At 40.8% G+C, this 58,095-nt stretch overlaps 10 protein-coding genes across 18 annotated transcripts; 4 read left to right on the top strand and 6 right to left on the bottom strand.

Moving 5' to 3' along the window:
- The first annotated feature begins 3,919 nt into the window (after positions 1–3,919).
- LOC143465341 (uncharacterized) lies at positions 3,920–4,929 on the top strand. Its single transcript, XM_076963574.1, has 2 exons — positions 3,920–4,574; positions 4,732–4,929. The coding sequence occupies exon 1, from the start codon at positions 4,117–4,119 to the stop codon at positions 4,561–4,563; it is 447 nt and encodes a 148-aa protein (XP_076819689.1). The 5' UTR covers positions 3,920–4,116; the 3' UTR covers positions 4,564–4,574; positions 4,732–4,929.
- Positions 4,930–10,365: 5,436 nt separating this feature from the next.
- Positions 10,366–14,477, top strand: LOC143464782 (lysine-specific demethylase 2A-like). Its single transcript, XM_076962768.1, has 2 exons — positions 10,366–10,674; positions 10,849–14,477. Exons 1-2 carry the CDS (start codon positions 10,446–10,448, stop codon positions 13,314–13,316), a joined length of 2,697 nt encoding a protein of 898 aa, XP_076818883.1. The 5' UTR covers positions 10,366–10,445; the 3' UTR covers positions 13,317–14,477.
- A 1,729-nt stretch (positions 14,478–16,206) lies between these two features.
- On the bottom strand, positions 16,207–19,687 carry LOC143464781 (F-box only protein 3-like). 2 transcript variants are annotated; one of them, XM_076962765.1, is made up of 2 exons: positions 18,430–19,687; positions 16,207–18,245 (listed from the first exon to the last, which is right to left on the bottom strand). In XM_076962765.1, exons 1-2 carry the CDS (start codon positions 18,557–18,559, stop codon positions 17,113–17,115), a joined length of 1,263 nt encoding a protein of 420 aa, XP_076818880.1. In that variant the 5' UTR covers positions 18,560–19,687; the 3' UTR covers positions 16,207–17,112. The 2 variants fall into 2 exon arrangements, with proteins under 2 accessions (XP_076818880.1, XP_076818881.1); XM_076962766.1 differs by having other exon boundaries at positions 18,469–19,687.
- Positions 19,688–22,144: 2,457 nt separating this feature from the next.
- Positions 22,145–25,250, top strand: LOC143465614 (T-complex protein 1 subunit zeta-like). Its single transcript, XM_076964003.1, has 13 exons — positions 22,145–22,341; positions 22,534–22,633; positions 22,879–22,977; positions 23,048–23,325; positions 23,387–23,497; positions 23,553–23,667; positions 23,752–23,799; positions 23,953–24,132; positions 24,224–24,371; positions 24,443–24,543; positions 24,606–24,741; positions 24,835–24,907; positions 25,053–25,250. The coding sequence occupies exons 1-13, from the start codon at positions 22,205–22,207 to the stop codon at positions 25,123–25,125; spliced, it is 1,599 nt and encodes a 532-aa protein (XP_076820118.1). The 5' UTR covers positions 22,145–22,204; the 3' UTR covers positions 25,126–25,250.
- A 27-nt stretch (positions 25,251–25,277) lies between these two features.
- Positions 25,278–27,697, bottom strand: LOC143465615 (protein Wnt-4-like). Its single transcript, XM_076964004.1, has 5 exons — positions 27,209–27,697; positions 27,045–27,144; positions 26,498–26,980; positions 25,808–25,948; positions 25,278–25,720 (listed from the first exon to the last, which is right to left on the bottom strand). Exons 1-5 carry the CDS (start codon positions 27,358–27,360, stop codon positions 25,421–25,423), a joined length of 1,176 nt encoding a protein of 391 aa, XP_076820119.1. The 5' UTR covers positions 27,361–27,697; the 3' UTR covers positions 25,278–25,420.
- A 1,227-nt stretch (positions 27,698–28,924) lies between these two features.
- Positions 28,925–29,951, top strand: LOC143465070 (uncharacterized). 2 transcript variants are annotated; one of them, XM_076963213.1, is made up of 3 exons: positions 28,925–29,118; positions 29,287–29,554; positions 29,648–29,951. In XM_076963213.1, exons 1-3 carry the CDS (start codon positions 29,000–29,002, stop codon positions 29,837–29,839), a joined length of 579 nt encoding a protein of 192 aa, XP_076819328.1. In that variant the 5' UTR covers positions 28,925–28,999; the 3' UTR covers positions 29,840–29,951. The 2 variants fall into 2 exon arrangements, with proteins under 2 accessions (XP_076819328.1, XP_076819327.1); XM_076963212.1 differs by having other exon boundaries at positions 29,645–29,951.
- Positions 29,952–31,584: 1,633 nt separating this feature from the next.
- Positions 31,585–35,034, bottom strand: LOC143465069 (tryptase-2-like). Its single transcript, XM_076963211.1, has 7 exons — positions 34,667–35,034; positions 34,389–34,468; positions 34,182–34,306; positions 33,980–34,113; positions 33,243–33,404; positions 33,013–33,167; positions 31,585–32,910 (listed from the first exon to the last, which is right to left on the bottom strand). Exons 1-7 carry the CDS (start codon positions 34,788–34,790, stop codon positions 32,635–32,637), a joined length of 1,056 nt encoding a protein of 351 aa, XP_076819326.1. The 5' UTR covers positions 34,791–35,034; the 3' UTR covers positions 31,585–32,634.
- Positions 35,035–37,478: 2,444 nt separating this feature from the next.
- On the bottom strand, positions 37,479–44,663 carry LOC143465068 (cartilage oligomeric matrix protein-like). Its single transcript, XM_076963210.1, has 22 exons — positions 44,449–44,663; positions 44,276–44,382; positions 44,125–44,218; positions 43,838–44,061; positions 43,592–43,724; positions 43,333–43,488; positions 43,099–43,268; positions 42,101–42,237; positions 41,961–42,039; positions 41,720–41,878; positions 41,554–41,658; positions 41,374–41,481; positions 41,082–41,241; positions 40,740–40,906; positions 39,960–40,050; positions 39,788–39,895; positions 38,842–39,020; positions 38,566–38,709; positions 38,390–38,491; positions 38,120–38,320; positions 37,942–38,053; positions 37,479–37,876 (listed from the first exon to the last, which is right to left on the bottom strand). Exons 1-22 carry the CDS (start codon positions 44,528–44,530, stop codon positions 37,830–37,832), a joined length of 2,865 nt encoding a protein of 954 aa, XP_076819325.1. The 5' UTR covers positions 44,531–44,663; the 3' UTR covers positions 37,479–37,829.
- Positions 44,664–44,947: 284 nt separating this feature from the next.
- On the bottom strand, positions 44,948–47,911 carry LOC143465390 (tetraspanin-36-like). The gene is made up of 6 exons (XM_076963631.1): positions 47,751–47,911; positions 46,289–46,468; positions 46,003–46,206; positions 45,767–45,931; positions 45,619–45,702; positions 44,948–45,515 (listed from the first exon to the last, which is right to left on the bottom strand). The coding sequence occupies exons 1-6, from the start codon at positions 47,808–47,810 to the stop codon at positions 45,420–45,422; spliced, it is 789 nt and encodes a 262-aa protein (XP_076819746.1). The 5' UTR covers positions 47,811–47,911; the 3' UTR covers positions 44,948–45,419.
- Positions 47,912–51,161: 3,250 nt separating this feature from the next.
- On the bottom strand, positions 51,162–56,494 carry LOC143465391 (uncharacterized). 7 transcript variants are annotated; one of them, XM_076963635.1, is made up of 14 exons: positions 56,356–56,494; positions 55,129–55,242; positions 54,825–54,908; positions 54,106–54,269; positions 53,741–54,030; positions 53,503–53,618; positions 53,372–53,407; positions 53,225–53,313; positions 52,791–52,859; positions 52,622–52,713; positions 52,435–52,540; positions 52,240–52,354; positions 51,904–51,993; positions 51,162–51,628 (listed from the first exon to the last, which is right to left on the bottom strand). In XM_076963635.1, exons 9-13 carry the CDS (start codon positions 52,848–52,850, stop codon positions 51,947–51,949), a joined length of 420 nt encoding a protein of 139 aa, XP_076819750.1. In that variant the 5' UTR covers positions 52,851–52,859; positions 53,225–53,313; positions 53,372–53,407; positions 53,503–53,618; positions 53,741–54,030; positions 54,106–54,269; positions 54,825–54,908; positions 55,129–55,242; positions 56,356–56,494; the 3' UTR covers positions 51,162–51,628; positions 51,904–51,946. The 7 variants fall into 7 exon arrangements, 6 of the variants coding, with proteins under 6 accessions (XP_076819750.1, XP_076819752.1, XP_076819747.1 ...); XM_076963637.1 differs by having other exon boundaries at positions 56,452–56,475; XM_076963632.1 differs by lacking the exon at positions 56,356–56,494 and adding an exon at positions 55,540–55,680.
- Between the last annotated feature and the right edge of the window lie 1,601 nt (positions 56,495–58,095).

The raw sequence follows: 58,095 nt of genomic DNA, 5'->3' as shown, positions 1-58,095 counted from the left end.
CAACAACCGTTATATTTTTTTCATTCCAGGAAAAAGGAGAAAAACGGCTGGAATGAAATGCACAAAAGCAATAATGCTACGAGGATAGCGCCAAAAAATATAACAACGAAGCAATTAGAGCTAACAATTTGCTATGACGTATGATGACGATAGAATAAAGGGATTATGTATGTTTACGATTATACAGTGGCTGAAAAATTTAAACTTGATGAACAGCATTTCAACCCGACCGATCTAAGACAGGTGATGTGACCAACAAAAACAATGCTATGGCTGTAAATAACGTGGTGCCCAGCAAAGCGAGCAGTAAAACGGGCCACGCTATTGAAGCGGTTGTCAATCTTATCTAGGTTTGCAAGGTAACCAGTAAGTTATATTTAGACTTACATCAGCATGTAAATAACTAACCCGATTTGGTTCAGTTTTCTCCCAAAGTCTTTGTGGAGATTCTTCTGAGAACATTGCACCTTGTTAACTTTTGTTTCTGCATTTAAGTCCGGTCTTGTCAGGATCGAACTGGTTTATGCCTTTAGCCACTCACTTTAAAATAAGCTTGTGTACCTACTGCGGATAACACCTATGAGCTGTAAAGGAAAATCACTACAGCAGGTTACGTCATATCGTGAGTAGGTCACTTGAGGTCAAACTGGGCAGACGCGCAAATTGTGCAAACAACAGCCAAAGGCACGAAACAGGCGTTGTTGTTAGAGGTGCTATGAGACGGATAAAAGCAAACGGTAAAAGGCACCTTCTTGTTCTGAACAATTCGTTTCTGAATATTTACTTGTTTGCACGTTTTATTTTTCAGCCGCTGTCCCATTTTATTCTGCTTGAAAAGAATGGTTCATAGACAATTAGCCAATAATTCATAAACAGAACAAAATCTTGAATATTCCAGTGTTGGGATTATTGTAACAGCTTAACAAAATAAAGTTTAATTTGAAGGCTGCTTTTGCATTAACCATCCATTTGTTGTGCGCTCAAGACTCACATTGTCTCTTTAACCAAACTATGTAACTTTATATGTTCATTTCGGTTTTTAATATCCGTACTTTTAATCTTAGGGCACATAAACTCTACATTTCAAATTTGTGTAGTTGTTTGTGATATTTTTGTTTTAAATTCGTTAAACTTAGGAATTATTTTGTCGGTTTGGTGGCAATGCTAACCTACCATCTTATAGAAGCTTTCTATTATTGCTATCTTGCGTGTTTTAAACCCTTAATTGGTCTCTGTCGCTTTTTCCGGCTCGTTAATTGTTCGTAAGCATGCGTTTTATTATTCTACAACGGTTAGCATCGTAATTGTCGCTTCGCACAGTTAATGGCGAAAAATAAACAATACAATACAATACAATACAATGTCTTACTGCTTTGTAAAAAAATGACTGGTAGTGGTTGTGACCCTATCCTAACCAGGCTCGCGACTTCACTATTTTAACTAGGTGTGGCCGACACCGCACACACATTTTCAATCGTTAATTACTAGAAAACTATACGTCGTAAACTGATCAGATTTTTACGGGTTAGTAGCAAAAACATCTGGCGTCCTGTATACATCATAATTGTAAAACTAAAGAAAGTGAATTTAATGTAAATTAAGTATTTCTAAAAGTGAGTCATTTCTAGATATTTTTCTTGTTACGCTGCACCCCCCCCGCTGTGCGGAAAACCAGCTGGACGCGAGAAGAGAACGCAAGAGAACAGCTAGTCGAGTTAGTGGTGCGTAAATGAGTAACACGCTTCAATAACGTCCTTTTAAGTGATTGTATGAAATCTTCGCAGCGATTACAATCTACTGTGGAGAGTTGCGTAAACCGATGATGTCATAGCTAAAAGTTCCAACTGAGACAAATGAGACAAATTGATGAAAATGAACATAATTAAGAACACGGAAATAAAAATTAAAGGCACAAGTCCAATTAAATCTTTTAAAAAACAAGCAACGATACAGGCTTGGGATATTTGTGTGACCGCCAGCAAGAGCATTCAGTTCGACATAAAGCACATTTGAGGAACTCGTTGTAGAATTATAACGACCAAAATTGAAAATCGAAAAACCCACCTGCTTAATATTTGTTGAGTAACAAACAATATTTGTTATCAGATGATACAAGGCAAAGACAATTTGTGTCATACATTTTGTCGTTCGGTGCAAATATCGATTTCAAAAGTTTTTCTGTGATCTTTCCAGTGAGAAAAAAAGTTAAAAGAATTAACCGAGTTTTGGACCTGTGTAGCTTACAAGAGAGAACGTCAAACGAAGGTAACACTAACATGCTAACATGCTAACATACTAACATGCTAACATGAAGGTAACACTAACATGCTAACATGCCAACATTAAGGTAACACCAACATGCTAACATTAAGGTAACACTAACATGCTAACATGAAGGTAACACTAACATGCTATTGTACCAGCAGCCTTTTAGAGTCAGGAGTCAGGATCACTTCATCGCATAGAACAATGTAACTACCATAACATTTTGCCATAGCAGAGTCTTACACAAATTAATTTTCGTCTATTCCGCTGTACACGTTGTTACGTGTGACATGCTAGACTGAATATTGTCGCATTCCGTGCATGGTAAAGTAACAAGACAGTTAAAATTGAAGTCAAACAAACTTTACACAACACTCGCCTGTGACCGCAGCCATGGGCGGATACAGCAAAATGCACCAGAAGGGTTGAAAGAACCATGAAACGCAGTGATGTCATCAAAACTTTTTTGAATTCACGAAAAAAGCAAAATTTATGGTAGAATGCAATTTTTCAGCACAAAATGTAGTATCGGTCGATACTTTCAGCGGATCAGTTAAAACTGGAATCTGTTGCCAGCATATTTCAATAGTTCAATATCGCAATATTAAATAACCTATAGATATCCACAACGAGATTGAAATTTTAAATTGAAAACAACTTAACTTCCATTAAACCAGCAGAGGGCGCTGCGAAATGAAATTTGGTTTTGTTTGACACGAGTTGCATCGAGTGCAAGAAATGAACGTAAGATTGAAATGAAATGATGATGACACTGAAAGGATTTGTGGGATTTAGAAGACATTTTTATTTAAATCAGTGTTATTTTAGGGGATGCCCCCTCTGGATCCGCTCCTGGCTACGGTAGTTAAGCCTCATGCTGTCCCACACATAGAAATCGTTTAAATGCCTTACCCAAGCTGACTCCCCGATTCGGCGATTGAAGCTGGACCCGGACTAGCCCCTTTGGAACAAAATAGCAAATTGCACTTTATCAGGAAAAGTCAAACAAAAGTTTGGGACTCCATGACCACATTGACCACATTGTTGTGAGCAGGTGTAACCCAGAACAGAGCCGATTGGGCGCGGGAGTAAGTGAAACAAGATCGAACGTTTATGGCGCTTTTAGCCATGACGTAATTTTAGGGTTGCGCAACATTTTTAAATCTTGTCATGTTTCCTTTTTAAGTATTTTTAGTTTCGGTTTCGAGGTTTTTTGTTTTGCAAAACTTCTGAAAGAATTTAACCATGAATTTAACCATGAATTTAACCGTACATACCCGCACCATGACATCAGCGGTCGAATTGATTTGACTGAAATTATTAGACTTTTAAGAAGCAGGAGAATTTACATGAGCTGTGTTAATTTTACCCCATGGTTTCAAAACTTATGACGTCACTGCCATTATATACAATGACAACACCACCATTATAATACCTATCAAAACTCGCAAAATATATTGAAAACAATTGTGAACCAATTAGTATAAGCGGGCACACGTTTTGCCGTTTTGCCGTATAATTCGGCGCTATAGAGCAAGTGATGCGAGGTCGAACGTTTACAACGCTTTTAGCCATGACGTAATTTTAGGGTTGCGCAACATTTTTCAATCTTACAGTGTTTCAGTTTCGAGTGTTTTGCTTCTGCGATTCGTCGGATTTTTCTCAACGTCTGAACTATGTAAGTGACGAAATGACGCCGTCAGAAAAGTGAAAAAAAAGATGTTTGAGCACATTGAAGCTTTATAACCAACATCAGTTCTTGCTGAGTGCAAAATTTAGAGACAGCAGCTCAGCAAGAATTGCAACGAAAGAATTTGTTTTGTATTGAAGCACGACCACCAAATATTAGCCATGTCCAGCGATGAAAAAGTTGACAGACAAGGAGGCGAGAGCAGCCTGGGAGAACGTTTCAGCAAAGCCGGGAAATTTTTTGAAGGGGTACTTGGAAAAGCTAAAAAAGATGTTGAAAACGTTGCTGAAGATGTTGAAACGTTTGATCAAGAAGCTGAAACGTCTGTGGGGGATGTTGAAAACATTGTTGGAGATGTTAAAAACGTTGTTGGAGATGTTGAAAACGTTGTTGGAGATGTTAAAAAGGGTGATTTTGGAAAGGCTTTCAAAGATGTTGAAAACGTTGTAAAAGTTGTTAAAAACGATGTTGGAGATGTTGAAAAGGCTTTCAGAGATGTTGAAAAGTCTGTTGGTGATGTTGAAAAGTCTGTTGGAGATGTTGAAAAAGTTGGCAAATGTTTTGAAGAAGAAATACAAAAGACGAGTAGCGCGGTGGATCGAGCATGATTCCACAAAAAGTAAGATTCGACAATATTTAAATAAAAAACTATGACACAATAAGTACTCATTTATGAGAATTTGTGCATTGGTTATGTACGGTATAAAGACAAACTACCCCAAGAAAACTATTAAATTTATCACTAACGCCAAGTTAACCAACTTCTTGTTCTCTAGATCTTTTCTACGAAGATTGTACAAAGAATATTGCCAAGACGGCAGGAATTAACCAGACAAATTAGAAAAAATAAATCGCAGATTAAATTTAACCGCGTTGTTGTAGAATCATGAGTTAATGTTCGATTATGAGTTGTGATACGCTTCAAATGCATAACCTCCGGATTTTCTGTGAAATGTCAATAAAAATGTTGTTGATTCATTTGCTTGGATTGTTTTTTTATTATTATACAGAGTGTCTTGAAATTGACAAAGCCATTAAAATAAAAGCAATAAATTAATCAGACGATAAACGCTGAAAAGAGAATGTTTGCACTCCACTGCTGCAAGCTTACAATTACAATTTAGAGCTGATTATCTGCGGTTCACAGCGCATTGAGTGAGTTGGAGCAAATCGAAGCCAAACTTCACTCCGAAGATAACAGAAGACCGTCGCCATCTTCTCTTCGCGTGAAACAACAAGCGATAAAATGGACCTAGCTTAATTGTGGTTGCTACGTTCTTTACTGGACACTCACAATTACGACTTCGCTTATCTTACAGGGTTTTGTGTTATGATAAATATGCCATCTAGCGGCAATCATTCTGTGTAACTGAATAACATCAGACTCGCATTATTTCATAAGAACTTAAAACTTTAAACAAAACACACCACTGCAACGACCGAAAATGCTAAATTACACTCTTAAATGTTTTCAATTAAATGGAAATATAAAATCTCCATCTCCACCGAAAACGTTTTTTCTTTCGACTTATTTGACTTCTCTGCCACTGCTGTTTTCGAAATAAAAAACCTACTTCAATTTTTTTCCAGTTCAACTATGAGTAGCCGGCACAGATTGTTTAGGTTTTACCAACTTTAGCTGACAGCGCGCTCAACCATTTGCTACGTTTGTGTGACGCGATGTTAAAAACTCGAAATTTTAACTTGGCGATTTGAGATATATCTTAGTTATTTCAAACTTATTTTGCGACATCACTGCAATCGACAAGACTGGGCTGAAGTAAACAGTCAACCCAAGATGAACTTCAGCCTCTCTGCCCGCAATAAATGAGTGATGCGTTTGCGCCAACTTGCGAGAAGATTTATTTTGTTCAACAACCGTTATATCTTTTTCATTCCAGGAAAAAGGAGAAAAACGGCGGGAATGAAATGCACAAAAGCAATAATGCAACGAGGATAGCGCCAAAAAATATAACAACGAAGCAATTAGAGCTAACAATTTGGTATGACGTATGATGACAATAAAATAAAAGGATTATGTATGTTTATGAATATACAGTGGCTGAAAAATTTAAACTTGATGAACAGCATTACAACCCGACCGATCTAAGACAGGTGATGTCAGCAATAAAAACAATGCTATTGCTGTAAATAACATGGTGCCCAGCAAAGCAAACAGAAAACGGGCCGCGCTATGGAAGTGGTTGTCAATCTTATCTAGGTTTGCAAGGTAACCAGTAAGTTATATTTAGACTTACATCAGCATGTAAATAGCTGACCCTTGTCAACTTTTGTTTCTGCATTTAAGTCCGGTCTTGTCAGGATCGAACTAGTTTATGCTTTTAGCCACTCACTTTAAAATAAGCTTGTGTATCTATTGCGGATAACACCTATGAGCTGTAAAAGAAAACCACTACAGCAGGTAACGTCATATCGTGAGTAGGTCACTTGAGGTCAAACCGGGCAGACGCGCAAATTGTGCAAACAACAGCCAAAGGCACGAAACAGGCGCTGTTGGTAGAGGTGCGATTAGACGGATAGAAGCAAACGACAAAAGGCACCTTCTTGTTTTGAACAATTCGTGTCTGAATATTTACTTGTTTGTACGTTTTATTTTTCAGTCGTTGTCCCATTTTATTCTACTTAAAAAAATGGTGGCTCATTCATAGACAATTAGCCAATAATTCATAAACAGAACAAAATCTTGAATATTCCAGTGTTGGGATTATTGTAACAGCTTAACACAATAAAGTTTAATTTGAAGGCTGCTTTTGCATTAACCATCCATTTGTTGTGCGTTCAAGACTCACATTGTCTCTTCAACCAAACTATGTAACTTTATATGTTCATTTCGGTTTTTAATATCCGTGCTTTTAATCTTAGAAGGCATAAACCCCACATTTCAAATTATGTAGTTGTTTGTAATATTTTTGTTTTAAATTTGTTAAACTTATGAATAATTATTTTGTGGGTTTGGTGGCCATGCTAACCTACCATCTTATAGCAGATATCTATTATTGCTATCTTGCGTGTTTTAAGCACTTAATTGGTCTCTGTCGCTTTTTCCGGCTCGTTAATTGTTCGTAAGCATGCGTTTTATTATTCTACAACGGTTAGCATCGTAATTGTCGCTTTGCACAGTTAATGGCGAAAAATAAACAATACAATACAATACAATGCAATGTCTTACTGCTTTGTAAAAAAATGACTGGTGGTGATTGTGACGCCTGCGCGTATTGTTCGAGCTTTCCATTTTCTCGCCTTCAAAATAACTCGCACCTGGAGAGTAAATAGCTCACACTTTGCCGCTGCTGACTCTGTTAGAGCTATTGATAAGAATTCACATGCTGAGTACCAGTGTAGGCCTTCCTTCATCGTATAATCACCTTTTTCGCCATTCTTCTTGTTAACACAAGGCTACTTAACGGAAAAGAAAAGCGAAGTGCAAGCTACCAGCAGAAGATTATTTCTATTTTCAGAAAAAGTGTTTTGGGTTTGGGTAATTCTTTTATTGCGTTTCATTTGATTATTATCGAATAAGGGAGGCTAGCCGTTGTCTATTAGAGATGAAGGCGCGCGCATCTTTTCTGAGACGTCTCACTATATAGAAACTTAAGTCAGTACTGCGGCATAGGCCTATGTTGTCAGTCCAATAATCAAGTCAAATTTATTGCGGTCATGGTTCAGGAGTAGATAAGTTATTGTATGTATATCTTAAGGTAACGTCTTTTGTTGCCTACACATCATCTGAGGTAGCAACAAGTTCCAACAAAACCGCCGTTATGGTGCTTATCTGCATAAAGATTTGTTACCTTTTCTCAAATCATGGCTTTAAAACATCAATTTGTATCAGTTTTACGACAACTTTTCACCCTATGCCAAGGTAGGTCGGTCGTAGCCAAATGTCACGCTTTTAGGCAATATTGTTACTCTAACTTGATCTATTTCTTCAAGAAAGCAAAATATTGGAGATCGCATCAGGTACACTCCAACGATTTTATCAAATCGATCTTTCACTCAATCGCGGATTTATTTTGTACAGTTAGGTTTTTATTAAATATCTGCAAGCCAGTAACAACATTTGTTGATGCTTAAATATTCTAGACCTTTAGATAACAATGGCAGAAAGATAAAACAAAAACAAAAGTTGTTAAATTTTTCGATTAGGTCGAGTGAAAGTAGTGTTGTACGATTTCTATGCGAAGGAATCCGTGAGTGAGAACGTGACGGACAAAGATCTCACAGAAGGTAAGAAAAGATTTTGCTGGAGTGTTGACTGGTCGAGGCAGTTTATAATGTCAGACTTAATTTGCCCAGCGTAATAGTGGCGCCGTCCATGTCTTGTCTTGGTCTTCACGCCCTTTGTAGCGTTGTGGAGTCGTGATTGATCATTTTACTTGGGTTAGGTAAAGTCGCCAGCCGTTTTTTTACTGTAGGGCCAGGCTGCAGAGTTTGGCATAGGCCTAGGCGCACTCCATACTGCTTTTCATGAGCTTCATGCAGCACTTAAGGTGCGTTATTTTAAACTTAATGACTTGGACGGAACTTCTGTGAACTCAATTTTCAATTAATTATTTTTAAACACGTTTTAAGCCTTTTCGGCTTTGTAATTTTTTTGCCGTTCATTTGTGCGTGTCAGTAACAACTGGCTTGTTTTTTCGGGTCTACTATACAAGTGCACAACCACAGGATGCCTTTGTATACCCCAGCTACTCAAATTGTGACGTCATCTGGTTGTGCACTTGTATAGCCTACTAGACCCGACTTTTCAACCCCACGAAAATAAAATAAAATCACGAAAAATAAAGGATTGATTGATTTAAAGTTTGAATAAGTCAAATTGTGTAAATTACCGTATAATTGCGTCTGAGCATTTTTCGCACCGCACTTGTCATTTTTGGTTGTTTGGCGCACACAAGATCTTGCTGAAAACGGATATAGGCTACTCAGCAGTCTGGATGCAGGTCAGGCTGCCATGCAGAGCTGGGCATTAGTTTGTTGTACATTTGCAAAACGTGTGTCTAACTGCAACTGTATTTACTTATCATTACTTGTTATAAAGTTAGGAAAATCTCATGGAATTCCGTGCTGAAGATATTTGTTCTGGTGAAACCTCCCACAAATCCAGAATGGAAAGTTTGCTGAATGTGCAGGGGATAAAAAGTAATTGCGCATATAATGGCTGTTGTTTCTTTCGTCTTGTTGCGCAGGCCTTTTCTCACCCAAAAACAGAAAAATTTCCAATCTTGCCACAAATGATCAATAGACAATTAGAGTACTTTAATAACCTTCTAGAATTGTAAATGCCAACGTTAATTAATTTAGTGTTTTTCACTTTCAAAGCAATGTGTAGCAAATTGCGACTCCATGATGATAACTCGGCTCATTGTTTTCGGCTTAAGAAGCAAAGCGTTTATATCGAACTGCTATAACATGGATTTGATATAGTTTGTGTTGTCTAATGTGGAGCGAGTATTGGTCTCAAATTTTTTTTATTCACTACGTTAAATTATAGTCTCATGGCATCCAAAAAACCTGAAATTTTTTTAAACCAACCATTCGTATCCATTTTGTGTGTTCGTTTTAAGATTATGGCAGTTTTTGCCTGGGTTTTGAGGTTGCAGAACCAAAATCCCAGTGTGCACTTCGAATCATGACCAAGCACACCTCACATTTGTGGTAGGCAAGGTGTGGCCTTTTACAATAGAAAACAGAGAAAAAAGTTTTGTCTCCATTTTCCAGAGAGATCCCTCTTCTTCCAGTGTGCAGTTCACCGTTTCAGCCCAAAAATTCTGCCATACTCTGCAGTCTAGATGCACGCCATCATGCCAAAATTACTGTTTTTACACGCCTGATTTTTTGTCGAAAACTGTCATACTTTCCATTTGGGGCCTAGCTTATAGGCCTATATATATACAGCCTATATAGGCTACAGTCAGGTGATGCCGCCAGAGATCTTTTAAAAAGTATGTTGCTCATACTTTTACTCCTAGAACTATTAAAAGCTGCTCTTTTTAGTAAGTCAAAGATGTTTTCACTTTAGCATTCGAAAGATCATCGGGATAATTCATATTGAATGCACCCTGGCCACAAATTGTTAATAGCAAACTAGAATGTCGTTTATAAAGTTGCAGATACCTGCGTTCATTACTCAAATGTATATAAGTCACTTCAGAAGTATATACAGTGTCACTTTTTTATATATATATAGCTCTGCTGCAACTGCAGGAGACATTCAGTCATGTTTACCTTTGAATATTTGACACCAGTTATTATTTTGTTTGCCAAGTATGTTAGTATCAAAATCTTGCAAAACAATTTAAAATTTGTTGGAATCACGACAGTTTCACCGAGTCCAACTCCACTGACCCAAAATTTTGCGACCCCAAACCTCTGCTTTCAGGCAAATGTTTTTTTAATCATTTTTCAGGAACGAGAAACAGATAAGTTGTTTGTAGTTGTATCATTGCAAACTGCTTTTGTGGCAAAAATGAGCGACAGAAATCTTCGGCATAAAACTGTGCCAGTTTACGATGATGACGACGCGGTTGAAGACGAGATAGACGGGAAGAGAACGTACGACGTTCAAGACAAGGTCAAGAGTGCAAAGTTCAACGCGGACTTTCTCCTCGACCTGGAGGGACATGAACTGACCTTTGAAAGAATTCAAACAGTCGGAATGTCGGACCCGATAAGGATAAAAAACAAAGAAGGCTTGGGTAAGGGTCAAGGGTCAAGATCTCGGAATCGCATTTTTATTTCACATCTCTCAATACTGGGATTTGGTTGTTAACTCTGTAGCTTTCAACAACCATCAATGCGCATTATGTTATGTTGTTTATACTTTTTGTAGATTAACCGATTCCACTCCAACATTGCTTTGTTTCTTGCAGGGTTGATTGTTCCAGACAGCAACAGCTTCAGTGTTTCCGACGTCCGTGCGTTTGTCGGCGGTCGCAGAGTGGTCGATGTCATGGAATGCAAGACCCAGCGTGCTCTTGAAATGAGCATGAGAGAGTTTGAAAACTATTTTGAGGGAAGCGAACGAAAATATATTTATAATGTCATTTCTCTGGAGTTCTCCCAATCAAAGTTAGCATCCTTGGTGAAGAGACCGAAAGTTGTTGACTGCCTGGACTGGATTGACTTGGTCTGGCCGCAGCACTTAAAGCACATCCAGACCGAGCAGACAAACAATTTAAATAACATGAAATATCCCAAAGTACAGAAGTACTGCCTCATGTCTGTGGCAGGCTGCTACACAGATTTCCACATCGACTTTGGCGGCACGTCTGTGTGGTATCATATCCTGAAGGGTGGGAAGATATTCTGGCTCATCCCGCCAACCAATGAAAACTTGAATCTTTATGAGCGATGGACCATGTCGGGAAACCAGGGCGACATATTTTTTGGGGATATGGTCTCGCGGTGTCAGAGGATCGAGTTGGAGGCAGGCAACTCCTTGATGATCCCTAGTGGCTGGATCCATGCTGTCTACACATCACTGGACTCCATCGTGTTTGGAGGAAACTTTCTCAACTCCTTCAACATCCCGATGCAGCTGCGGATCGCTCAGGTTGAAGAGAGGTTGAAAGTCCCCAACAGATTTCGATTTCCGTTTTTCTCCGAAGTGCTTTGGTACGCGTTGGAGCGATATATCCACACATTGACTCATAAGTCATTTCTTAACAACGACTTCCAAGAGAAAAATATGCTTCATTTGAAGAAGAAAGAAGAAGAATCTGCCAAGGAAGAGAAGATTGAAGATGACTCTTCCTCTGACCACGTCCATTTGACTCCATTTGAGTACAAAGGACTTCAAAAGTTGATCGAAACTCTCGAATATCTGCCCAAGACCAAGCGCAATATTCCCGAAGGAATTTCCCAACCAGAAGAACTTTTGGAGGCGGGAAAGTCCCTTCTATGGCAACATTCTGGCGATGACATCGACCTGGCTGTTACGGGAAAGCCGAAAGCATTTTGGCCAGTGCCTTTGAAATCAAAAGAAATCCAACAGAAGATTATCCGCAAACCCAAACCATTCGGCACCCCAGTCGCGGGCAAGAAGCCAGGTGTGGGTCGAGTACGCCGTGTTCGTTGCAAGCAGTGTGAGGCGTGCCTGAGTGACGACTGCAGAAGCTGCGTCTTCTGTCGCGATATGAGGAAGTACGGAGGACCCGGGACAATGAAGCAGACCTGTATCAAGCGTAGGTGCACAAACCCCATCCTGCCATCAACCGTGAGGGAAGAACCACCAACTCCAACGTCCGCTGCTCCTCCTCGGGATGAAACCTCCTCAAAGCCTGGGAGGAGAGGAAAGCGGAAGTTAAGTGGCAACGAGGTTGAAACTGCTGTAAAGATGATCAAACCAGAAGAAGTTCATGAGGAATCGGAAGACGAAAGTCCTTGCCATCGATCCCAACTTCCAGCTGTTGTCATATCTCGTGTTTCCACCGGTGATCTCATGAAGTATGCGGTGAGACCTGCTGTGGTTAGCATCAACGACAACTGCAGCAGCGATCCTCAGCGACACGAGAAGTTGGGCCTGGATCGGAGGGGGTGGATGATGGTCTTCAGATATCTCAACCATAAAGATCTATTCCAGTGCATGACGGTATGCAAGGACTTTCTCAAATGGTGCACTTCTCCTGTTCTTTGGAGGAACATTGATCTCACAGGGAAGCGTGTCACTTCTGCCACACTCCAGTGTCTTGTGAGAAGAACTCCGACTTCACTCAATCTGTCGCAAACCAACATCAGCTATAAGCAGTTGCTATGGTTACTTGAAAGGTCGCCATCATTGCGTGAACTTTTCCTCATTCGGTGTTCGTGGTCGTCAGTGTCCGCTCTCCACACCGCCTCCTGTCCTCCTATTCGAGTCCTTGATCTCTCGTGGACCGCCGGCTTCACTGACTCTCACCTTAAAAATCTTCTCTCCGTGCCGACAGACACGCGGCCTGGCCAGGAGGTCTCACACACAAGACTGCAGTTCTGCCACGAACTCTCAGTGGCCGGCACTGACATCTCAGACGCAGGACTCAAGCTCGTCAGCAGCTGCCTTCCTCATCTCAAGACCATCAACATCAGTTTCTGCATGATCACCACCGAAGGTTTGAGTGATTTTATTGAACAGAACAACGCAACGACCACCTCCATGTCCTGTATAATAGCTCAGCACTGCCCCCTAATGAGGAATAATGCGCTACTTTTCTGCACAAAACTTGAGAAGGTCAAAGAGCTTGACTTCCGAGGATGCAAAAACATCAGTGAGGAAGCTTGCCAGGAGCTTGTTTCAAACTCCAAGTTCATGTTGAAAATGGAGGAGCCTTTGTACATAGTAGCTGCCTCAAAACCCGCTTAATTTTGCAGATTCTCTTTGTTGTTTTCGTTTGCTTTTGCGCGTTGCTCGTCAAACAACTTATCAACAAATTTAAACCTCGTTGTTGTGTTTAACTTAATGTGCTTTCCTGGCGTGGCTTGGTGCCATGCCACCGTGGTACAGTGCCCTTGTCATTTCTTCTGCCTGTGAGGAGCTTCTTCGTTTTATTCGCTGCCTAATTTGCGTTTTCACAAACTTCAGTTTAACTTTTGTTTAATTAGATTCATTTTATATTTTTTAATGCTTTGTTATATTATTAAGCATTGTTTGTTCCTCGGCCAGGAAGACGTTTCACGTCATGAGTTAGAACACATTAGTTAGAACAAAACACATCATTTCACGGAACACAATACTAGTTGACTTGGCAGGCAGCTTAGGGTTGTTCCACGTTGCACACTTCACATCATTTATCACTAATTATGGCTGAATCCGACCAGTTTAAATAGACACCCACCAGGCAGGCTTGTGTCTGTTGTGAAAATATTTGCCTTGTGTTAGATTTGGTCAACAAGTGTGCCTTTGATATATGGCCCATTGTATACAGCACTAAGTCTTGCTGTGTGGAACGACGGCTGTCAATCAAATTAGTCGATAATTAGCATAACATGTTTGCCGAAAAATTTAGCGTAGAAAGGGATTCTTCGGCGACGGTCAGGTTGAAACGTGGATTCCACCTAAAAATTTAGCTCAGTAGATTGCCTGTTACAGGTAAACTTTGGGCTTAGAATTATACCATAATTTGAATAAAACATACTATCACTCTAAACACAGAAGTGATTCAATAAACTTATGACGTACAGTTTTCCTAACAGTGGAGCGAGCAAGTTATGGTTGAGTCGTGTGCGTCAGTTTTTATTACACTCAATTCAAAGTAATGGTAAGTTTTATAACATGATCTTTTACTTTGGAACCAGTTTGTAACTGGCTGATCCAAATCACAAAATCTTTGACATGGGAGAAATACGATGTATCAGTTGTTCTAATCTAAACGACTACAGCAATTGAAAGTGTACATATAAGATGTATTTTACTGTACAGCAATTCCACGTCTTTGCCGGTCAATTTCTTTCATTGTTCACTATGGTTATGTTTTTCCTCGCTGTGCACAAAATCAACCAATAAACTGTACATGTTTTTCGTTGAGCAACATTCTTCCGTTAGTTTGTCATGACTTGCCAATATAAGCACAGGCAGCAATAAAAAAGCTTTAACGATTTTCAGCAGCTGCAACTGGTCAATCACACTTTCTGTCTTGTTACTTCAGCGATGACATCTTTGCAACCACATTGTATTGGAACTTTTAAAACTCCAGTGGCATAGTTTCTATGCTACTGTTTGTGGAAGATTAGAACAGCGACAGGCACAGTTTTCATGTAGTTACGATTAAGATGTTTTATGGTAATCAATGTGCTTCACAGTTAAACTTTGGCTGATTGACAGGTAGATAAAAATATATTAACCACAGCATTTTCTCCGACAACTCAAGGAATATATGACAGTGTTTGAAAGTAAGAAATATTTGCAACAATTGTTATATACTCGAATGTGTTTAGAACGGCCATCAAAGAAATTTCTGTTTAATTGTTACATCGTAGACCGTCGACCAACCTTAATTACTTCCAAATATAAGGGAGTTGACAAAGAAAATGCTTAAAGCACCGCTATATACAACACGCCTGAATCTGAATTGGTATATTTGACTTTTTCATCATGCATCTGCCCCAATTTGTGTGTTTCAGCATCAACGTTGGCTTGTTTTACAAGTATGGGCCTATTTTGTTCATTTAACTCATAACAATTTTATGAAATAGAAATTTGCCATTCCTGACAACACACCAGCCTTTGAAGCTCAAGCTTTAGATATACATGAATGGAAATATGGGTGACTTACCCATTTATATTCTTTTTCGCATGAAGTTAAGACAGCTGTTCTGCAAAGACAATTTAATTTTCCAATGGTGTTGAATGAAGTCAAACTTGAACATACTCAATGCAGGATCGTTGTCTAACTTGACAAGGCATCCAAAGCTTCCTGCAGCACTGCTCGTGGCAGATAGCATGTAGGCTACGGCATTGTAATTGATCAGGCCATGTGGAAAGCTGACTGAAATATTTCTATGTTTGAATGGAAAACCTGTGATCAAACATGATAGCGATACAGTACAAAAATATATCAATGACAGGTATCTCCTAGCTTTCATATCGGGTGGTTATGAGAAATGGGTAAAAGTAGCCTAATGGCAATGTGACGTCATCAATCCCATAATGACCGGATAGACAAAGTTTGGTCACCTAACTATGATATTTGCCAGTTGACCATAACTGGCTCCAGTCAGCAAGCAGTAAGTTATCGTTTTAGTTCATAACATAACCATTAACTTGGGTTTATATCTCAAAGCATCATGATGAAATTAGACTTCAACTGAGTTGAACAAGTATCTCTGTTTAATGAGCGCCCAGTGAAAAGGATTAAACCAATAACTACATTTCCCACTAAGCAAAAGTTTTTTCATGTTCAATATTTTTCTTGATGCCCACAATATTTTAAATACTGAACTTCTTTGAAAACCTTGTACAGTATCACAGTATATATATATTATTATCACAGCATGTGTCACATAAACTGTGTAGACATATGCCATATCATACGCACAACATAAATTTTATTAGCCTGATATGTTTCTGGGTAGCATTATATATCAGGCTGTCTTTATCAGAGTGTAGCAAAAACGTGTTCTTGTTAAAATATGTGCGGTTGTCAGCCACAATGCACTGAAATGTTGCAAAACATCTCCGTGATGCATCACTTGACTCTTGCAACCTCTATACCTCATATAACCTCTACTGTACGCTGTTTGCATCATGAGTCTCATTGACCCATTGAAACATTTAATATTTAGAGCAGCTACAGATATTTTTCATGATTGTAGTAAAATACAATTCGTTAGAAATGAAACCCGAGATTACAGAAAAGTTAAGTAAAACAGCAGCTCAGTTATAGGCTGGCACGCGGGCAAGAAGTCACTCAAAGTTGTCTATGTGGCCCATCAACTCGGCACAGACTCGCAATTTTAACAACGCTCTGTCAATCTGGACAACACAAGACAAGACTATTCAGTGAAACCAGAAGATATCAGCAAAAATCACATGGCCTGGCCGAACAGACACCTCCATATTTCGACATACGTTGGTTCAATAGAACAATAATTTCATTTTTTGTCAAAAGCACGATGGGGGTGAAAAAATAAAGCCAATCACCCAACAGGAAAAACCAACAAAGCCGAAAAGGCTTAAAACGTGCTCAAAAATAACAAAGGTAATAATTGCAGACAGTAACAACTAGCACGGACAATAAACTTGTTTATGACATTCCAACTTTTCTTAAAGTGTTTTTCATTGACAGCAAAGAACGTTAGCACACAACCTCTTTACGTATCAATATTCAGGCTTGCATGCTTAACGATGAATAAGTGGATGCTGCAGTTTGGTGGAAAGTTATGGAGTGGCAGTGTTGTAGATTATCTACATGAGTGACCTGGTCATAGACGCAGAGAGCTTGCCAGATCTGAGATATTCTCTGGGAAAGTGCACGTCATATTTTACACAAATTAGTTTATCGTCTCAAAGGTAAAATAAACTAGAATTCCAAAATAAATTGCATGGAAAGTGTGTCTTAAAAATATGAGAATGCGAAAAGATTTACAACACTGGGATGATAAGAAGAACAAGGAATTTTACAGAAACAAATTGCACAAAATGACGAAAATATCTTTCCTGATCATTCAACAACATCTGTTGCAGGGACTTTGGGATGCATTGTAAACTCCGGACATAAAACCCGCAACCTCTTGCCTGGATCCGATAAATTTCTCATCACAAAATACCCGCGCATGCTCCCCGAGGCAGAGACGAACTGGGTAAAACTGTTCCAGCTGAATGTTGCCCCTGGTTTCATTATGGGGTATTCCCCAACCACACCCTCCCCATCCACAGAATGGTTGTTTCCATCAGCGTCGACAATGTCCCAGTGTCTGCTCTCAAGCTGGCATGACTCGTGACTTGGTGCATCGGGGTCCATGGTCATTGTGATGTAATATCCATAATGAAAAAGAATATATTCTGGGCAAACATTATTGCAATGGAGTAGCATCCACCGAACTTTTACGGTGATATGACCCGTTGTACAACTTACTTCTGTTGCTTTGTCGTAGATAAGGATATTTCCTTCATGAAGCAGGTAGTTTGAATTGACAAGAAGGTCCGTATACTTCGAAAACCAGTCAGAAAATGAAGAAGACACCACCGCGTGATTGTCCCATGTACCTCTCACAACTTTTGATGAATAAAAGAAATCAGTGGGTTCGAGACATTGAGCAACTTGACCATGAGTGTACTGGTATGAAATCAATGAGGTGAAAGGAAGTGTGCGTGGAAATACCTCTTGATAATCTAAACATGAATTCTCAAAATCCAACATACTGATCATTACCAGTCCGTTCGATGGCGTAAAAAAACCACCAAACAAACCATTTTCAGTCTCAATGTCTTGCCCATTATGTAACATATAAGAAAGCTTAAAATCATTTGGCAAAATTATGTTATTTTGCTCTTCAAATGCAATAATATCTTCTTCAGCAACACCAGGGTTAAGGTTCTCATAAATTTCTTGGCAGTTGGTTTTAAGCCAATCTTCCAGTTTGTTCCATGTGGACTTTACTGATCTATAACAATCAATGTATTTTTTGTACTTGTCGTAATACAACGTGAAGCTTTCTCTCCAACTTGTGCAAATAATTGGCTTTTTGTCAAGGACCCAACACCAAGCACACTGGGTTTTCCACAGATATTCAGAGTCTGCGATCATTTTCATTTTCCAGCTCACTCTCCGCATCTTGTTCAGCTGCTTGTAGTCTAAATATTCAAACACTTTTTCTAATACCAAATCAGGCAGTGTTTCCATTTTATTTTCAAAACTATGTCTCTGTAAATATATTCCTAAATAAGTGCTACTGGGCATTGTGGCACGCTTATGCATGAGACTGCCGCAATGTGCACACAGTGCTTCAGAATGTTCACTTAACTTTAAATCACTCACACAATGCAACTTTGAAAGAATTTGTAGCTTTGCACATACATTTTTTTTCTGCTCGCACCATTTCTCTTAGAAAACTGCAACCTTTCCACTTGGTGGAAGTGTTTTGGAGAAGGTTGAGGCAAGATGTCATAAAAATCTGAAACTTAAAATCAAACCAAAAGCACAGCCAAGTTTGCTTGGATTGTTTAGTTACATTTTAGATCATCTGGATTGTTCATGGACATTGGACAACTTAAAACTGCTTTAAACCTGTCTACATGTTACACATCTTCAACAGCATTTCTCACACCATGCGCCGTTACCTTGGCTGCCAATTTGAAAACGATTGGAGACAGTAAAAATGTTCAAAGATATTCAAACTCACAACAAAGGAATTTAGTTTTTTATTAAATATTACTCTGAGCTGATGATGTTGTTTTGGAACATACTTTAACTGCCAGAATAAGAATACGCCTAAAATTACACATTTGTTGTCGATCATTTAAACATAACTCGTTTGTTTGCTTAAAGAAAAGCTGTCGTTGAACCTTCCTTGGTCGCAACCACTTTTCAAGTTTGGTAACTTTTTTCAAAAAATAATTGAAAACGTGGTTTTGATTTTGAAGAAATTAAAATAAGTGATTTAAGATGGGCTAAGGCATTTCATTCTGGGTCGGACTGTATATTGCTGGTTTGCTGAAACTGAGCATATGTATAACCTATACATTCAAGACAAACTTGAATCAGTGTAGCTTATAGTCGAAAACTGATGCCATAAAATTTTGTTACCTTAGTTGAACAGACTTTAGCTGTTTTCACGTTCTGTTTGAGTGTTCGACACAAATGCTTGAATAAGCCATAAGAAATTTATTACATTGGCTTTCGGTTTTTGTTCAGTTACTCAAAAAATGTCCAAAGTGCTTTAGTTCGTCAACTCCTTTTCAAATACTTTACATCGGCACGAAATATTGTGATAAGAACGTTTAATGACTTCTATTAACTTTATTCGGTTTAAGGCAGGGTGCTACTCAACAGCAACAAGCTGCGATTGGTGACGTCACATGACTGTGCACACTGCTCGGCTTAAATTGCTATATTGCTTATTTTAGCGATTTAGCTCTACCGTCCCGTTGCCACACATTTTTCCTTTTATTTTTAAAGATTATTGTCCGAATTTGAATAAATGAAATTAGAACTGTCCAACTAATGAACAGTAGCAAGTGTCGTTAACAATTCCGACCGTCGTTACTTCTCAGCAATGGCTTTAGGAGTCCTGACTCAGGACTCAGCAAACAAAATAACTGAAGACCATATCTGTGCAACTGTGTTTGTGTTCTGTCTATGTTTGTTTCTCGAACATTTTAAGTTCACTCGTAATGGTGCAAAAAATATGAATTATCTTGTTTGTAAACATAACAGGTCGAGTTGCGGTAACTTTTTTATGGTTTTTCATTTATTTACATAATGCGATCACTTTCTTCAATTTTTTACCGTTTTGTTTTTTTCGTGCATTTTATAGCATGTAGCAGAAACATGGCATTGCATATTTTAAAACGATAATTCAACAAATCTTATTGGGATTTCTGAAGTTCGAAGCCTTGGTGTTTAAATATAATTGCAGATATTGTATATTTTCTTGCTATTATTTTGAGAAAACAGAAATTGTCAAATGATTCATAATGCTTCTTCTCTAAATTTACCATTGGTTTTAATTTTTAATACACACCTTCACCTTCCATTTGGTGACTTTATAATGAAAATAGTTTGCCCTGGGAAATTTGAATCATTGTGAGAATAATGTTCGCATGCTTTCAACGGTTTGATCAAATCAGAATTGAAATTTGCCTGGTTTTCACATCTGGCGCAGGTTTAACGTTTATTTGTATATTTATTTACTGCTTCTATTTCATTTTTACTATTGACTGGAGGAAGTGAAGAGAGTGTTAGGTGCTAACTTTATTACAGCAAACATAACAGTAATTCGCTCTCAAATGAGAAAAACGCCTGGAAGCTTAAAACGTGTAAGATGTTAACTTACAATACAGTGCTGGCGTAACTATGGAAGGTCAGCTTGGCCAAAAAAGCCAAGAACTTGAGCCTTACTCTCATGGAATCAATCCTAGACTCAATTTGGATAGAGCAAAATTGGAAGAGTGTTTTTGGGTGAGAAATCCCCACAAGATAACACGTACAATTAATTTATATTCCCCACGCACTTAACAAACTTTCCAATCTCGCTTAGAACCCTGTTGGAAAATGTCCTCACCATCATCCACCCTGCACTGGATGAAAATTCCAATACGGTTAATTGGAATGCCGATTGCGTCATGCCAACGTAATAGTAGGCCTAGCCGGTATAACAAAATATAGGCATACCGCAGAGTTTGGCACAGGCGCGCTTAATATCGCTTTTCATGAGGTTTAGTGCCGCACTCAAGGTGCGTTATTTTGTAACTTGGATAGAACTTCTGTTCACTAAATTTTCAATTGATTTAAAGATTAAATAACCTAAGCCAAACTTTATACATTACTGTGTAATTGCGTCTGAGTATTTTTACCGCACTTGTCGCATTTGGTTGTTTGGCACACTCAAGATCTTGCTTAAAACAGTCATACTCCGCAGTCCGGAAATATAGGACAAAATGGCAATAAGCCAACTTTAACCGGAGAAATCTGGTGGATTATACAAAATTTGCAATAGACCATAATGGAAAGTGTGGTACAAACACGTGAGAGATTCATCAATGTGCATGCTGTTATTTTTGGTTTTATTTCAAATTGTATTGAAGAAACAAAGAAAAACTGGTCGCTTGAATGCCAGTTTATTACAAATAAAGATTTAAGGCTTCTGTGCCATCATTCGTGAAAATTTGCGTATTTTCATGCCAAGGTGCAGAATGTGGTTGTTTTAAACGAGATATTGGAAGGGCATCAGCAAAACTGTGGTGTGCAATTTGTGGTGAAAGCTCGTCCAACATTCCTGGTAAAGATGGCCTTGTACATTAGAAAAGAAAGAAGTAAAAGATTTTTATAAAGGTCAGTTTTTACAAAAACTCCCTTTTTTGATCGATTATCTTTTTTAAGAGAAACTTCCCAAAAACGAGCGTGATATTTTAGCTTACTGGTGTGCGAAACCATTTTGACCAAAAATCTTATGTGTACTCCTGCCGTATTCTGCAGTCTGGTCTGCACGATTTCTAGTCCAAAACAGTAAAAGTACTTTTCAGTCCAATGCTAAACTGTTGCTATTCTCCTAAACTCTGTCGCTTATTTTAGAGACTGATTGCTTAGTTGTTAGTCCAATCGTGAATTCTGTTTGGACTTAGGTGGTTTTTGTTCCACTTTTACGATATTATGCTTTGCTTTGTGGACGGTGCTCTGCTAATCAGCATCAGTGTATTTTGTTGTATCTGCAACCACATTAGAAAGTTTGCTGTTTTTGGGTGAGAAATGCCCTGTGCAACAAGATGAAACAACAGCCATTGTATGCGCAATTAATTTTAATCCCCACACATTTGGCAAACTTTCCAATCTGGCTTTGAGAATTTAAAATCTAAAATTTTAATTTATTAGCCACAAGTTAGGAGTAGGATCACAAATCATTAACGGAGTGATTGAATTTAGGCCAAAATCTTTATAACATTTTCCTGCAAAATCCACAATTTGCACCAACCTTGTGAGCAAAGTTGTCTGCAGGTGTTTGATGATGAAATTATGAAATAGAATCGTTCTTTTGACTCTTATTTCTTGCCCAGCTATCTTCTTAGACTTTCAAACTGTTTCTGTAATTTGCTAAATGGCGGCAATCAAGTCCTTGAACCCGAAAGCGGAGGTGGCTCGATCAACTCAGGCTCTGGCGATCAACATCAGCGCGGCGCGAGGTCTGCAAGATATCCTTCGAACCAACCTTGGACCAAAGGGCACCATGAAAATGTAAGCGTTCTATGATTTAACAAGCGCGCTATGTTTTGCTCAAAAATGAAGCATTTTGTGACTGGTCACGGGAATGTGAAGCGGGAATTAGTAAAAAAGCTACAAATGAAAGTCGCGATGGTCAAGTTCTAGTTTCACTTATGTCTGCAACTCTTTTTAGTGTTAAGATATTTGAATAACTTTCTTCTTCAGGCTGGTATCTGGAGCCGGGGACATTAAACTGACCAAGGATGGAAATGTCCTCCTCCACGAGATGCAGATCCAACATCCCACAGCAAGCTTGATCGCCAAGGTAACTCTCGTCAAATTGAACTGACCAGCGACTATAAGGTGTGGCCAATCCGTGAAATGAAATCCAAATTTTCGATTGCGTAACACAACTCTGTGCATTTGTAGAGTTTTACAAGGAGGAGTTTAATCATATCAGTGTCAAGGACTCAGCAAACATTTTGTTGAAAGAATAATATGAAATTTTCATTTCCTTGAAAATTGCAGCGTTTGTTCAGTTGACGCCAAGGGTTTGTTGTTTGTTGTCAGGTGGCAACAGCACAAGACGACATCACGGGTGACGGTACGACATCAAATGTCCTCATAATCGGAGAACTGCTGAAGCAAGCCGACAATTATGTACAAGAGGTTGGTGGTGGTTTGATGCAATAATTAGTGCGCTGCATGTGACTATGACCTCATAAGCACTCACCTTCAGGGCGTCCATCCACGAATTATCACCGAGGGTTTCGAGCTGGCCAAAGACAAATCGTTGGAGGTTCTAGATTCGATCAAATTCGACATAAAAGTGAGCCGCGAGCGTTTGATTGATGTCGCGCGCACCTCATTAGTGACCAAAGTCCACCACAAGTTGGCGGAACAGCTGACCGAGGTGGTGGTTGATGCGGTGCTCGCTGTGAAACGGGAAGAAGAGCCGATCAACCTCCACATGGTGGAGATCATGGAGATGCAGCACAAGCTCGACTGCGACACCAGGTTCGTGCAGGTTTAACTTAGTGTGTGTTCAACGCAGTGTTGCATTGTCGTCTAATCGCAGCTTGATAAACGGAATCGTGATGGACCACGGCGCGAGACATCCCGATATGAAGAAGAGGGTCCAGGACGCTTATATTTTAACGTGTAATGTTTCTATGGAGTACGAGAAAAGGTAGGTCGATCTGTATTAAATGTTGAGAACTTGCATTGAATGAGGTTGTGCACAGCGAGGTGAACGCGGGCTTCTTCTATAAATCCGCCGAAGAACGAGAGAAGTTGGTCGAAGCAGAAAGAAGATTCACAAACGACAAAGTCAACAAAGTGATTGCTCTGAAAAATCAGGTCAGGCGGTTATTGGATTTTTCACATTTTTATAACTCTGTCAATGTCTCTCGACATTGTGACGTCATAATTGTGTTTACGCAGATGTGCGGGGATGACCCGAGCAAAGGATTCGTTCTGATCAACCAGAAGGTATCGCCGTTGACAACAACATTTTATTTTTGCAGAGCTGTTTGTAGCGAAAGCTCAAACCCGTTCAGTTTAAATAAAACCATCTCTGACCTACTTGTAAAAAAGTGGATGATGTCGATGTATGTGCAATCAAGCGTTGTTTTCATGTCGCAGGGAATAGATCCCCTCTCGCTGGACATGCTGGCTAAGAACGGGATCGTGGCGTTGAGGCGCGCGAAGAGGAGGAACATGGAGCGGCTCGTGCTCGCGTGCGGTGGGATCGCCATGAACTCGGTCGACGAGCTGAGTCCTGAGAGCCTCGGCAAAGCCGGTCTCGTCTACGAACATGTTTTGGTAACTTTGCCGTCATTTTACGATCTGTCGTCATTAGCATTGTTCATCTTCACTGGAGCATGACCTGAAATGTTGCTCCATTCCTCGACAGGGTGAATCGAAATTTACTTTTGTTGAGAAATGCCAGGACCCTCGCAGCGTGACCATCCTTATTAAAGGACCGAACAAACACACAATTACACAGATCAAAGACGCCGTCCGCGATGGCCTTCGCGCTGTCAAAAACGCGATCGACGACGGTTAGTGATTTAAATTTTCTTTATTAGCAACTCCAGCACTGGATTGTGATGTAACAATGAATGTGACGCAGGTTGCGTGGTCCCCGGCGCGGGCGGGTTCCAGATAGCGGCGTACGACGCCCTCATGCGGTACAAGCCGAGCGTGAAAGGCCGGACTCAGCTGGGCGTGCAGGTGAGCACCAGGTTTGTTGCTTGTTGTGGTCACGTCAAGATTTAACCGGTCGTGTGGTCCAGGCGTTCGCCGACGCGCTGTTGGTCATCCCCAAAGTGCTCGCCCAGAACGCGGGACTCGATCCCCAGGAGACGATCGTCAAGTTGCAGCAGGAATTCGCCAGCAGCGATCTGCCTGTCGGCGTCGACCTTCAGTCTGGTGCGTCCGGGTCGACTTTCTTTATGACGTAACACTGTTTAGTTCTTAAATATTATTCGAGTGTGACGTCACAATGTTTTATTGTGTGAACAGGGGAGCCGATAAACCCGGTCGACGCGGGAATAGTCGATAATTATTGCGTCTGCAAGCAACTCCTCAATTCATGGTGAGTCGATTTGTCCACGTGACTTTCGCTATTAAACTTTCGGGGAAGCCCCAGTGGGGGGGCTGGTCACGATCAATTCCTTAAAAGCTATTAACCTGCTTTTATACATATATGATTATGACGTAACAAACTGTTTGTGACGTAGCACTGTGATCGCCTCCAACCTGCTGTTGGTCGACGAGATGATGAGAGCCGGGATGGCGACTTTGAAAGGTTGATCTATGACATCATAATGACTTTCTCGAAGCAAGCTCAATGTTGACGTCAGCGCATGAAACGGCGCGTGTTCCTCTATGTTGTCATTTAAACAAGATTTGCGAATAAAATTTTCCTAAAAATCCGACTTTGTGTTTTCTCTGCCAGAAAAATGTGATTTTCATGTAACTTTATTTTTACGACAAACTTCGATCAACGAAGATATTTACAAAAGAATGATACGTCATCACTGCGCACTGAAGCATGCAAAGGTTTAGGCAATTTGTCAATCAAATTTGAACTGACCAATGAGCGTCGTCACAGGCAGGTGTGCTCGGTGAAGGTCGTGTTACAAGTGTCACAGTCGACCTTACAACACCACTTGAACTTGCACTTGCATTCGGTCGTCGCGTATCTAAACCTCGTCGAATATCCCCGTCCACAGCACATGACGTCACAATTATCCGGGCTTGTGATGTCAGAAGAGCATCTTCGTCCGAAGGTGGAACAAGCGTCCGGGGATTTCCGCAGGAAGACAAGTTCGGAGTTGATTATCCGCTTTCCCGATTCACCCTTGGCCTTGAAAAAGGGTCGCCCGTACTTTCGTTTGACGTGGACCTGCAGTGGAATGACGACAAAGGTTGGAATAAACGACCCAGCTTTTCCGGGGCTTACCATGAGACAGCTTCGCGTGACAGAACCTACCTGTGCCGCTCCTTTGTACTTTGTCTTCAGACTGCGGCCGACCTCTTCAAAATCAGGAAGAGTCCTCCAGCAAGTCTTCCCAATGCAGCTTCCGGATGTCCCGTGGCACTTACACCGACGCGTCATCGACTCCTCCACGCTCTGATGATGAAGAAACATTCACTTTGATTGGATCAAATGAAAGAGAAATATTTCACAGGCGCCAAATCTTGTAGAACTGCTTATGACGTCACACACAACATCAGTTAGTTGGAAAAGGTCGTTTGTGATGTGTTAAGTTCAGAAATTGGCCTAAGTTGCATAGAAAGTTGCTTTTACGAAAGAGCCCGTTCAAACCGCCAACAATTTAGTCTCCCGTCACTACTGAAATCGAATAATGGATTCTCGCGCTAGTGGTTATGATCGGAAAACAATGATCTTATTGTTTTGTTTAAAATCTGGAAAATTTCTTTCAATAAACCGAAGCAGACGCACGAGTTGGAAATTCCAGAGAAGGTTCTAGAATCGATTCATGAAGTGGCTTTAAGTGGCACTTCCCGACTCACATTACAAACGGGTATGACAACTTTCTACTCAAGCGCAGAGACGTGACATCATAAGTCTCTCTATGACGGCGGTTGTTTGCACGTCATTCAAAAGAATCAAGTTTTGGGAACTGCAAATAATTTTTACGTCACATCCGCTACTTACTTCCCTCCCCACTCTGTTGTTGTTGAGGTTGATCGTCATCTCATTCCGCGCGCGTTTCCGCTCCTTCCACCGCTTGTTCCTCCCCCTCCGATGCAGCCTCGTGCTCTCCTCCGCATCGATGAAGACTCGCGACATCTCGGCTCCCCACGCGATGTTGTCCGAGCATCCGCTCCAGTCGAAGCCCGAAACTTTCTGGGCCCGGTGTGGCCACGACATGTCACATCCGCAGCCATCGATGTGGCCCCGCCTGCAATCCCTGGTGACGGAGAAGGCGACCGCCGCTGAACTGACCGCGTAAACAAACGCAGACTCGCGCGTTCCTGAAGTCAGGCTCCTCCCAAATAAGGATCGCTTTCTGATCCGTCGTCTCTCTTGGGTGGAGCAGTTCCACTTCTCGTTCTCGAATTGCCGCTGGCACTCTGTCAGTGCCAGGGTGGCGCCCTCCACGACAGAGCTCATGATCGAGTAATACTGGCGGCAGATCTGCGAACAACTTTCAACGTGAGTGGAGGAAGAAGATCGAGGTGAAAGCTAGGAGGGGAATCACCTTCTTTTGCCCCTGCGACAAATACTTTCCATCCTCACAAAGGTCGATGTAGATGGGGGGTTGTGGCTCTATTCCCAACGAGAGCGCTTTGCTGATCGACCTGGAGCAAAAAAAAGATATTAGCTTTATGACGACATCAGTGGAAGTTTATTTCGTCAACTCACAGCCATTGTATCGCGGTTGCTATGCCAACAGCTCCCACGTTGATGGCGTAAATAATGACGTGTATCTTCAGCATGAGTGGGGTCAGGTTCCGGTATTTACAGACGATGGTCGGAAATCGAGAAATATTTGAATCGAAACTTTTCGAGCCCATCGCGTTCACATGACTGTCAGTCTCGGTCGCGCTTCTTTATATTTATTTCAAACCTTATAAATTTTGCTGCAAAATTGCTTAAATTTATTTTGTTAAAATTTGTCAGCTATGTCCGGGAATAAGGAACTGACACTACGCAGTAAACTAGCTCAACGGTTCCAGGCTGAAATTGCAGAAAGTATCAAACGGTTTGCCGTGAAAAGCAGCAGTGCCTGGCTGTTCATATGTCTCCGTGCATTGTATGCATATGACGTCATACACCTTACAACCTCTTCTGCTGCTCAATTCATGAAATCTGGATTCAACCCGCGATCGCCTCAAAACTCGTCCAGGTTATTTGTAACAATTCATGAAAGTCCGCCATCGCGTTTTCACATGTTGCTTTATGACGCAATTATAGAAGATGCAGGGGGGAAAGCGCGTAAAATGTTTCGTTTAAGCACCGTTGAGATATTCGACAATTCAACAAAAGCGATTGTCGAGAGTTCGTTATAAGCGTCTGATGTTTGCACAGGCGCCTCTGCCCTATCTCCGCCATATTCATAATATCGCGGATTCGGCGTGGAAACAAAACCGAGACGAATGGTTGAAATGTAGAGATAATTGCGTCATTTTTGTTGATTGTGACGTCATATAAGATGTGAATACTTTCCCAACCTATTAACATTAAGATCATTTTTGTCTTAGTATGTCGCCACCCCCATCTTATAACACTGCACGCAACCTCTCTCCACCAACGTCACTTCCTGACGACGTCACAAGTGAACGTATTCGTAATGGAGTTAATGGAGGTCATATACGAAGGCGGAATTCCGGAATTTTTATCATTTTTTTGTAAATGACATATTACACCCGTACATCATAATTACATTTTAGCGTGTTTGTGTCACCCCGTGTTGTTCAAATCGATCAACAATTCTGTCAAATCGATAAAATATGATGTTTTTACAAACGTGTCATCGCTCAGTCTATTTTTGAGGATCTCAATTGTTACTTCATAATTTTATAATCTCCTGAATTTGTGTTCTTAGACACGCGCGACATGAAAGCTGTGGCCTTTGTTGGTTCTTGGCCTGTTTGTTCAAAGAAGATATTGTTGTTGTTTTTGCAAACGTGTTGGGAAATTCTCCTTCAAAGGGGGGTCTCGATCACGATTCTTAGAAATGCGAGCAACAAAAGTTCGTAGAAACTCAACTTTCTAATCGGAACTTCCTTCTAAGTCAAGCCAAGGCATAAGGACAGAAGAGAGAGTTGGCGAGTCGCGATCAAGTTGCTTCGTTCTTATAAAGTTGTATCTTATGGACGGTTGTTGTTTCTGTAGAAATATGAAGTTGTAACAGCTTAGCATTGCTTCATATAAAGTTGTTTCTCTTCACTTTATCCTTGCAACGGAGTTTATTCAGTAACCTTGAGAGTGAAATTCAATTTTTTCTTTTGCTCAAATGGTTAATAAGCTTGTCAAGGTGTCACATAGTTGTGTTTGGGAAAGCGTCCAGAGCAGCTTAGCCCAGACATTGCAAGTCTTAATCCTATTTAAAATGTTTGATTCATATTCACCAGCATTCTCTATCTGCTCATCATAAACTGAGCAAGTTATGAACTTTAAGCTTTGAACTTCAAGTATCGCTCCTCGTTTGAAATGACGTCACTGCGATCAAGGGTCAACCGAGTTCACCAAGCGAAAGAGGAGAATTTGAGAGAGAGGAATCGGTTGCAGTCTAAAATATCGGGACATCGCGGAATCGAGGCCAATTGCAGGTTATTGTGACGACTAAATTCGTTTCCTGTGACGTACGTAATAATGTCTCATTGTCTTTCTGTCGATTCTGCTCGAAGTCAGTTCACTGAAATAAATTACGATTCCTCACCGACAGAGTGAGAGCAACATTCATCCTCACCAGGTCTAGACTCTTCTTTTTCTTCCAGGATGAAGATCCAGCAGACACAGGATGAATGCGATGACGTCAGAAAAGAACTCGCGCAGATTTTCTTTCAGCAACGTCGCAAGATGGCGCAAAGGGACCGTTTGTTCGGTCAGAGGTTGTCTAGGGACACGGATCCGAGCCTCCTCCTCATGAGGGAGCGGGAGGACTTGAGAAAGAGGAAGAATAACAGGCTCCTTATCAAGGCACGTGACCAGCAGGAGGAAATGACAGGATTGGTCAAAAATTTTGTCGCCAAAATGGATGACGAGGTATGACGCCACAATTGTCCTATAAAGGGAGCTTCGAGCACATTTAGCTTTACTTGAGTTATAATGACGTCACAAATCTATTTTTCGCAGAAGAAGCGCGTTTCGTCGAGTGTGAAGGGTGTTAGGACTTTTCGAGGGACGAGTCCTGAAAAGTCCAACAAGTCAGATGTCGCTGAAGACGCGCATTTCATGACAACGCCATATATGGTTACGTCACAATCTCCTTTGGACTGGGAAGAGGTCAGGAAAACCAGGTATCTTTTCTCTCCGGCCATTGCTCATTAATGACGTAATAATGGCGGGTTCCCTGAGCACGATGTTCCCAGTTAAACGCAGGGTTGTCAATGAGAGTTCTCTCTCTATAAATCATCTGCCAGTGAAAAGTTTTGCAACTTTGAATCGCCACCGGTGTTGCATTTTATTTATCTCATCTTAGGGAATTAATTTAAGTAGTCCTCATGGTGACGTCACCAGTTTTGAAGTTTTTTTGCAAAATCTCTTTAAAAGCAATGATTAAATTATAAATAAAAAATTTAATCAAAATCTGTATATTTTGTCTAACAACTTTGGCCTCACAATTTTGATAGACCGACAAGGCGCGTAGGGATATATAGGTCTATAGGTATATATATGGGTATAGGTAAGAAGGGGTATAATAGTATTAGGCGCGTATTGGCCGTAACTGTTCCAATCCAAAACCAATTGGTGTAGTGGCAAGGAAGACGGTTTAAAACCTACAGGTCGCGGGTTCGAAATTCACTGCTTGCAATCAGGCAATTTAAACAGCCCTAAATCGAGTCGTGTGGATTAGCTTATCTGTGCAGTGGCGCCTGTCCTAAGGCAGCATAAAATCGAGATCCATATCGAGCCGTTAATCCAAATCCAAATCGAGAAGTTGTGTGGATATAGTGGCAGCATAAAATTTTAACTGGGGCAATCGTCATGCTCATGTGGCCTCACTTTGTGCTTAGATTTCGCGATGAAGTAATTTCAAATCCCTGTCGCTCCTCCTTCCTTCGCTTAGTTACCACAGTGGTAGACGTCACCAAAACCGATCTCCAAATGGAGATCGTTGGTTCACGACGGATAAAACAAGTCCTCAAAAAGAGCTTCAACAAATTTAAAAACAATAACTTAAGTGTTTGCTCGATTCATATAAGATAAACCCACCCGGGTGGGTGGGAGTGTGCCCTGGCTTGGTGGAAATGACAGCGATCGACAAACGATAGGTTGCGGGTTCAGACCAGCGAGATACCAAGACGATCTCCACCACTCAGGGCCAGTCCAAGTAGATTAAGCCGCGAAGCGGCCGGTCGAGGCACGAAGCGCGAAGCGCGGAGTGCCGAGTAAAAAACCTTTTGCTTGAAAAAAGTAGATAGAAGTCGGCAAAGAATCGAGGCTACTAAGTCTTTTTTGTATTTTTATTTTATTGTTTATATTTTTAAGTTTTGCTTGAGTTCTCTTATATTTAAGTTCTCTTATGTTTGTTGTCTCATGTTTCTCGTTTGGTCACAAGCTTCTTGCTCTAAGCGGGAGGAAGCGCCTAATTTAAAGCGCATGTGCAACGTCGTTGAAATAGTGGGTTCGATTCCAACCCCAGTCAGTCGTGGCGAATAAAACTGGCCAGACTTATTACTGGCTGATGATGACAAGTAACTCTAAACTAATCTAACTTTACGCTCGCTAGTTGGAGCTTTTTAACCGTGCTTGCTTGTATATGAGATACGATCCAATCCTTAACGTAAGTTCCTCTTTGACCGGTGGTAAAAGGTCGGGTAATTTAAGGTCATATAATGAAATCAGTTCTTGCAGGGACAAAATTATCACTGGCGGTAAATTTCACCAGTCCATGAAGTGAATTTACTCATTAGAAGTTCCAAATAATATCACCACCTGCCGTGATGTGACACGTAATGTGATGTGACACTTGATGTGACACGGCAATCATGTGATCATATTCATTTCAACTTGGTTGTTGTGAAATTCTTATGTGTTTCATCAAACGCTTTTAAGGTTCGATGCAAAAGAGATCAAACTTTTGGCAGATTTTATTCAGGTCCGGTTGAAATTGATACAAAAAATTCAAATTTGACGATAAATCTAAAAATATAATATTTCCATCAAAGTTAAATTATCACAGAAATTTTCAGCAGTTTGTTCGTTCTAAATGTCACGTCACACAAATGAGAGATAAACAAAGTTTCTCTGTAAAATACATCAGACTTAGAATAGAACTTTACTATTGTGATGAAATAATGGAGTAATTTTAGATAATACAATCCATTTTCATTACGACAGGATAATTCGCACAAACATAAAATGGAATGTTTTGTCGATAAGATGAGATGTGCCACCAGAGTGGCACCTAGCGGAAAAGTTAATTGCGAATGAATCAAGTCATTTCATGAATGAGTGGATGTCATTCAGTCAATGTGGTTAGTTCTACAACTACTTCGTTGGCAAACTATATCATCTGCCACTCATTCACCGCCTACTCCGTATACACTTGGGCTGACGTCACCATATGATGACGTCATCACGAAATGAAGTCGATTAATGTTAGAGTTTTTGTCTGGGCGTGGCTTGCTGAAAAATAGACATCCAACAACTTAATAAGGGACGTCACACACGTCACAGCCGTCCGTGTTTAGTCAATGAATTCCTTCCCAATTTAAGGTCAAGGTCATAAGTTAGATTTGTTGAAGCGAAAATGTTTGTCGACAAATATACACGTCATCACCCCGCTTAAAACTAAACGGTATGACGTCATAATGCTTTTCAGGTACGTCAGAACCCGGAAACTAAGAGATTTCGAAGTGGAACTGACAACGACGGAAATTTTCGGAACAAATTAATCGCATCAACAATTGGTAATTGTGTCGTCACAAGGGCGCTATCTCGGCGTTATCGGGCGGAAATGTCTTAATATATTCATTTACACGGATTAGTTTCAAGGCGGAACTTCACAGCTTATAATAAAGGTCACGAAGGTCATGATCATGCCCTTGGCTCTGCGTTCAACTTGAGAGTCGTGCTCAAGATCGTTTGCATCTTGGTTGGTGAAGCTTTTGTCGACTTCCTCATAGACCTCGACTCTTCAGTAATCTGTTGATGAACGGAGGCGTCTCCTCAACATCCCTCCTGCTCCTGCTCCGGAGCACAGCCAGCTGGTATTGCCGGGCAGTCTGGGGAGAGTGACTGAGGAGCACAAAGAGAATCCAGTCCTCGTACCTTCTCACGTTCGTGTACATCCCTGGAGTGCCTGGTCTCCCGCATCCAACGCCCCACGACACGATCCCTGCCACGTACCAAGATCCGTCCTCCAACTGACACGCCAGAGGTCCTCCGCTGTCTCCCTACGTGCATAATGACGTCACAACTCAGCGCTTTGCAATTTGAATTATTTGATGTCTGTGTTTGTGCCGCTGATGTATTGTTACAATAAAATAGTGCGCCACCTTGCAGCTGTCCTTGCTGCCGTAGAACCAGTCCCCTCCACAGAGATGCTGGTGGGAGTTGTAAGCGGCTCCGTAGCGGATCCTGCACGACCAGAAGTTAATGATCGGGATCTGGACGTCGCGGAGAGTCAGCGAGTAATAATCGCCGTCCTCCGCTGCAAATCGAATCAGTCAATCACATGATGCTCTTATGAGCTCAAACGACGTAACAATAAGGGTTGTGCGCTCACAAGTGGTACCCCATCCAGCGGTATAGCATCCATTCCATCCCGGACCGGTTATCCTCCTGTTAGGGAGGCAGATGGGTCGGACGAACGTGTTGAAGTCGACCGGCGCATCGAGTTGGATGAGCGCGATGTCGTTGTACGCCGTGTACGTTAGATCGCGGAATTCTGGAAATTGCAAAAACGTCATGGTTGTGTGACGTAAATAGATATGACGTAGCATGCATTACGTATAAGCAGAGGCGTTCGTGGCAAAATTATGACAAATTTTCGGAAACCGGTAATTTTGTGATGACGTAATAAAGACCGAACAAACAAGATAAGTGAGAGCGATTATTGTAGAAAGGAAACCTAAAGTGGTTGAAATGATTCGAAGCTTCTGAGCCCGAAATACTTTGTTGCTTAAATCACGTCATTGGCCGATGTTTCATTCGCATCAAAGAGATTTTGTTCGTTCGTAGAAATGAGATAAAAACACAAGGTTTAAACAAGAAAGATTTTTAGCCATTGTGACGTTGAAGGAAAACATTATTACGACATATAAATTTTAATTTACTTAAAAAATTTATTGCGTTATAATATAATAATCCTAATAAAGTTTAATTCTGGCAGACGATTGCAGCGAACAACTTGTAATTGTTCGCTAGTTTCCGCTCAAAATCAACGAAAACAAAATTTTAAACAGGTTGCAAAACCGCCCCCTAGTGCTGCTGATACCATGCAATTACAAGATGTTTATGTACGTGGGTGGGGGATGAATCTTTTGACTCCTCTCTCTTGCCAGTTGTTAGCATCCGGGGAGGAAGGATCCCGGTTGTGCATCCCGGCGATGATCCTCCAGTCAGACGGGACTGTCTCCGGGAAACTGTTCGGCGCGCTGGAGAAGAAAGCAATTGAGGTCAATTGTGGTCGGTTTATGACGGAATCAACAAGCGCTAGACTCACTTCGCGTTGTCGAGACAATGCGCGGCGGTCAGCACCCACTCGAGGTCGATTAAGACTCCTCCGCACACGTGACCGCGTTTCCGGGAACTCGCTCTTTCGCCGGAACCTGAAGTCCGGAAGCTAACCTGCGAAAGTCGGCGGTTATATAATTCTGTATTAGGTCTACACATATGCATTGTGACGAGTAAAAACGTCACAACCACTCACAATCCAGGGCCACGCTTTGGGGGCGGCTTCGGATCCACCGACGATGCGAAGTGACGGGTTGCTCGCCGATCGTCCACATTCTGAGCAGAAAGTATCGGATTTTGTAAAAATTCTAATCGAGCGAAATATAAATACATATGTTGTGGTGAAATGAAGTTTTCGTGTTTTAAAACGTGCTTTGGTCGAAATTCATTTTCAGCAAACTTTTGACTCATACAAACGGTCTGTTACACACGATTATTAGTTATTACATAACAGCCGGGGTAGCGACAACTTACCCACTTTTTGCGCCCCAGTTGCCTCAAAGTATTCGAGAATGACAAACCAGCAGAAGAACATCATCGATCTTTTCGTAAAGTTCATTCTTTTTATGAAATGTCCGCGTCTTAAAGTTTTCGTCATCGATCAATAAAAGTAAAATCAGTTCTAGCCAAACGAGCTAACGTCAATTTGCTGAAAAACATTCAAGTGCCTTGAGCTAGAATTTACAAACCGCACAAACGCTCGCTAATCACCGCTCCTTGCCATATGTTTGGAAATAATTCAACATTCCGACCGGGATTAATCAACTCTTAGCCCGCCGATCATGAAATTCTTCCGTTCTTATAACTCAACCCAGCTTGCACCTGGCACAAACTTTTTCGCGGCGTCCGCCCGAGCCTTAATGTGCTAAGCGCTGTCCTCGTCACATTTATAAAGTGAAGCGGACCACGTTTGAGACGGTCGCGATATTCAGCTTCGCCTAGGGGCGTGTTTGTCGAAAAAACTCGTCATAGAATTTCAAGATCTTATAATTTCACCGCACAAATGCGGCCACTAAGTGGCGCGCTTGGCAATCCTCGGCATGATCGAAGCGAATTCCTCGAATAACTTCAGTTCATAAAAATATTTTGCGATTTGACGAGCCTAAAATTTCGTTAAAACCATTAATATTTAAAAATCTTTTTTAAAGCGTTTAATTTCATGGAAAAGCGGCAAAAAGATTTCAATTTATTGCTTAAAGCGGCGGAATATTTCTGCAGAATATTCCTTGAACTTGATAAATTTCTCCATTTTATTTTTAAAGCTTCGCGATTCTTCGGCGTTTTCTTCAAAGTTATTTCATCGTGACATGGTTCACCGCTTACCATATTTGGTCAAATACTCTGATTTACCAATTTTCAACTTTTATCCTCGACTTCGCACGAGGTCGCCAACACCGAGTTTACTCAAAACATAGAGATCTTATCTCCATCCCGCTAGAACTCGATTAAGAAAATCTTCGGCTTATCCCGATTTTTTGTGCTAATTGGTGAGAAATTGGACATTTTTGAACTTTGAAAATATTTTAAGCTGAACCGAACATTGTTGTGTCATAATTCATGCCGCCTCATGGCCCGGCCCGGCAGAGATGATGTTGTGAAAACACGAGCTGCACGCAATTTGAAAATTATTGTGACCCTGATCGCAGTCAATAAAGTGGAGGCGGCACACCCTGGCTCGCAAAAGGGGACATTTAAGTTATAAATAACACGTCTGAAAGTTCGAACGTGCCTTGTTATTCCAACGCCTTGGCGCGGTACTTGGTCAACCAGGTTGTTTCGGAAACTTCGCATGAAATTAATTTCTGTACGACAAATATCTGGGTTTTATCTGAATATTTTAAACAAATAGGTTTCGAAATCTGTCAATATGAAGACAATAAGCAAAAGTTACCGGGAACTTGAAACCCGCTGTGTTTAACACCAGTGCTCGGTGAAGCGTGACTTGTTTTCGTCAGATCTCAAGAATTGACGACGGGAAATTAATGAGTCTTCGCCTGATCCAACTCCTCAAGCTTGAAAAAACAACAGCCTGCAAAAGGTGGAAAATTACCTTAATTATGGAGCTGTTAATCGCGCTTTTGACGGAAATTATTCGCGTTCGCCATCGTTCGCCGTTTTCGCGTCGTGCCCGCTATAAATAAAACTTTCCGTTTGTTATAAAACATAATGAGTAGTTGGCGCGCGACCTTCTCACTTAAATTATAGAGTCATCGGTTCGCATATCTTTGTGGAAAACTTAAATTAAATTTTTCCTCGACAAAATCGTCTCGAACAACTTCAAAAACAGGAAGAAGAGAACGACGTCACAATGCCTCGCGCGTGGTTCATCTCAGGACGATTGTTGTGTTGCGTGGAGTCAACCGGCGTGATGTAAATCTTGAAGCTCCAGGTGGACTTTTGTCGTCAGCTTTCGACCTCATTTCGTTCAGCAAATTTGTAAAGTACGACATTATGACACCTCTACGCGTCACAATCGCGACGTGATAATTTTTGGAAGTTTGGTTAAAATTTTTGCGAGAAATACCGCCGATGACGTGATCTTGAAACTTGTCAACGTCCAATTACATTTGTCATAATAAACCACAGGTCTCTTCAAAGGCTCGGCGACGTAAAGGAAAAATCCCCAACAACCAAATCTACCTCATCGTTATGCTGGCCATGAAATCGAAGATCGCTTCCATATTTGCAACCATCTCGTCAGCGACATTTTTCAAAGTCTTAATCGTTGCAAAATAACTATTTTCTCCTAAACCCGGGGCTCATGCGAATTGCCCGCTTATGAGGGCTTGGTCGTCCACAACAAACACGATAACATTTGCCCACGGCTCATGCAGTCTAATAATCACCAGTCCGTCTACAGCCGCCGTCATCTTTCGCAATTTCATTGAAATATTTTCCGGGTTTGCGAGATTTTGCTGCATGCTGGAGAACCCTGGCACAGGTGGAATGTTGCGCGCTCTTGTGACCGAGAAATGAAGAAAACTGGGAACAAAAATGACGTCATATGGCGGGACTTCTTCAAAATCTTGCGCTGGAATTTCAATTCCACTTCCTATAACTTTCATCGCTGAGTCGATAAACAAGTCAGCTAATCCTCCCCGGCCTCGCTATTACAACGACTAAACCAGCAATTAGTGGCTGCACGGCACGTGACCGACAAGCCGCCACTCCTGCGGAGCTGTGGCGTGGACAGAGGTGGCAATTACATGAAGAGGAGCCAGGCCCATACCTCAAGTGAGGATACAGCCGGGGCGTAACTCAAGATCGCTCGCAATTAGATGGCCGGTTATTAACGGTGGTTTAATGGCGACGAAATTGATATCATATATTAGTAATACGTTATAATCACAAGAGACAGATATTTAAGTTGTTGTCAAATCGTCGTCCACTCAAAGCAGACGGTACCGGGAAAAAAAAAATCTTTAAATGGCTATTTTGGAAAGTTCGCAGCAAATATTTCTGCGAATACGAAAATGTTTCAATTCATTTCACGCTGCGTTTCAACAAATGACTCAATTACACGCATTAAATTGGCGGAAAGAAACCAAGGTCATTGTCAAGGTAGAGGAATTAATATCTTCTCACTGTACATAATTTGATGACGTCACGATTATGTAATGGATGACGTCACTTGAATTCAAGGCAATTCGCTTCTGCGCAGGTGCGCTCCAAGTGGTAAAGTGTCTGCAAAAAGAAAGCGTTTGTAACACGTGGCGCATGGCTGGCTTGTGTAACAGCGCCTAACCTACCGTTGCAGCGGTAGTAGAGATTGGACCAAATCACGTTTTCCTGCGAGAAACAGAACACTCCAAGCCGGCCGCCTCTCATTGTTCGGTCGATGATCGTTCCCGAATCAGCGGTCTGTGAAATAAACACGCGCAACCGTGACAACGCAAAGAGATGAAGCAAATAAACGAACTGTCCTACCAGGCTCTGTCCTTCGTACATCTTCAGACGGATGTAGCCGGTGGCGGGTCTGTGCTTGAGCTCCCACCGGTATGACGTCCTGTCCTTCCAACCAACGTCCAGGGGGTCCCTCCACAACAGCCTCACCTGCCCTCTAGTGCTTCCTGTATCCCACAATGCATTGCGCAACGTTTCACCGGGACCCGTGGTCGACTTTACCGCCTGCAAAAGCGGAATTACGCGATTATCAACCGAAAAGGTAAAAAGTCGTTTGTTAATTTGAAGCCGAACCTTGAGTTGAATGCCAGGATGCGCCACAGCCCTGAACGGCCGCTGCTGCCAGTAGGTCTGCTTCGATTGCTTCCACATGACCGCGTAGAAGCTGCTGCTATCCTGCAACAACGCGTCATACATGACGTCACAAAGCTCAATCGAAGCTTCTCTAGTCAACGGGCAAGCTTGGTCACCTGGTAACCGAAAATAAACCCGGCGTAGTCGTCGTCTGTCACTGTGTTGACGAAGAAGGTCCCTGTGAAGTCGACCCCGTTGAAAGCGGTCCCTCCGATCGCCAGACCCGGGTCGCTGTTCATCGTCTGGATCACCTCACGGCCCTGTCGATAGGGCAATCCCCCATTATGAGAACTTACATTTGTTATGAATTTTGTGGAAGTGAAATACAAATGGGTTTATCATATCAATGACGTTCCTATGACGCGTATGCAACGACCAATCACAGCGAATACCTGATTTTGAACGATCCAATGAGGATCGATCTGAGCATCGCCAAGCGGATCAAGGCGCACAGTTTGAAAGGTGCGGAAGTCGGTCTGGTGGACCTCCGCATTGTCGGGGCAGACATCGATCCCGTCTGGCACCTTGTCGAAGTCGAAGTCGCCCTGGCACACGTCACCGACTCCGTCAACTGGAAGAGAATTTTATGTGAAAACAAACTCGAGCGAATTTGAACGTGACCAAGCACCGAGCTCAACGATCGTCGATCAAATTCTAATTATCAGCGGCTGCGTCACAGCAACACGAGAGCAGCGATTCAGCGTTTAATTGCGATTAATCCCGCGTCTTCCGCGATGCTGCTGGGTTTAGTAATCACTTGTCAGATCGCTTTGATCTCGGTGTAATTAGCCCAGACTCGCATCGCTCCTGACAGCACGTGCACTGTACAGGCACTTCATACAAGACAGGGGAGCATTATTACGTCACAAATAGGAGAGCTCTTCACTGGGAATTTTCCGAATCGTCATCGATGTTCTGAACAAAACAACTTCATCTGAACTACCGTGACGTATTAAACAGCTTACGTCACATGTTCAATGTCGCTTTAAAGCGGATTATAAAATGTCGAGTCGTTCTTGGTCACTGTTTTTATCGTAAATAAACAATCGGCGACTCGCAACAAACACTATTGTTACGTTTGACACGCTTTGACAAAGCAGGTCGATGTTGAGAGATCACGAATTGGCGATGACGTAATAATTTTGACATAATTTGACGTTTTTTAAAACATACTGCGACGTGACGTGAGTTTATTGTCTTCAACAAATCAGATCAATCAATCTTCAACCAATCAACCAATCAGGAAGAAAATATTGAATCAGAAAACATTCTTGTCGGTAAATATGGAGGATTTAAATAATTTATGAGATGTCTAAAGGTCATGACCCTGATACTCACAGTTGGTGTCAACCTGGTCCGGATTTCGAACAAGTCTGCAGTTATCTGGTCCAGGCGGCACTACATCTGGGACACCGTCACCGTCATCGTCGTCGTCACAATCGTCGCCTGAAAACCTTTTTACGTCATAATAATATATACAGCAGACAGAAAAGTGAATACGGGGATTCACCGACGCCGTCGTTGTCTGTGTCCAGTTGTGAGCTGTTGATCACGTGGGGGCAGTTGTCTTGGTCGTCCTGGATACCGTCGCCATCTTGGTCCTACAACCAACCATTTATTAGACGATGCAAGGTCATACCGTGATAACCATCCAATATCATGGCTTGCGAATCAACAATGATTCGCCTATTTGCGACTAAATTCGGCCGCTACGTCACGGATAAATATTCGACTGGTTGCTGTAGATGGCTCATATTCCGAGATGGTTCTCGTATAATTATACGAAGGGGGAGGCGGGGGTTGATAAACAGCCACGCTCCGTACTTTGCACCTCTGTACCAGCGCGTTCTTTCCGGTCCCACGCACACAGCGCGAGTCAGGTGCATGGTCATGTGCATGGTCACGTGCATGGGTAGAATTAGTGCATTGGGGGTTAGAGCATGCCACGCAGAACACGTCCTGCTGCAAGACATTGTTGGTTTTGCGAGAACTTGTACAATTGAAAAACAGTAAACCCACTATGGATTCCCTTTACGCTCATTGCAAAAGCATAAACAACATTCGTGACGTATAGAGGAGGTTTCTCAGACGGTCAGTGACGTATTTTGGATTAAGTTGAGAGGGGGACAAAAGTTTTTAAAAGCTGGGGGTCAAATTTTCATGTCTGCAAAGGCCCAAGAGGAGTGAAGCGCAAATATTTTGTTTTTATACCTCAACAATCGCTCAAAACACCTTAAAATGAAAAGGTATTCCCATATTTATAAGTAAATCAAACTAGCTGAAATATTACCTGGTTGTCGTCACATCTGTCTCCGAGTCTGTCGTCGTCCGAATCGATCTGGAATGGATTGGGGAGGGTGGGGCAGTTATCGCACGAATCGCCGACACCGTCGCCGTCGTCATCGCGCTGGTCGCTGTTCGGAATTGTCGGGCAGTTGTCATTGCGGTTTGGGAACCCTGTCACGTGCAACATGCTGATTGGTTTAAACGATTCTCATTTCATTCAAAAAATTATCCTCAAAATCGAAAAATCGGAAGAAATGTTTTCTCATGACGTCAAATATGTCGCAAATGATTTTCCGAATTAGAAGTTAATTGCTCAAAAATTGACAACAATGAAAAGCGCTCAAACCGTCGCCGTCGATATCCTCGTCACAGACATCGCCGTAAGCGTCGCCATCCACGTTTAACTGGTCGTAGTTCGCGATTGTGTCGCAATTATCGCAAGCATCGCCGTGGCTGTCAGAGTCGGAATTGGTCTGGTCCCGGTTGGCGACGAGTGGACAATTGTCCTGGGATGAATATTTCGTCAAATAAAGTCGCTGCGGCGATGTTCATAATGGGGGATTAGGCGCGATATATTTCGCAACAGATGGAAAGAAAGACTTTGTTAACGCATTGTGACATGACAGGCGGTAACTTACGAATAAATTGCTGACTCCGTCGTCATCAGCGTCGTCATCGCACACGTCACCCAAACCGTCACCGTCGACATCTTCCTGCCCGCTGTTTGGCGTCATCCTGCAGTTGTCCTGGAAACATGATGACGTAAAGCTAACTTCGTAACGTCACTGTTTCATAGATGCACATGCATGACGTCATACTTGCTTGCAGTGTTCATCGGAGCATGACAGAGCGACGTCGGGGAAGCCATCGAGGTCGGAGTCCTCCCCGCACAGATACCCGTCTCCTGCCCAACCCACCCGGCACTGTTGACAGCAAGCGATATTATGACGTCATAATCATTTGCAAAGACATCAATGAACTCACTGCACAGATTGCGTCTTGTCTCCTCATCTCGCAGGTGGCTCTCGTGTGACAGGGCTGTCCTCCTCCGAAGCGGTGGGCGACGCAGTTCTGTGCCGGCTCGCAACCGATTGTCGGGTTGCCTTTGAACCCGGGCATGCACCCGCCGCACTCGAATGACCCCTGGAACATGTTTGGGGAATATTTTGAAAACAATACAATCATTATTACGTCATAAGCCATTTATGCAAAGTCATCCACTAACCGGCGTATTGAGGCAGATAGTGTTGTTCAAGCACCCGCCATTGTCCAATGAGCACTCGTCTACGTCACGACAAACCTGCCTGGATGTGCAGGAGATGGTGAAAGATGTATTCACTATATATGACGTCACTATGGGTTTACCTGTGGCCTTTAGCGAACTCCACACCGACACCTTCCGGATGTGATCCCGTGTATCCATGGGGGCAGGGGGTGCAGTGGAACCCGGGGGCGGTGTTGACGCATTTGGTGTTGAAGGAGCAGGGATTGGCAAGCGAGCACTGAGGAGGACGAAGACGGGAGGTTGAAGAGGTGAGAAATTCGAGAATTACTCGTCAAACTCACCCCATTATGTGGCAACAGCACATTTTCAACTGCGCATGCGCACTGTGACATAATAGGGTGGCGATTGACTTAGACGCCACCTTACAAAGTACAAGATGCCACAAACACACCTTGTTGTAACAACTTGTTGCTTTATTCTTCGAATCGAAGAGACGTCATACACTGGTGAGTATGACGTATGTATGACGTATGTTTACGCTGACTGAACAATCACTGCAGCAACAACAAATTACCTGTAGTGCGAGTGACCAGGAGATGGCTTTGAAAAACTTCAATTTCAAGACTAAAACTGACTCTGAAGTTTTATGATCAATAGGAAGCATTATAACTGTTTAAACGATTTGATCAAGAAGCCGCTTAAAAGTAACTTGGTATGTGGATTGTTTAACAATGTATGGTTTTAATCAATTCTGTTTCTAAGACTGGCCCAGTAAAACAGTGCAGTTGTCGCCCAACAACCGCCGACGTTCCTATGCACAAGATTCAAACCAGACATTTCTACACGTAAAAAATGCTTTTTTGCCTCCTTTCAACTAAACACGGAGGAGGCTAAAACATTATAATGCACGGCCATAAGCAGCATAAAAAGATTAAATTTGCAAAATTTGTGGCGTCGTTATTATCCGCTTTGCCTATCTAGGGTCAAAACGCTGACGTCACTTTTAGCCCGGTGGAGCATTTCTGTCTGACATGTCTGGTCCAGATATTTTTATATTCAAGCTGACGATGGTTCAAGTTCGGCCAGTCCAATCTCTTTCATGTTGCGTCACAAATACTCATGAATCGAGTCTTCTTACCTCATCAACGTCATCGCATTCTCTCCCGTCTCCGGACATTCCTGCCGGGCAAGCGCCACAAACTGCCCCTACCCCTGGTCTGTTTGTACACGCCACGCCTTCGAAGCAAGGATTGGCAGTGGCACATTGAGAAGCCACCTTCGTCGCGGCGACTGGTTGGGTGCCACTGGCTGCACGAGATAGTTGGTTTAGAAGCGGCCGCGCATTAAATTCACTTCAAGCACCAAAGCTTACCACACAATTGGCACTCGGTCATTGTGTGACGTAACAATTGAGTTTCGTCCGTCATCTGTTTTATGCTGGAGCTCAGCTGCGCCATCAGACGGTTGAACTGAGTGAGTTGTGCGGCGATGATCGAAGGAAGGTCGTTGTCTGTTCCCAGACTTTCAGCTGTCAATCAAAAAAAACTCGCTGTTTCGCGATTGAATTTGTGAAAGCGAACGAATAAATGACATATGTCACAATGAATTATCTACTAGCATAGATGACATACCAACATCGGTGAATTGGTCGCCAAGGAGACAGTGTTGACCTTCCATGACCTGCTCGAGTATGACGTCAGAGAGAATCCGAAGATCGGTGACGACCAAGTTGCCATGGTGAAGCATCGCAGGTCCGACGCGTAACTACGCAGTTGAAAGAAATGTTAATTTCCTTGAAAATTTTTAAACAAATTTCGCAGAAAATCTCCGCTGAATAATGGTCGCGTCATGGTACACGGTAATGACGTCATAAGTACCTGAACATGGCCGGCGCTTCTAAGCATAACAAGAGGGAAATGATAAAGTTTTGATTTTTCTTCAACGAAGAAGCAATCAACGAAGAGCTTGAGAGAAGGGTTGCGCTGGCCCGCCACCTGCCGGAAATGCAGAACGATCTTGTGCGGACCGACCGATGATATCCCGGCCTCAGTGAACTTGATCATGATGACGCCCTCCCCGACGTTGACGTAAGAGATTGTGACTGAGACACAAAGTATAAAGTTTATGAGGAACAACCACAAAGTCTACGTCACTACAAACCCACCCAGGTCCAACTTTGGGTTTACTTTGAGTTCAAACACCACCTGGTGTTGGAAGGTGCGGAAAGAAAATATTTCTCCTCTTGATTCATCGAGAACCTGAAGTTTGAAAATTTTCAGTTTCCTCAAAATTGAAATAATTTATTCATCACTAACCTCAATTTCCGACAAAATAAAAACATTTTCTCGACTCGCGAAAAATTCTAGAATTTTTCCGGCGGCTGCTACGTCATCATTCGTCGCAATATCGAGAAGATTTAATTCTAAAAATTAAAAAAATTTAACAAAATGAATTTGACAAAACCGGGAATTTCCCTGAAAAACCTCACCTGTAGCTGTCACGTGACCATAACCTTGAGATCTACAAAGTTGAATCACAATAAAAAGAATCGCGCCAATAATTGATCCCATTGTTACCTCATAGAGCTCCCTCGCCTACGCGCTCCGTGACAATCGCACAATGAGCGACGCCTTTGCAGCAAAAGTTAGAAAAAAAAACAGCTCAGCTTCTGCGTAAAATCTTTCGACAAATGACAAGAAGATTTCGGAGACGAGATCCAGAGGGCGTGTCACGTGACTTCGTCGCCTGTAAACAAAATTTAATGAAAAAAGAAACTTCAAAGAAAATCGGCGGCGGGTTGTTCGCGCTACATTTTGATTGTTTGTCGAACGAACGTCGCTGTTTGAAACAGTTTGTTGTCAATCTGAAAGCTCACTGGGCGGCCAACCCTGGTGATAATTGAACAAATTACCGCTTCAGTGCAAATGAGGGCGATGGCAAACAAAACCAGCAGCTGCAACTTTTCTTCTCACATTTACAGCCGCAAATTTTCTGGATCTGGTTTATTTCAAAAGACCATGAAGCTACAAAAAATACTTCTACAAGAACACAACAATACGAGCACAACATGGTGGTAAATTTTTTACACAAATCTCCACAACAAAACCTTATCAGGGCGCTGTAAAAATCATTATTTCAGAACAAAACAATCGCAAAAAAATTTCACTTGACGAAGGTAATATGTTCTTCAAGAACATAGACAACACATAACAGCAATGCAAGGTGTGGCAGAATGTGTGATATCTGGCTGTACGACGACACAAGGTCATGGACAGCGCAAGTGCAAATAAAAAGCAGTGAACCTTTCCTCAATATCTTGTATTTAGCAGACGCTTCATGGCTTTTGTACAGATTTAAGATTTATTTAATGTGGCGACCGAATTTGGAAAGGTTCAAAACCAGTGATATGGAGACAAAAGTGAGTAATACATGGAAGCGGTATATGATGTCTCTGATTAATCAGACCTCAGTAAACCGGGGGGAGAGTTCGGAATACCCGAGAGGACGGTTGCGCTGGTGACAAAGAAGCCCGATCACTATGACAACGCCGATGAGCTGAAACAAATATGAGTCATAGTCACAAAAAGTCAAAGAGAGCTTATCGAGGTGTTGTTTGACGGGCAACTGAAGCTAAACCAACAGAAGCAAATTCACTCACAATGAGAACGGCAATGCTGAGTGCAGACCACTTAAGGAAATTGTAGATCCATCGAAATGCTTTGCTCAGTGGATCGGAGCATCCCTGTCACAACACAGACATCATATAAATGAGCTAAGCAGCGGCAACACTCCACCTAGTGACCTACCTCCGTGTAGATCATGTACACGTCAGCGGGTTGCACACTGCCGGTGCACGTGGCGTTGGTTGATGTGTTGTGTGGTCTGCAACAGGACACAGGCACATGCTTCTCATCATATGCCCAAGTGTTGTTCTGCCAGTCCTTGTAGCCATGGTAACCACAGCACTTCCACTAAATATTTTACACGGGTTCATAAGCGGCCCATGCGCGGCTGCTGTGAGCCAGAGATGATCATAACCTACGTGTTCTTGAATGCTGTCGATAAAGTCGGTCGTGTTGAACTCCGAGTTCGATGAATTTGTGGCGGGCGCGGTGGAATTTCCGTAATCCTTGAACTGACCCAGCAGGAAAGTTGAGAAAGAGTCGTCCACACGGTGTCGCTGAGCAAACATCACACCAGAGATGGAAGCTTGGACGATGAGAACGGATCCGAGAAATACGAGGAACTGAGAAGAATATCGATTGTGACGTAACAATGGGTGAGCAGGCAGGACATTGTTGCACAAAATCAACACATTCTAAGCATACCAGGCCGAGACAGGTTTTCTTCTCTGCAATCGCTCCCACGCATCCAATCAAGCCACCAATGATGAGCACGCCAGCTGTGCAGATGAGGATGACAGCAGGCCACGAGTTTACCTCCTGAGTGCTGCCATAGTTTGACTGGATGAAGGAGATTCCGGCGTAGAGCAAGAAACCTCCAGCTGCCTTCAATGAAATAAACGACGTAAATTAAAACTTAGGAAAGATTTCTCGCTAACGACCACATTGTGATTTTTCTGATTTAAATGATTTTTATGTTACTTAGTTTTCAAGCTTGTGTTAAACTTGTTTCTTTCTACTCATGCTTGTTCCAACTTTTAAACTAAAGGGTTGCGACAAAATCAACTTGACTCTTAAATGTTGAATACAATCCACTACTGAGTCCATGTGAGAGCTTTAACAAGTTATTTTTTATTAATTAATGGGTTAAACTAATTAACATGGATAGAGAAAAAAACTACAGAAGCTAAAATAACACTTGATGTTGCCAGTCTAAAATAACTAACTAACAAAGCAAATTATTGTTTCCACTGCAATGAATGATTTTTTACTAATTACTGGGTACTAGTTGTGACCTTAGAGCCACAAAAAATACTTCCAGTTGACAAAAATTTTAATTTTCAACACTTTGCCGGGATTATAAGTCACTATGAGTTAAATAATATTTTGAGTCAACATCATGGACTTTTATTGCCTTCAAAATAAAAATACGTTTGCCAGTTCCTTTATAGTTTGAGATAAATTCTTAATTGCATCTTTCAACGTTTGTGAGATTATTTTCAGTCTGACGTAATTTCTCTTAAAATCCAATTAAAAACCTTCATTATCAATACTTCCATGGTCGTTTCAACCAGAATTTAGAATACCCCGGGGGCAAAAAGGGAAATTCCAGCTTAGGACTTCTTCTTTTTGCTTCAGGCCTTAACTTTAACAAACATAACTCTACACTAAACCTTCAGCTTTGGCTTTGACTAACTGACATGTTTTTCAAACAACGAGCATGAAAAATGGTGGTCGAGAAAGTACTTTTGCATTCAAGGGAAGCTCAAATGCCGTGCAAGTACCTTCAACAAATTCTAAATTCTTGGAATGAAGACGGCATAAGCAACTGGAGTAATTTTGAAGAAAGATGATTTTTGACTTCATGAAAATATTGAATGAGCGTGAAATGTTGGAATTAGCCATCGCGTTTTTTAAGTGGACAACATTAACAAGTTGTATGCCGGTGTATCCCAGGCTGGGCTAATAAACCTTTGGGGGAGAAAGTTTTTTGAGGAACACAAAGACGGTATTTGCTAAAAAAAAAAACAATTGCCGATGTTGTTGGAAATGTTTGGACTCATTTGATCCCACATTGGGGCCGTTTGCAAAAAAATACACTTTTATCTGATAATTATGACATCATACTTCATCATACCTAGTTGTTAAGTATTCCAACTCCACTCACCCAAAACAAGAGATTTAGAACGAACAAGACACACTTGAGTGGAGTCTTGCAGCAGCTCATCTTGGATTCAGCAGTTTCAAGTCAACGATATATCTAGTGAAGCCACTTTATAACCTAACTATCATTCACTGCATTAGAAATGACACTTGAAAGGTGTGGTCATGCTGCGGTGTATATTTTAATGGGTGTATATCATCTGAGTGACAGTTCATTTGAGTGACAGTATTTGAGTGACATAAATTATTCATTCGAGTGACATAATTAACCCTAACCCATCACTGAAGTTTGAACAGTACTTACCAATGTGTCACTCAATTGATCAACTACCATTTTAATAATTTGAACCAATAGCAATATTTGAAGTTTTTATATTTGATTTGGTGGATGTCTTGATATGAAAAATGTGAAGACATTTCTTGTCATAACCAAGCTTTCTAATTGGCTGCTTGCCACATTGAAATAGCTAACCATCGTTAACAATGCAGAAACGTGTGGATTCTTGGCGCTTTAGCAAACACTGCTACACTCAGCAGATGTATAAAGAAAATCTCACAAAATACACATTAAGAATAGTTTCTTTCTTCAAGAACAGTAAGAACGTTATCTCAAGCAAAGTATCGCAACTACAGCGACAGCTTTGATTTTGTCATCGGTGGAATTTCTACTAAATTTCGATGAACGTCGATGAAAATTTATCCGACCCACAGACAAGTTGATGGTGTAATAATCTCAATCCTCGGACTGAGAAGAATCTTTGGACGACTTAAACCCAGAGATGATTTCTCATCGCTCAAGCCCAGGTTGCCTTTGTGTAAGTTGCAAATGCAACATGTTTTTCTCTTTTTTACAAAGTGACTATTTCACCGGCATCCATCCACCAAAGTTGCAGAATCACAATATGGTGACTGGCAGCTTTTTGCTGATGGGTTTTTGACTCTCGTTTTATGAGGCAAGGTTGGCGTAGTAGTAAACGACCATTGCGCTTGTATGCTAGAGACCTCGAGTTCAATTCTTGTCGTTGTTTAATTTCTATTTTTGTTCAAATCTATTTTTAATTTAATTTAGTCATGAAAGGTGAGAGTTTGGGTCGGAGGGGATTAGTTTTTAACTAATTTAGACTTAAAAAAAATGTAATTTTTGGTCGAACATTAGGCCTAGCGTCTATTTTAATTCGCAGCCTAGCTTAGTAATTTAATGAAGAGAAATGGGGGTTTGGGCCAGAGGGGATTAATTTACACATTGGAAAAATTAGTTGGCTACATCATTTTAAGTTGGAAACTAGGATACATTTCAATTCACTGACTTGCATAATTGCCGTTAAAGTATTCGTATTTTTTTACTTTGGTAAACGGCACCAGTAAAATAAGTGTATACTTCACCGTCCGCTATTTACCTCAGTAAAAAAACACCAATAGCGTAACCGGCCAGCCGTTTACCAAAATAGCTTTTTCAAAATTTGGTAATTGACTGTCGGTGAAATAGACGATGTCTTTTTTATAGTATTGCTCGAATTTAGAACTGTCCATCAAGGCCACTGAATAGTTGGCGAGCTGTATGTTGTTGCAAGGTCAGTACTCAAACCATTCGGCTGCTTGATCAATCTATGGGTAGAAAGGTTCGCCTAGAACTGTACAGGAGAAAGATTGAATATGTGCACACTTGGCTAGACGTTGCACACCTGCACACGTGAGTTAGGTCGTCTGCAAACCCGAGATCTCGGCAAATCCTGACATGGAACACAGACAGGGGCACAATTATATCATCGTATTGTTTATTCCGGTTTTGCCGGACGTTTTTGTTTGGGATTTAGGCCTAGTGCAGAAATATACAAATCATAAAACCGATGTGGGTTAAAATCACTGAACAGGAGTAAGCGTCGCTCATATCGTGCTCAAAGGTATTACAACGATAGCGCCGCTGGATGGATGGGAAGCATTAAGTGTGTGGCTGCCGTTCGCAAATTTACACGAAATAAACGCGAAATAACTTAACAAAATTTAGCACAGACCTTGCAAGGTGTTTGTTCATTGCTTACATTACAATCTCTGCAGTTTATCACATGACAACTAATAACACTAACTGCAAGGGTTTGACGGGCCCGTAACCATGACTAGGTATTTTGATTGCAAGGCCGAAGGGGCTGGAAGATGGAGAATCAAACGGTAATTTGAGCTTTAAACTGATGGAAGTTATTGAATCACCACCCTTTGTATCAGTGCTACTGAGACTGTCTGAGTTCATTTTTGGAAGTTTTTTCTTTGTTTCTTTGCTTTTTATTGGAAATCGTATAAGTGGTCAGTCTTACACTGGCAGTCAAACATAAAGACAATATAAGTGCAGTATATATGTGCAGTGACTGCAAAGCAACTTGCGTCTTCAGATGATAGCTAATCAGCACGGCCATTTAAACTTCCTGGGTATGAAAAGTATTCACGACTTTTAGAGAGTTATAAACGATTTCCCAGGTCTCACATTCAACAACCTGCTGCAAATCGTAACCTGATGGTGTGTTCAGTTGTTCAACTGCTCAAATTTCTCAACCGATACAAAAGTGTTGCTGTAGCAAAACAACTTAACCAAAGACTAGTATGTTGCCTGTTTTACAAGGTGTTGGGAACCCATATATATTTACCCAAATTATAGGCTACTTGGGTAACGCCTGGAGTAGCCTAAATTTTAACCAGCGTAACAGCTGTCTCTTGGGTACAAATAGGTATGTCTGAATAAAATAGTCCTCCTTAATTTAATTCCTTGTCGCTCGAACCCCGGCTCCAACCACCGCTCTGTTTTCAAGCGTAAAAATGGAGGCGGGGTAGTAACCGAAAGAGCAGGTGCTGTAACCTGCTATTGGTTTCTGCTCAATGATTGCCAGGCTGCTGTTCGTGACGTAACACCAAGGCTGCTCACCGTGACGTAACCAACAGCAGCCCTCCCATTGCTGGAGTAGTAGTACTCTGCTACTCTTATTAGAAAAAAAGTGCACAAAAGAATTTATTATATTCATTTAAGTACCCAAAGTGTAATTTACATTAACAAAGTAGCCTACTGATATTGTAGCACATATTGATTTGCTGATAGTATCTTTATTTTGTAGTATTGTTTATTTTTGCCCCTTGACCGTAGGACATGTGCAGGTACGGACGGTAGGCCAACTTTGAAAGTAGGCTATGACAGTTGTTGACAACAAATCGTGCGTGCACTGAAGCCTTAATTCTTTGTTTGTTTATTATAACTTGCACCAGCTTTTCTTCTTTATTTATTGTAAATCGGGGTTTCCTTTCATGAACCTCTTGGGTGCGTATCTTTTCTTGGAATGATTTTGAATAAAGTTCTTAAAGGTTTAGCATCAACTATGGAACATTTTATTTTTGCTGCGAAAACCGGCAATTTAAGCGCTCACCCCTCAGTGGCTGATAAACGCAGCAAAATTAAATGGAAGCGATTCATTGGGCAAAAGTTTAAAGGTACTGGATTGTTTAGTGCTTTTGTCGCACTGTGTTGTATTGAAATGTACCAAGTTTGTTTGCGGTCTTCCATTGGAACAAATATTTGTCAACTATGCAATTTCATTTTAATGGATTTTTCTGTTCAGTACGAGCACTTTACAAGCACAAACGGTATTTATACAGTTTTTTCTCCGATGCATGTAAAATATTTCAACTTTATTTCCTGTTTGCCTCGTTCGTTCCTGCTTATCTTAGGTTTCTGTGGATGTTGTTTATGAAAAGTGATTTCGAAAAAGGAAAAGAATACAATCAATGAAATGTGCATATGAATCAACTTTTCTGTTAGTGATGCTGACATGTAAATGTGTTCTTTAAACAGCAACCTTTCAGACAAATCTCATGGCACCACCTTCTACATTCTTCACAGGACACCTTAGAAAACAATACATAGGATTACTTTTTTGCAATCACATCTCTCAATGTATCTATCCTCAAAAACCTGGAAATGCAAGCACTGTAACCTTTGCAGTAATTAATGTTCATAGCAAAATTGATCGCTCTTATAATTTACATGATATGATTAAGTAATTAATTGAATTTCACACTTTCATTAGCTTAGTGGATTCTTATCACTGTCACATTACACAACTTGTTCAAAAACAAATGCGCCAATGGCACATTTCTGTCATACTTCATAGGAATCCTACCCAATTTATTGTGTCTCCATGAAATGATTTTGGTGGTTTTGCATCATGAATCATGACACATGAGACAGTAATTTTCCAAACAACTTTCATCTAATAATGTAATTGAAACATGTCACATTAAGCAACAACCATGCTTTCCATATTATTGTTGTAATTCAGCACAGGTGTATCTAATTATCTACATTACAAGAATGTTCCATTATTGCGTTAGCATTTTGTCAAAATGGTCGACACTATGTACAATGATTTCTAATTCTACGTAAAATAGAAGAAAAGCACTGCAATAGCACCATTAAACCCTAGCTCCTAGCTGTTTGAACTTGAAATAATGCTTACCTGTCATATTGAGCAATAAGTTGCCAAAATTCTCTCTGTACAAAGTACACGATGTTGAATCCGCTTTGAAATCTGCGTCTTCAAACAAATTTTGGCACAAATAACGTTCTGCTTCCTACAACAATTTAATGGTTTAAAAATATTCTGGATCCAAAGTGGATTATAGAAAACTAAAACAGTGTTTTGAAACTTTACCATTAATGCAAGAGGGCCACAATTCATAAAGTCCTGTTGTTCGTTATGCTTTCTGCAGCAGTATCTCCACTCAGATGTTGTTTTTCGATAGTGTCGAAAAAATGATCTATTGTTTTACAAATAGAATTACTTTTTGCATAAATTTATATTTATGAAACAGGCGCTAACATGACAACTACAGTGATACCCAAAGTGTTTTTTTATTCGAGGAATATATTCCATTGGTTCTTTTCCAAACGAGTCATAAACGTAAATAGTTTTAGTGTCATTGCTTTTAACCTGAAAAGTAAAATTGTAATTGGTTAGCAGTCAGCCAGTAAGTTTCCTCATTTCAATATTTATCAAATTTTACTGACCATCAACAACCAGTGGTTTTCATGGACATTCACCACAGTGATAAATGACTGATCAATCATAGCATTGGCCTACAAAAATTAGATCATGATAGTTAAACTGTTAATGTGCAGTTTACAACAACTATTAACAACGTTCATGGCTATCATAACTGTTGTTGCATATAGATCAGGAAATGTCCGAAAAAAATTATTACCACCTGCACATCACTTGCTAACTTTAAGTGGATATTACTGTAATAAATTTATTATTTTTGTTACTGTATGTGTGCCAAAGTTTAGCAGTTTGTTGTTTATTATTATTATTATTATAATAAGTTCCTTAAAAAAAGGTTCTTTCTTTATATATTCGATAAATTGCAGGCATATTTTAGGCTTCAAAATTACAGTCGCTTAAGCATTCCCCCTGATCCAAAAACTTCATAAGTTCAGCTTACCAGTTTCTTGAGGTAGATTGCCGGAACCGCCCATTCCAAAACCACATTGTAGAATAGACGAGTGACAGTACAACAATCTTCTTTTTTGCCTGTAAACCCCAAAAAAGTTGAGCAATGTAAGTTTATTCCAAACCCAATAAAGATTACCTTTAAAACCAAGGCTTTCAACACTCCTTCCATAACCTTAAACAAAGTTGTCATAGAAATTTTGAAATTGAACAGAACAGCAATATGTTAAAGTTTTTCAGCAAAATTTACAAAAAAACCGCCAAACTAACATCGTCATCAAGCCAAGCAGATTGCAAGCATTTCATTGAATCTGTTTTTATTGCCATATTTCCGATGACAACTTCAACTCTACCTGAGTGTTTGGATTCCCACAAATGTTTAATGTCTGCATCAAAAAAAATCACACAATTAAATTCTGGATATGTCCAGTGATGGACTGAATTACCTATTTAATTGTACTTATTCAAGCGTTTCATTCCAAGTATGTTTGCAGTAATAATGACGCACCACTAAATTTTGATGGAGTAAGTTTTCCAGATTTCAAAGATTTTTGCTGCTAACATATTCTTTTTGGATTTGACCGGACACATGCTGATTCTCAATAGTGGAAGTAAAATCTGGAGCTTGTGACCACTGAAGTGTCTGGACTTGACTAGAAAGGGACCCAGTAGTAGTCAAAGTTGTCGTCATTGCTGTAATAACTGGCACACCTGAACTAGGGTTTATCACATGCAAAGCTATGGAAGAGTGATTAGCAGATTTGCTTGAAAGATCAGGATCACTGATTATTTTTCGATCTAAAAGACAACTATTATGTATGCATTCTGTATGCCTATAACAACAACAACAAAGTAACTATACCCTTATGATACCTGTCATTGAGGGTATGACCCTTCCATGTTCGTCATAATATATGTCAGGAAAAGATGTCTTAATTTTTTTTATGCAATTTGCATTAATTTCTTCATTGTCCAAATGAATGGATAATTGGCTAATAAACATGAAATTAACCATATTCATGCCACAGAATGAATACCTTAAAAGAAATGATCACAGCTATTGCACCCCACCATTACAAACGTAATTATGGACATGACTAATTTTTGCCATGTTACTCCAAAAGTATTTTTTCACTTTATGTCACAATATTTATGTATCGAAAACAAATGTCAATAGCATTTACACTGTGTATTTAACAGCTATATTAAAGATACATGGTAGTGATTAATAACTTTAATACAGTATAATTTGGTTATTGAGACATGTCTGGGGATCACCAAAAATTGCAGTTCTAGTCGAATTGCACACGAGTATTAACACAAGGATGTCAGACATGCACAATACACACAACTAAAATGCAATCATAACTAAAGTTGCATTACGTCATGTTCATGTACATTGGGTATGCAGTATGTTCACATATTCACATTATGCACAGAATGAGCCATTTCCATATAGAAGTGGACTCTGTAATAGTTTGTAAGTATAAACCTAATAGAACCCTGTACAGTGTACATACTGCATATTCTGTAAGGAACATTTATAGTTGTATAGCGATAACAAATAAAATGGTTATCAACAGCAGACATACTTTTCAAAAGTTTTGTGCTTCTTGCATCATCTGATACCTTATCATCCCCTGAAAACAATCGTTTTCCAGCCGTTGAGCATAATTCTGAAAAACGTTCAACATATATTCAACACATTACTAGTGCTAGTAAAAAGTGTAATTATGTATGTTGTAATAAATAGAGTTAGCCTGAAAGAAGTCAAAAACATTTAAATTTTTTCCAACCACTTTTGCATCCGATTCGTGCATTTAAATAGTGAAAACAGAATTAGTATTTACGAATAACAGTGAAACAGAAAGATGCAAATGACACAGTAAAACCTACCTAGATGACGTTTAAAATTGAAACGTCATGTTATGACAGCTGGACACATGCAGCAGTGAAAATGGCTTCGTTTCTCTGTGTTCGTGCAGTTCTTGTAACAAGGAAGACAACTAACTAAAAAAAAAGAAAACTGTTAACAGCAATGGAAAAACATGTATATTGAAAATTCTTATATTATACACAACAATTACAGTCTGCAACTTAACACATTGGATTGAACAATGACTCATGATGTTCAAAAATAGGAAGTGCTTTCATTAGTATGAAAAATAGCTACTAAAATGGTTGAGGCTTGGGAGCTTATTAACTCAATTCTTCGATAACTTGTAGTTTTTTTTTTGCTCCTCAGGATGTTACACTTAGTTACACAAAATTACTATTTAATCAGAAAACCTCTCAGCCAATACATACCGGTATGTTTGACAAGTTAGCATGATTTTTTCCAAGAATATGAAATTAGTAGTATTTTGATTTTTCATCGCAATGTGTGAATGCTAACATACTTGGGAACAGTGACAGAGCCAAGTTGTTAAAGTAGGGAAAGCAAATTGTAAACGTAAAAAAGCTACCAATTCCGGGGATATTTTGGGTACAAAATGCCTAAATATTTGCTTCATGAAATATACAAACACACATCGTACATCATTAAATCTCAATCACACCACAAATAACATAATTAAGCAATCACAAAGTTTGGAATATTTCTGCATTATGGTGAAGTTATATACATAAAGAATTATATACAGGTCTGCTTTTCCTGAAACATTCATGTCTACTGCCCGATGAAAATGAGTGGAAAGAAAGTGTTTCTGCAAGCTTTGCTTTATCAGAAAGGTCGGAGGACAAAGTGGACAGGATTGAAATTGCGATATAAACTGTAACACATTGTCCATGGAGGTTTCAATACAGCTTTCCGACAATTTAAATTTCACCATTTCTCTTAATTTTTAAAGCATTTCACAAAGCAGAAAACCTATGTAACAAAAATTTTAATGTACAGCAATTGAAAGCAAAAATATTCGGTAACAGGCGTAAAAGAATATGTCACTATGACAATACCGATGTTAGCATAGACGACAATCACCTAGCCATGCTTGACAATATGCAAACTAATAAGGTCAATTTATTTGAAATGACTTGGCAAAGCTGAAATGTAGGTGCAGCCTACATTTCAATTTGACACCCTTGATCTAAACAAACATATCACATACAGTCATACAGACATACCGGTAGTTATGGTTGTTTGCACGACTGCTTCAATTGACTTGAGGTGTCAATGTACAACAGCACAACTAAATGTGTCTCTGCATCACAGCTACATACCGGATTTTCCGAATCTTGCAGCCTCAGCAACAGCATAGCTGTATAGGCAGCTTCTAACAACATCCTCATTTCAGCCTATATAGGCCTATTCAAGAAACCATTTTTTTCGCTCCCAACAGTCAACGGCGAAAAACAAACAATATAAAAAATAAAGGCTGCCGACGTCACGAACAGCAGGGTGGTATACCGATAGGCAACCACGTGACGTCACGGATAGCAGGGTGCTGGCAACCATGTGACGTCACGGATAGCAGGGTGCTGGCAACCATGTGATGTCACGGATAGCAGGTTGCTCATGAAAACCAGCAGGCTGCCATTCGTGACGTCACAAAGACATTTCAGCATGTGCTCAGTTAGCACTTCTATTGTAAAAATGGCCTTGCGCATGAGCGATTCCACACGCAATGTTTATTGACTTGATTATAAAATTGTCATGACACAGAAATCATATTTCCGCGTTGGGCGTATAGACAATATATTGTCGTATTATTCTAGTGACAACATATGTATAAGCAGTAGTGCTATGCAATGCATATGACGAAGCTCTTGCTTTAGCAATTTGGCTGATTGTGGAATGAACCAGCCTGATATGAATGACGTAGATATACATGAAGTGTTATTTCAACCGCTCATTTAACAACTGCCAAGCACAGATTTCAACATGTCATCCGACAAATGATATGTATACGACAGATGCAACTTATGCGCGAAACACAAATCCCGGTATTCTTAACGTACGTAGGCCTACTGACGCACAGATGACCGTGACGTAATCATAAATGTGGGATTAACAATGTCGTAATCATTGGGTTATTAACCGTCTAAAGCCACACCTGGCATTGTGATACAATAAACGAAAACCCTTGGAACATGAAAGATTAGTTTGTGAAAATAGAAAGAAATTACTTGATAAGTTGTGACTTCATATTCGTATTTTGCAAGAACCTACGTAATCGAGAAATATTTAAAAAGGCAAAGTTAACTTTGGGCGTTAGAATTTTTAAAATTTGGCCACGAACAACGAAAAGATTTTTCACAGGATGCAAAGTTGCAATTTGAACATCGGTGCTGTGTTGTGCACCCATAGAGAAACAACACAAAGCATATTGATAATTTCATAAATGTAGTTATGTTCTCTCAGGATAAGGGCTTCTGTGGGTTACAACAACCCCATTTGGGATGGGTGTGTGAACTCACAGAATAAGCCTTAGCGTTCAAACACAATTAATGCTCATATAATTGAAAGCGAACTCGCAAAGTGGCGTCTGATTTTATTAATCTGCTGTTTTTTGCTTTAAATCGGAAAATTCTGTCCCAGACATATTAGGTTTAATCGAAGGATGAATTTATCAGAGCGGTTTCTGCAGCAATATCTTTCAGAGGTGGTCAACTTTTTTAGCGCGTTGTAAGCCGCCGAAAGTGGCTCGACACAGATAACTCTGACTGACTAACATCTCCTCAGGCGGCATTCTATCAAGTAAGTCACAAGATGTACCTGTGCTGCTACCATGAGTGTTAACGTAATCTGTCCTCCTCTTAATAGTTACGTCATGATTACTACAAAAAACATACAACTAAATAACAGACTGGTGTTGACTGAGGCAGTTCTACTGTAGGCCCCGCTACCGAGCTGGCTTAGTTAAA

Source organism: Clavelina lepadiformis, chromosome 7 (assembly GCF_947623445.1).
Source record: "Clavelina lepadiformis chromosome 7, kaClaLepa1.1, whole genome shotgun sequence".
Classification (NCBI taxonomy): domain Eukaryota; kingdom Metazoa; phylum Chordata; class Ascidiacea; order Aplousobranchia; family Clavelinidae; genus Clavelina; species Clavelina lepadiformis.
The sequence above is the reverse complement of the archived record's forward strand: the minus strand, read 5'-3'. Positions and strand labels throughout refer to the sequence as shown.

What these genes read in the sequence shown, in the direction of transcription:
- LOC143465341 (XM_076963574.1), top strand. Translation starts at nt 4,117, where the DNA reads ATGTCCAGCGATGAAAAAGTTGACAGACAAGGAGGCGAGAGCAGCCTG.
- LOC143464782 (XM_076962768.1), top strand. Translation starts at nt 10,446, where the DNA reads ATGAGCGACAGAAATCTTCGGCATAAAACTGTGCCAGTTTACGATGAT. An exon ending in AAAAAACAAAGAAGGCTTGG is followed by an intron (nt 10,675 to 10,848) that starts GTAAGGGTCAAG and finishes TGTTTCTTGCAG; the next exon opens with GGTTGATTGTTCCAGACAGC.
- LOC143464781 (XM_076962765.1), bottom strand. Translation starts at nt 18,559, where the DNA reads ATGACATCTTGCCTCAACCTTCTCCAAAACACTTCCACCAAGTGGAAA. An exon ending in TTCTTTCAAAGTTGCATTGT is followed by an intron (nt 18,246 to 18,429) that starts GTGAGTGATTTA and finishes TTGAATATTTAG; the next exon opens with ACTACAAGCAGCTGAACAAG.
- LOC143465614 (XM_076964003.1), top strand. Translation starts at nt 22,205, where the DNA reads ATGGCGGCAATCAAGTCCTTGAACCCGAAAGCGGAGGTGGCTCGATCA. An exon ending in TCTATGGAGTACGAGAAAAG is followed by an intron (nt 23,498 to 23,552) that starts GTAGGTCGATCT and finishes GGTTGTGCACAG; the next exon opens with CGAGGTGAACGCGGGCTTCT. An exon ending in TCGTTCTGATCAACCAGAAG is followed by an intron (nt 23,800 to 23,952) that starts GTATCGCCGTTG and finishes TTCATGTCGCAG; the next exon opens with GGAATAGATCCCCTCTCGCT.
- LOC143465615 (XM_076964004.1), bottom strand. Translation starts at nt 27,360, where the DNA reads ATGGGCTCGAAAAGTTTCGATTCAAATATTTCTCGATTTCCGACCATC. An exon ending in TGTCGCAGGGGCAAAAGAAG is followed by an intron (nt 26,981 to 27,044) that starts GTGATTCCCCTC and finishes AGTTGTTCGCAG; the next exon opens with ATCTGCCGCCAGTATTACTC. An exon ending in AGTACAAAGGAGCGGCACAG is followed by an intron (nt 25,721 to 25,807) that starts GTAGGTTCTGTC and finishes ATTCCACTGCAG; the next exon opens with GTCCACGTCAAACGAAAGTA.
- LOC143465070 (XM_076963212.1), top strand. Translation starts at nt 29,000, where the DNA reads ATGACGTCACTGCGATCAAGGGTCAACCGAGTTCACCAAGCGAAAGAG. An exon ending in GGAATCGAGGCCAATTGCAG is followed by an intron (nt 29,119 to 29,286) that starts GTTATTGTGACG and finishes TTTTTCTTCCAG; the next exon opens with GATGAAGATCCAGCAGACAC. An exon ending in TCGCCAAAATGGATGACGAG is followed by an intron (nt 29,555 to 29,644) that starts GTATGACGCCAC and finishes TATTTTTCGCAG; the next exon opens with AAGAAGCGCGTTTCGTCGAG.
- LOC143465069 (XM_076963211.1), bottom strand. Translation starts at nt 34,790, where the DNA reads ATGACGAAAACTTTAAGACGCGGACATTTCATAAAAAGAATGAACTTT. An exon ending in CGCTGGATGGGGTACCACTT is followed by an intron (nt 33,168 to 33,242) that starts GTGAGCGCACAA and finishes TTCGATTTGCAG; the next exon opens with CGGAGGACGGCGATTATTAC. An exon ending in GCAGCAAGGACAGCTGCAAG is followed by an intron (nt 32,911 to 33,012) that starts GTGGCGCACTAT and finishes TTATGCACGTAG; the next exon opens with GGAGACAGCGGAGGACCTCT.
- LOC143465068 (XM_076963210.1), bottom strand. Translation starts at nt 44,530, where the DNA reads ATGGGATCAATTATTGGCGCGATTCTTTTTATTGTGATTCAACTTTGT. An exon ending in TGGTCACGTGACAGCTACAG is followed by an intron (nt 44,383 to 44,448) that starts GTGAGGTTTTTC and finishes TTTAATTTTTAG; the next exon opens with AATTAAATCTTCTCGATATT. An exon ending in CGACCAATTCACCGATGTTG is followed by an intron (nt 43,489 to 43,591) that starts GTATGTCATCTA and finishes TTTGATTGACAG; the next exon opens with CTGAAAGTCTGGGAACAGAC.
- LOC143465390 (XM_076963631.1), bottom strand. Translation starts at nt 47,810, where the DNA reads ATGAGCTGCTGCAAGACTCCACTCAAGTGTGTCTTGTTCGTTCTAAAT. An exon ending in TCGACAGCATTCAAGAACAC is followed by an intron (nt 45,932 to 46,002) that starts GTAGGTTATGAT and finishes TAAAATATTTAG; the next exon opens with TGGAAGTGCTGTGGTTACCA. An exon ending in TGTACATGATCTACACGGAG is followed by an intron (nt 45,703 to 45,766) that starts GTAGGTCACTAG and finishes GTGTTGTGACAG; the next exon opens with GGATGCTCCGATCCACTGAG.
- LOC143465391 (XM_076963635.1), bottom strand. Translation starts at nt 52,850, where the DNA reads ATGATTGATCAGTCATTTATCACTGTGGTGAATGTCCATGAAAACCAC. An exon ending in CGAATAAAAAAACACTTTGG is followed by an intron (nt 52,541 to 52,621) that starts GTATCACTGTAG and finishes GTAAAACAATAG; the next exon opens with ATCATTTTTTCGACACTATC. An exon ending in GTGGCCCTCTTGCATTAATG is followed by an intron (nt 52,355 to 52,434) that starts GTAAAGTTTCAA and finishes AAATTGTTGTAG; the next exon opens with GAAGCAGAACGTTATTTGTG.